This window comes from Nicotiana tomentosiformis, chromosome 1, assembly GCF_000390325.3.
Source record: "Nicotiana tomentosiformis chromosome 1, ASM39032v3, whole genome shotgun sequence".
NCBI classification, from domain to species: domain Eukaryota; kingdom Viridiplantae; phylum Streptophyta; class Magnoliopsida; order Solanales; family Solanaceae; genus Nicotiana; species Nicotiana tomentosiformis.
The window spans coordinates 148,399,955-148,472,043 of NC_090812.1; the positions used below are offsets into that span (position 1 = coordinate 148,399,955).

Genomic DNA, 72,089 nt, shown 5'->3' on the forward strand with positions numbered 1-72,089 from the left:
GAAAAGAAAAAGAAAAAAAAGGAAGAAAAAAAAGAGGAAAAATAGAGAGCAACAAAAAACAAAACAACTTTTAGGTTGGAACTACGTTCGACCTGATTCCTTTTAAGGATACGTAGGCAGCCTTACTCTGAGGTTCGGTCCCATCAAAATAAAAATTTAAAATTTCCCAGACTCAAAGAAACTGGGGCAGAAGTTTTAGTCTTTGCAAAAGATATGATTCCAAAAGTTGTAATTTTGAACCCTTCATCTTAAATTATCTTGAGCCTCCATGCCACCCTTTCTTTCTAACCCTATCCAAAAGCCTACACTACGGTCCAAAGAAACACCTTCTGATCAATCTTTGAGGATGCCAAGTCAAGCAAGATAGAGGTATGATTTACATCATGGGTAACACTTTGTTCATGGGCACAAGGAAAAATGAATAAATGAGAGAGTCTTATTGGTGAAAACCCTCACGGGCACTGTAAGGCGATGGTGAGCTAAGAGAAAATTTAAAATGAGAGAGTCTTATTGGTGATAACTCTCACGGGCACCATAAGGCGATGGTGAGTTGAGAGATGAACAAATGAGAGAGGCTTGTTGGTGAAAACCTTTCAGGGCACTACAAGTCGAAAGAGGTTTGTGACTTTATAGAGAAATTGGATCATTGAAAGCCCGATTTTTTGAAGTATGAAGACATGACATGAACTGAAAATGTGATTGGTTGGATGGGTTAGGCTGATCAATCCGAAATGCATGTCATGCGCATTGGAGCTAGCTGCTTCACTCAGATAAGTCTTTTTTCCATTCTTCTTCAAATAGTCATCTTTGTTCAAGATTTTCCTTTTTCTTCCTAATTCTCAAAGTCACCTCGCTTTGTTTTTTTTTGGGTCTGTTTTTCTGAGTCTCTTTCAAGTTAGTCTTTGTTAAACAAGCCAGAAAGGACTTCAAAGCCTACTACTGGCTTCTTGATTGCACAAGGCAAAGTTAGGCCAAAAGCACATCGCAAGTGACATGATTTGGAAGGAGAAATATGATGGTGACTGAAGTTCAGGTGATCAAGTGAATCTTGAATTTCGAGGAAATGCAAAGGTTCAATAATTGTTAGAATGAAAACACAATACAACAAGTGAGTGTAAGGGCTTCAGGTCATTCAGGGGTTTTTGTGGTCAAGGTTCGATCAGAAGTTCAAAGGATTCATTGTTAGCCTGAAGCAACTAACCAGAATGAAACATAGTAGTGGCAGAAGCGGACATCTTCAGCAATGATGCCACAAACTAACCACCACATTTCCAAATTCACAAAATTTCCTTTGATTAAAACAGGGGCAGGAAATTTGGTCATTCACGTGGATCCTCCATGAGGAAGGTATGGTTCAGGGGCAAGGAATTTTGTTCTGTCTGCAGGGATCCTCTAGGAAGAGAGCATGGCTCAAGTAAGTTCATTTTCAGTTCTCAGGACCCTCCTGGATAATGGGAATAGGTTTTGAGTTCTCAGGACCCTCCTAGATAATGGGATTAGTTTTCAAGTTCTCAGGACCCTCCTTGATAATGGGATTTAGGTTTTATATTCTCAGGACCCTCCTAGATAATGGGAATAGGTTTTTAAGTTTTCAGGATACTCCTGACTAATGGGATTAGTTTTCAAGTTCTCAGGACCCTCCTGAATAATGGGAATAGGTTTTGAGTTCTCAGGACCCTCTTGGATAATGGGATTAGCTTTCAAGTTCTCAGGACCCTCCTGGATAATGAGATTTTATTTTAATTTTTCAGGACACTCCTGAAAAATGGAATTCAACTAACACTCACAGTTGTTCCTGGTACAAACTGGGGCAGACAATTTTCTTTGTTTTGTCTATTTTGTTGTGATTGCAGGCACTCACCTAGAGAACGGGGGAATTCTTTTCAGTGAAATTTCAAGTTTCAAGTCAATAGCAGGTGCCCACCTGGAGAACGAGGAAATTCTATTCAGAGTTATTTCAAGTTTCAAGTTAATAGCAGGCGCCCACCTGGAAAACGAGGGAATTCATTTCAGAGTTATTTCAAATTTCAAGTCACCAGCAGGCGCCCACTTGGAGAACGAGGGAATTCATTTTAGAGTTATTTCAAATTTCAAGTCAGCAGCAGGCACCCACCTGGAGAATGAGGGAATTCATTTCAGAGTTATTTCAAAATTCAGGTCAGCAGTAGGGGCCCACCTGGAGAATGAGGGAATTCATTTCAGAATTATTTCAAATTTTAAGTCAGCAACAGGCGCCCACCTAGAGAACGAGAGAATTCTATTCAGAGTTATTTCAAGTTTCAAGTCAATAGCAGGCGCCCACCTGGAGAACGAGAGAATTCATTTCAGAGTTATTTCAAGTTTCAAGTCAGCAGCAGGCGCCCACCTGGAGAACAAGGAAATTCATTTCAGAATTATTTCAAATGTCAAGTCAGCAGCAGGCGCCTACCTGGAGAACGAGGGAATTCATTTAAGAGTTATTTCAAATTTAAAGTCAGCAGCAGGCGCCCACCTGGAGAACGAGGAAATTCTTTTCAGAGTTATTTCAAGTTTCAAGTTAGTAGTAGGCGCCCATCTGGAGAACGAGGGAATTCTTTTCAGAGTTATTTTAATTTTCAAATGAGTAGCAGGCACCCACCTGGGGAACGAGGAAAGTCATTTCAGAATCCATTTCAAGTTTCAAGTCAGTTGCAGGCGCCTACCTGGAGAATGAGGGAATTCTTTTCAGAGTTATTTCAAGTTCAAGTCAGTAGCAGGCGCCCACCTGGAGAATGAGGGAATTCTATTCAGAGTTATTTCAAGTTTCAAGTCAATAGCACACGCCCAATTAGAGAACGAGGGAATTCGTTTCATAGTTATTTCAAATTTCAAGTCAGAAGCAGGCGCCCACATGGAGAACGAGGGAATTCTATTCAGAGTTATTTCAAGTTTCAAGTCAGCAGCAGGCGCCCACCTGGAGAACGAGGGAATTCATTTCAAAGTTATTTCAACTTTAAAGCCAGCAGCAGGCTCCCACCTGGAGAACGAGGGAATTCTTTTTAGAGTTATTTCAAGTTTCAAGTTAGTAGCAGGCGCCCACCTAGAGAACGAGGGAATTCTTTTCAGAGTTATTTCAATTTTCAAATCAATAGCCGGCGCCCACCTGGAGAACGAGGGAAGTCATTTCAGAATCCATTTCAAGTTTCAAGTCAGTTGCAGGCGCCTACCTGGATAATGAGGGAATTCTTTTCAGAGTTATTTCAAGTTCAAGTCTGTAGCAGGCACCCACCTGGAGAATAAGGGAATTCTTATCAATGTTTATTTCAAGTTTCAAGTCATTAGCGGGCGCCCATCTGGAGAACGAGGGAATATATTTCAGAGTTAAATTCAAATTCAAATTAACAGCAGGAGCCCGCCTGAAAAATCGGGTCAATTCAAGTTAGAAGTAGCAGAAGCTCGCTTCAAGAATGCGAGTCAACAGCTCGAGATGCACAACAAGACTGTAGAAGACTCAAGACAGAACAGTAGACAGGATTTTGTTATTTTTATTTGATTTTTTATTTTTGATGAAATGACAGGAACCGCGTACCGGAACCTCGACGGCACTTCACTCGACTCTCCACCTCAGTATCTTTCTTTATCTTTCTTACTTCTGAACTACACGTGGCCTGATTCTTTTATAGCCAAGGATATGTAGGCAGCTCAGATACCATGGCTCGGCCACATTCTTTTTGTCTATATTTTCTTTTGGATAAGTTTCGGGTCAGAATCAATTACGTTGCTTACTTAATTCTTTGCTCAAAAACTCTTCGAGTTTCCAAGCAAAGAGGGGCAGTTGTAAGCCCGTAATTTTTCACTCGCGCAATTTTTAAAGATTATTTTTTGTATTCGTAGTATTTTTAATATTTATTTGAGTTTATAGATATTTTTATCTTCAATTTTAGTTTTAAAATATAAAATTGAAAATACAAAAAAATAGTTTCATTTTTTCTATTTAATTCACGTATTAGGTATTTTTAGAAAGATATTATTTTTAACCTATTTTTATTTTAGTATAATCTTTGAAAATACCAAAAGTAGTTTCAACTTTAATTTTTAGTTTTATTTTTATATTAATAGTTCATTAAAATCAATTAAGATTTATTTTATATTTTTTACATTACTTTAGAAATAAATTAAATTTTCAGCTTTTCTTGGCCCAATTTTGTAGAATCTTGGAGCCCAGCAAGAACTGAGCCCAATCTCCCCAACCCCATTCCAACCCCAATCCGACGACCAGCCTATTTGACCCATCAGTCGACCCGCCCAAAACCTTTTAAATCCTAGCCCTTCATTTAATATAATCCAATGGTCTATACTCCTTTACCCTACCATATAAAAGCTCATTATAACACCCCAAACCTAACCCTAATTCTCCAACACCCAGCTGCATCCCCATTACCCCTCACTTCTGTCGCGCCAACAACACCCAAAGTCGCCGGAAAACTCACCAAGAACCGACCGAGTTAACTCATGGTCCCCCTCTCTCCTCCCTCCTCCACATCATCAAGATTCCAACGACCTCTGACAAGAATATCCCCATGTGCCTGACCCGTTTTGTGATTTTTTGAGAATGAATTTTGAAAAAATGGGGGTCGTGGATTGATATTTAATCGATCCTCTCCCTCCATCTGTCCGAAATTCATTCTAAAAAGAATGTTTTTGGGATTTATTGGGGAGGAAGGGAAGAAACTTCGAGAAAGCATTATATATTGTGAAGTTTTCAGGGTTTTGGGAGAGGATTATTTTTCGGGAATTTTCGAATAGAAAAATCAAGAGAGAGAGGCTAGGGTTTCAAGAGAGTACTTCTGCTCATTTTTTTCAGACTTTTTTTTTAGATTTTTAGGTAGGTTTAATTTTTTTAGAAAAAATACAAAAAAACAAATTCTGGTTCTTTTGTTTCAATTTCGGAATTTTTGGTTGCAAAAAATGGGGTTTGATTGAAGTTTGGTTTTGAGTTCGCGTTTGGGTTTTGAGTTTTCCGGTGCCGATTCGAGTTTCGTTCGTGAATTTTGGTCGCGGTTCCTTGTTCAACATTGTTGCTGTTTCCTCGGATGGATTATTGTGAATTTGGAGCTTGTATTTACTGATTCTCAAAACGTTGAAGGAATTTTACTTAACAGGTTCACTCCTTCTTCTTTATTCCTTTTGTGAGTCGAGCCACGGATGAGCCAATATAGGATGGATTAATTTAGTAATAGTTGGGGTTTATTTAATTAATTTGGTTTGGTCTGCACCAATTGGATTATTTTCTCTTCATGTTTGTCTCCTGTTATTTAGTCGTAATAAATTTGAAATATGTTTGTACTCCATTTTCGGGTAATTGTTGGGCTTAATTTGTGTTACATGTTTGGTTAATCCTCTGAGGAAGTGATAATATATTGGTTTAATTTTCTTTCTTCAATTTTGAACTCTAAAATGGGTGGAAGATTTCGTTAATTTCCTAGACTTTTGAAGTAAGATGGAATCATCGAATTTGCGAAAAAATAATTTATCACTGTTCGGATCCATTAGTTTATATCAAAATAACCAGCATGTTCTTAACTTGTCTTTTTAATTTGAGTCAGTAGCTTTAGTTCTCTTAATGAGTTTTGTCATAGTCTCTTAATTAGAGTAAGTTCATGAATCTTCCTGTGAATTCTCCTACCTCCGTTTGGGTACAATTTTAGCCAAGTATTTTAAAGCTTTGTGTTTGCTAACTGAGTCTATTTTGAAGCATTTAGGTCTAAATTTTCTTTCTGTTATAATCTCATCTTTTTCAAATCTCATACAGTAACAACCTCTAGGAAAATGGCACAGTGATATTTTTAAGACCTTCATGTCTTAAATAGCTCATGTATGTTTAATCCACTTTGTTCCTTTCTTTCCCCATGTGTATTGGATTGTTAAATCTGTCTAGATATTTATTACTGTTTTTTTATGTATTGAAGAATATGACATAATTGAGAAGTTAACAAGGGAATTGGGGTAGTAGAAGTTGTTTAAATGGCTCTCTCTGATGGCTTGGATTCACATTTTCTTACTTTGTTGTTATTTTGGTTTCTCTTCATCCTTAAATGGTTTGGATCTTTGCTTGTTAGACGTTAATTTAGTTGATTAGTTGGTTGGATATGGAGTTATCATTGTTTGAATGATTGTTGGGTCGTGGGAGTTGGGGTGGCCAGCCTATTAGATAACTAAATATTTTTCATATGCTTTAGGAATCGGGTTTGGCCAAATGCATGAAATAAAGATTAAAAAGAAAATGAGCATGCAATAAGTTTTTTTTACTACTTAGCTATATTTATGTATTTTATTACCTCGATCGTTAGGAGCATGTTTTAGGCCGACCACACCTGGGTAGGCAATATTAGGTCATTTATTTGTTTCTCTTTTTCGAGGCTAGAGGTCGTCCCCTTAGTTATTATTATTTTATCAGGGGAATGTCCCGAAGCGTATGTAATTGAAGACTAAAGGTGGACGTCCTTCAAGGAAGCATTAGTATAGACTAGTTTAGGACTTTTATTTCCTTTTAGGTAGGGGACGACCTCGAGCCTCTTTTGTGTTTATTTTTACTTTTGTGTGTTTTAACCTCAATCTGAGTATTCTTTAAAGCCAACCAGATCAAGTATGCAACCGTACTCGTTACGAAACTTAGGGAATGCCTAACACCGTCTCTCTGGATCAAATGAACCCCCTTATCTAGAATCTTTGGTGCAAACTAGTTTAGAGTAAAATATGTTTTTAAAGGGAAAATAGCTTTTAAATGATGACTTGGCACACCGAGGTTATATGCAAAGTGGCGACTCTGAGTTAATCCATTTTAAACAAGTATTTTGTCACTTTTCAAATTGAAACCCTTGTGATCTTTACAAATCTTTTTTATTCTATTTAAAGATGGGTTAGTGAGGTGAAAAAAAGGAGTGTGACAGGAGTTTGATTATTGAATTCAGAAAATTATAGAAATCGTGATTGAAAATGTTGCAGGATCACCTTTAATATCAGAGATACAAGAGAGATAGTACAACAACCATATTCTATAACGGGATCAATATGAAGCTCCCATGGAATTGTGTATGCACCAGAGGTGCAAATATTATAATAGAGCTTCAAGTTGTGGATGTGAATCATACCTATGCAGAAGGGAAGTTATGAAAGAGATAGAAGATGTGATGCGATATTTTAAAGCAAGTAAGATAAAGGTAAACAACGTACGAGATACTCAAGTGCAGAAGGTTGTGAATAGTCCTTACTTCGGACAGAGGGCTAGAAGTGTTGGGATTCAGTATCCAGGAATGATAGCGGCGTCGTCAGTGGCATATATCTTCCAGCCTATGGTTTCTAGGTACCGAGAGGCCTAGTTAAGAGAGTAAAGAAGAGTTTCAGACGATGTGATGTCTCGCTTGATGTTCCAAAATAACATAAGGAAATCAATGGTGCAAGCAAGTTAAAAGAAGGTTGCGAGTAGTATAACTAGATATGTGTAGGTCGCAAGATAAAGTATGGTAAAGTGACAAGATTTTAGGAAGACAGGAATAAGGATAAGAAAGGACGAGTGAGAAGGTGACGAGAATAGATAAGTCCTCAGGATTAAGCCCATGAAAACAAGAGAGTTGATGATTTCTCTAAGTTATAGAAAGCTCAGTATAGCCTGACTGAACTTAAAGAAGTCTAAGACTAATGGCATTTAGAAGAGATGGAATGCCGCCCTGATAGTACAATGAGGGTGTAATTGTGATAGATAAAGGATGACGATTGGGCCTTCGATTGAGTAATTATTTGATGAATTGTAAAGGATTAAAATACCCACGTAAGGAGAATCACATTGGGATGCTATGAAATACGATTATGGAAGTATAGTATCGTATCGCCCCCAGGTGGATCAAAAAAATCACTTCAAATGTTCCACGACGCAACGTGAGCCCTAGTGATTATGTAAGAGGTTTCAAGTTATCAGTGGTAGATTGTAGATCAATATTGAGGTGAATCAACAATGGATGGACAAAAGTCACAAAGTATGATGAGATTAGGCCGTCATTCTTAAGATGAACAGTAATGAGAAAGTATTAAAGAACTTAGATTTATACATATGGGATAAGCAATGAAAGTAACCTGGAGTTTAGTAGCAAACCTTAGTAACGATAAATCGAAGTAAGAGTTATGGTATAGTATGACCTACCTAGATGCAGTAAAGTCATACGAATGGATAATCGGGCGTATGAAACAAGATATAGCAATATTCGTAAGTTCAACAAAGTATCGAGCAAAGAATTTCAGTACACCTATAAATGCACAAAGAGACATCTTTTCAAGCTCTGTATATGCTTATAAAGTGACGCCTAGAGATTGGCTAAACACTGAAGGAAAAAGGAGAGAAGAGTCGCATAGGCGCACATACAAGGAAAAGGTCGTACAGGCTGCATGACGGAAGGTAGCAAGAGTTACAAGATTGGATGGATTCTGACCACAAGTCATGGTGTAAGAAAGAGGCCTAAAAGGAAAAATGCCCTGGCCTTTGGATTTATTCACAGATTTGTCACCTGAAATAGAAAAGAGAGTATTAAAGTAATCGCAAGAGCTATGGGTTATGAAAATGATAACTGCATCAGTCAACATTCGAGGACGAATGTTCCAAAGGGGGGAATGATGTTACATCTCATATTTTTGTATGTGAAAGTACGCCATAAGTAAATTGATGAAAGCTCGAAAATGAGATGTTACATTCCGCATTTTCGTACGTTAAAAATTTCATCGTAAGTTTATCGACGTAAGTTCGGGAATGAGATTATTTTGAAATTATAAACATTACGCTATTCCACACAAGTGATATGTAAATTCATGAAAGTGAAAGGGCAAGCGAATTGAAGGAAATGAGTTTCGTCGAAGTTTGAGATTTTGGGATAAATACGGTCTGAGCTATAATACCCGGTATTTATGGACTAATATCATTCAAGGTACCACATGATCATGATAGTGAGGTGTATAAGGTATGTTAAAAGTGGGTAGTATTTTAAGTAATTTGAGATAATTCTTAATTATGTGGGTAATTGGTTAATTATTGGTTAATAAGAGATTAATAAGTTAAGCAAGTGATTAGTGGATAATTAATCCAAATATTTGGATAAGTATTACATCTCCAAATGTGGCAGCCCTTAAAAGCCAATTTATGACTCTTATACTCACTTTACAAGGTGTCACATTTAAGGCTAAGTCATCACCTTAGTGGGGCCCACACCCACAAAGGTATAAGACCTCTAAATTCACAAATAGAGGTTGATTAAATTAAGAGAGGTGGCAAAAAATTTAGCAAGTAACGATCTCAATCAAAAAAATTTCATATGAAATTATACTGCGTAATAGCAATGGGATTTTGTAATTCTAAGGGAGTACAATGCAACGTTTCTCAAGAATATCATACGGATTTCCCCCTACATTGATCCTTCGTTACATATTTTGTCGCAATCAACGTGTATTGGAGGGATTGTCAAGAGAATCGGTTCAGGTATGTTAAGGCTATCCCTTCTTTCTTTTTGGCATGATCTATACGACACGAACAAAACGAGCAAATGCACAATTTTCATAAATGACTCTATTCATAGAAATATTAGAGGTGTCTATATTCTTGATTCCCCATGTGAATTATTATTATATCTTCTGTTCATGGGTCTCAGAAAAATATATATTTGATAAAATTTATCCGGCAAGCATATTATTTTTATGACATTCCGAGAACATCTTATTAATGTATTTCTTATGCATTTCATGCATTTATACATGTACATTGACCCATGACCAGATGGCTTTATATACCCGTATATTATATGTATATGGGATATGGGAAAAGGTTATGTCATTATACACCACCACCTGATCAGCTGGTATACGTTGATGAATTGCCCATAGTGGCCGAAATGATATGATGGGATGCCCTCAGAGACTTGATGATGTTATGAACGCATATACCTATGCATGGTATGACATTTATACGCATATGCATGACATTATTAAAATGAAATGATTCACAGAGCTATGCAGACGTACATGTCGAGTCTTTTACTCCATGTATCTCTCATGTCTATTATTTACTGGTTTTCATTCCTTACATACTCGGTACATTATTTGTACTGACGTCCCTTTTGCCTAGGGATGCTGCGTTTCATGCCCGCAGGTCTCGATAGACAGGTCGAGAGTCCCCCAAGTAGGCGATCAGCTCAGCGGAAGATGTCGGTGCACTCTATTTGCTCCGAATTTGCTTGTTTGGTCAGTATGATTTAGATGTGTATTGTTTGGTATGGCGGGGCTCTGTCACGACCTTTATGACAATTATATATTCTTAGAGGCTTGTAGACAGATGTCATGTATATGAAAGATTGTATGGCCTTGTCGGCCTATGTTTTGAGTTTATTAATAATCATGTTGGCCTATTAGGCCTGTATGTCACGTGTATATGATGATGTAATAAGAAAGATACGTTACGTTGGTACTCGGTTGAGTAAGGCACCGGGTGCACGTCGCGGCCCATCGGTTTGGGTAGTGACAGGAAACATCGGTATTATGTCTTCGGAATTAATCAGTCGATTAACGGAAGACCCCGAATAAGGAGAAAAGGAAGATAATTCCCAATTAGTGGCCCGCGTGCGGGCTGGTACTTTGATTCCAAAGTCCTCCGATCTAGAGGAGTTCGAAAAGGGAGATTTGGCCATAGTTCCTGAACCAGAAGAGGAAAAGGACACTCTGTCCCAAGCTGAGATGGTCGAAAGAGGGACCGGGGTCGAGGATTCCCGAGCAGCGGAGGATGCCTCGAGGGACGAGCTCGGAGTGATCGATATTTTTGGACCCCCTCAGATTTTGGACGCTATGATCCACGAGGCAAATATGTTTGAAGGTCGTTCTTATGAAGGTATTCACGGGGCGACCGATATCCATTAATTTTTGGATGGGTTTGAGTCTGCTGCTTCGGAGGATGCCACCGGCTTTGGTGGTTTATCGGTACCGAAAAAAGTACCGTCATCGAGCGCTATCGATTCTTCATCGAGCCCACAACTGGTGGACCGATTCCCGACCCCAAGTGTTAATCCCGACCGTAGGCGGAATATAGTATTTTCTATCCCGGTGGATGCCCAGATTTTCTCTCCTCCCGTGGAGATTGCTAGCTACCTTAGATCCTTGGTAACCGAGGAAGACCAAGCCGTGATGAATGCGGTGGGGGCTCTTCACTTTTTAATGAGGCCCAACATGCTCAAAATCGGGTAACTTCAAGGGCCTCTCCATTATTTCTTTTAAACTCGGAGTTGTAGATAACTCTAACATCCTCTTCCTTGTTTGTAGGCTTCGGTGTTGCATCATGTGGCTTTCCTCTGAATATGGAAGGAGCACAAGGCTGAAGTTTGGGATCTCACTGAGAAAAATGATACTTACAAGCTTCTTAGCGAGAAGCTTTAGGCTGATTTACTGACGGCTCGGGATGAACATGCTGAGATGGCCGAGCAGGTATTCCGAGTTCTTCACGATAGTGAAGATGAATTGCAGATAACCACTAACGATCCGATTCTGTAGGTTTGGCAGAGGCTCGAACAAATCAGACGGCTCCAGACGTAGGTAGATGCGATGAAGGCCGAGGAGGAAGAATTTAAAAAAAACATGGACATCCTAGCCTTGAAAAAGGATATCGTCCAAGTGCAATTGGAGTTGGCCGAGACCCAGCTTAGAGCTGCAAAAGAGAAAACCTCGGTGAAGGTCGAGAAGATTAAAGAGCTTTAGTCTCCGTTGGATTCGATCGTTTCTGACAAGGCAAGCTTGGCCAACGATCTCGAAGTGGCCAGATCCGAGGTGGATGTGGCCACCATAAATGTTGATGCTAAAGTGGCCCAGTTTAGGGTCAACGTTGAGGCCATTCAGGCCAAGGCCAAGGGCATGGTGGATCATGCAAAATGGAAAGCTCGAAAGGAAGCTGTCGAGGGAGTTAATTCCCAGGGCTTCGACATTATGGTCGAAATTGAAAATGCCAAAGCAGAGGAAACCAGAGCCAGAAAGCTGGTCTTCCCTGAAGAAGACTCCGAGAGCTCAAGTGAATCCTAAGATGGAGAAGATCCCAAGGATGGTGATGCAACCTCCGATGACGACCAAGCCACTTAGGACTATAGGTTTTTTGTTTTTCTTTTGCATTTTTTCTGAGGCTGTTTTTGGTCGTTGTAAATTTTTTGTATTAGGTCGATTTGGCCTTTGTAAAAAATTATTGTATATGAATACAAGGCTTTCTTTCCCTTTCAGCTCTCATATTTTTCCTTTGTTTTGTCATTTGCATTTACAAAGGTAAAAAATGTCTTAGCATGAAATAAGGTTGTGTTCAAGGGTTCAAACAAACCTTTGCCTTTATTGTCTTTCTGGGTTAAGGCGCTAATGGACAATGTTACAAAAGTTATTTCCCGAAAACATCTTAAGTTTTGAGATATTTTGCCGCGGGTAGCCTTTAGAATCGGTTGTGAAAGAAATTTTTACGGGTTTCGCACGTCTCCGAACCATGTTAAGTTGGTTGTAGCCTTTTTATTCGGGAGCTGCCCATTGGGGTTGTTTTCCCATTTTATCTGGGCTTGCCCGAGATCATATTCCTCGAGTGGGGTGGCCGTGACATTCAGAAATTGGGGTGTTGCCTATTAGGTCTTTTGCTCCCGAGGCCCAATGACTTAGGCTATTTGAGTCGGACGGTAGTCCCCGAGTGAGGGAGCGGTCGTTCTTATTCCGGTTATGTATTTCCCTTAGGCTTGTTATTTTTGGAACTACGAAGCTCTTTGATGTGTAAAGAGGAAAAAGCATAAGATGATTGCAAGAAAATTACTTCTCTTTATTCTCGATCAAGACAATCATACATGTGTACATGTTTTACGTCAGGTTTTGGACGACCTACGTGGGCACGGCTCGGTTTGACCGTTTGGCCCTTACAATAAATCATGTCTATCGAGAATCTCGATTTATGAAGTAGTTTCCTCGCAAGAGTTTATATTGGAAGATAAATATATATCTGAGGGTAGCCCCTCAGTATTCGAGGTTGATTGTAAATGAACCTTGAATATTTGTTGAACTGATCTTCGATGCCGATTCGTAATCGGGCTTGATTCTAAGTTAGCACGATTTATCGTTGCCTTGTTAAAAAACTTGCCAAAAAAACCCATTTGGGACAAAAATCGGTCTGAGAGAAAAAGAGTGTAACACGTACTTTCAGACCTAAAAGACTTCGTGTCGTTCGCTGAAAAATCCATAATTGGTCCTGGTCGACCACCTGCAAGTGTTAATTTGAAAAGGAATGAAAAAGGTACGTACCTTAGCAGTAGTATCATTTTAGGTGAGATATGTTCCAATTGCTTCGTAGTTTTTCCCCATTCATTGTTCCGAGCTTGTAGCATCCTTTTTCGGGGACCACGAGAATTTGGTACGGTCCTTCCCAATTCGGACTCAATTTCCCTTCATTGGGATTTCTGGTGTTGGGGGTGACTTTTCTTAACACCAAGTCTCTGACGTTAAAATATCGCAGATTGGTTTGTCGATCGTAGTATCTCTTGACCTGTTTCTTTTGGGTGGCTAATCGGATGAGGGCGGTTTCATGCCTTTTATCAAATAGTTCTAGGCTCATATTTATGGCCTCGTCATTTGATTTCTTTGTTGCATATCGGAATCGGATACTCGACTCTCCGACTTCAACCGGTATTAGAGCTTCAGCGCCATAAATTAACGAGAATGGGGTAGCCTCGGTGCTGGACTTCGAGGTTGTGCGGTATGCCCAAAGAAATTCGGGTAGAATCCTTCCACTTTCCTTTTGCGTTAGTTAGCCTCTTCTTAAGGTTTTGGATGATGTTTTTGTTGGCTGATTCGGCTTGCCCGTTCCCGCTAGGATGATAAGGTGTTGATAGGATCCTTTTGAGCTTATGATCTTCGAGGAATTTGGTCATTGTGCTGCCAATGAATTGTTTCCCGTTATCACACACAATTTCGGATGGCATCCCAAATCGACATATGATGTGATCCCAAATGAAGTCGATGACTTCCTTCTCCCTAACTTTCTCGAAAGCCTGCGCTTCAACCCACTTAGAAAAATAGTCAGTTATAAATAAAATAAATTGAATTTTACCTGGTGCCAATGGAAGGGGGCCAACGATGTCCATTCCCCACTTCATTAATGGCCATGGTGACAAGAACAAATGGAGCAGTTCTCCGGGTTAGTGAATCATTGGTGCATGCTTTTGGCATTTGTCGCATTTTCGAACAAACTCTTTCGAATCTTTTTCCATGTCGATCCAGTAATAGCCGGCTCTGATTACCATTTAAACCAATGATTCAGCACCGGAGTGATTTCTGTAAGTGCCCTCATGAACTTCCCTTAGAACATACTCGGTGTCTCCCGGTCCCAGACATATCGCTAATGGACCATCGAACATTCTTCTTAACAGGGTTCCATCTTCGGACAAAGTGAATCGTGCTGCCTTTGTGCACAGGGCCCTCGATTCTTTCGGATCTAAGGGAAGCTTTCTGGTTTTTAAATACTCTATGTACTTATTTCTCCAATCCCAGGTCAAGCTTGTGGAATTTATCTGGGCGTGGCCTTCTTCGACTACTGACCTTATGAGTTGTACGACGGCCCCCGAATTGAGCTCGTTGTCCTCGACCGATGACCCTAAGTTTGCTAGGGCGTCGACCTTACTATTCTGATCTCGAGGCACATGTAGCAAAGTCCATTCTTTAAACTAATGCAAAGTTACTTGTAACTTATCTAGGTACCTTTGCATTCGTTCTTCCCTAACCTCGAAGGTTCCGTTAACCTGATTCACCACGAGGAGAGAGTCGCATTTGGCTTCGATCACCTCCGCTCCCAAGCCTTTGACCAGTTCGAGACCTGCAATCATGGCCTCATATTCGGCCTCATTGTTAATCAATTTCACAGTTCAAATAGATTTTCTAACCACGTTGCCTGTGGGTAGTTTTAGTACGATGCCGAGTCCGGACCCTCTTGCGTTCGATGCACCATCTGTGAAGAGGGTCCAGATACCTGAGGACGTACCTGAGTTTATCAATAGCTCTCTTTCGATCTCGGGTACTAGGGCCGGTGTGAAGTCAACTATGAAGTCTGCCAAAATTTGAGACTTAATTGTTGTTCGGGGTCGATATTCAATATCATACCCGCTGATTTCTATGGCCCATTTGGCCAACCGTCCCGAAAGCTCAGGTTTATGCAAAATATTTCGAAGTGGATAAGTTGTTACAACACATATGGGGTGACTTTGAAAGTATGATTTTAGTTTCCTAGAGGTGCTTATCAAAGCGAGCGCTAATTTTTCTAGGTGGGGATATCTAGTTTTGTCCTCACCTAAGGTCCGACTGACATAATAAATAGGAAATTGCGTACCTCGTTCTTCTCGGAATAGGACTCCACTTACCGCTACCTCCGATACTGCCAAATACAAGTAAAGTTGTTCGTTCGCCTTTGGCGTGTGAAGCAGTAGCGGGGTCGATAAGTATCGTTTAAGCTCTTCCAAGGCCTGCTGGCATTCCGGGGTCCATGTGAAGTTATTTTTCTTCTTTAGTAACGAGAAAAATTGGTGACCCTTATCGGAGGACCTCGAGATGAATCGCCCCAGGGCGGCCATGCGCCCGGTTAATCTCCGCACAGCCTTTACGTTGTCTACTACCGTGATGCCATCGATAGCTTTGATCTTGTCAGGATTTATCTCGATTCTTCGGTTGGATACCATGAATCCAAGAAATTTTCCTGACTCGACCCCGAATGCACATTTTTCTGGGTTCAACTTCAAGTTGTATCTCTTTAATATACTGAGAGTTTCCTACATGTGCTTCAAATGGTCCTCTGCTCGCAGGGATTTAACCAGCATATCATCAATGTAAACTTCCATAGATTTCCCTATTGGTTCTTCGAATATCCGATTTACTAGGTGTTGATAAGTGGCACCATCATTTTTTAATCCAAATGGCATTACATTATAGCACTAGGTACCATACTTAGTGATGAACGAGATCTTTTCCTGATCATCCGGGTTCATCTGAATTTGGTTGTACCCAAAATAGGCATCCAGAAAACTGAGGATCTCGTGGCCGGTCGTGACATCGATCATGCGATCAATATTAGGCAAAGAAAAAGAATCCTTGGGGCATGCTTTATTTAGATCTTTGTAATCTACGCACATTCTAAGTTTGTTTCCTTTCTTATGGACTACTACTACGTTTGCTAACCATTCGGGGTATTTTACCTCGCGGATAGACCCTATTTTAAGAAGCTTGGTTACCTCGTCTTTGATGAAAGCATGTTTGACCTCAGACTGGGGTCTTGTTTTTTGCTTTACCGGATGGAACTTCAAGTCCAAGCTTAGTTTATGGGTGGTGATTTCTGGTGAGTTCCATGTCATGTCGACATGGGAACAAGCGAAACAATCCATGTTAGCTATAATAAATTGAATAAGAATTATTTTAAGCTCGGGATTTAGCCCCGTGTCCAGGTATACCTTTCGTTCGGGGAGATGTTTGATTAGTATGATTTTCTCTAGCTCTTCTACCATTGACTTGGAAGTGTCGGACTCATCGGGAACTATGAAAGATCGAGCGAGCCCATAATCATCATCTTCGTCAGTCCCTTGCTTTTCTAGTTGGGTCGAGGACGGCGTTTGTGATTGTTATTTGGCCTCATGTTTACCCTTCGAATTTGAATCATTCGTCGATGAGAGTGACGATATCGGTGTTACTTATTCAATGGAAAACATTTCACTTGCGGTGGGTTGCTCCCCGTATATTGTTTTGATTCCCTCGGGTGTTGGGAATTTTAAAACTTGCTGAAGAGTCGAGGGCACTGCTCTAATGTTGTGGATCCATGGTCTCCCGAACAGGGCGTTATACCTCATGTCCCCCTCGATCACATGAAACTTCATCTCTTGGATGGTCCCGGCCACGTTAACTTGCAAAGTTATCTCGCCCTTAGTAGTTTCACATGCCATGTTGAATCCGTTTAGCACTAGGGTCGTGGGCACAATCCGGTCCTGTAGGTGGAGTTGTTCTACGACCTTCGATCAAATGATATTGGCTAGACTACCTGGATCAATTAATACACATTTAACTTGAGTTTTATTCATGAGTACAAATATTACCAGCGCATCATTATGGGGCTGCATGATCCCTTCTGCATCTTCATCGTTGAAGGACAAGTTTCCTTTCAGTATGTAATCTTGAGTTCGAGATCGATTCTCGTTTACGATTGACACCTTAGTGCATTTTAGCACTGGCCCTTGGGGAACATCGATCCCTCCAATAATTATGTGAATAACGTGTTGCGGTTCTTCTTGCTCATTTTGTCTATTGAACTCTCTGTTTTTTAAATGGTTCTTGGCCCGATCACTTGGAAATTCTCAAAGATGCCCTTCATTGAATAACCGGGCTACTTCTTCTCTCAACTGTCTACAATCTTCTGTTGTGTGGCCATGGGTTCCATGATACTTGCACATTTGGTTGGGATTTCTCTGGGCCGGATCGGTCTGTAGAGGTCAAGGCCATTTAGTATCTTTGATGCGTCTGATAGCCGATACAATGGCGGGTGCATCAACATTGAAGTTATATTCCGACAATCGTGGTGCTTCTTTAGGTCCAGTATGCCGATTGAAACTATTCTTGCTCATGAGCCTTTGAGAGCTCTGGCCTCGATCATTTCTCCTTTCACCTCGTACGGGGTTGCGCCGGGGTCCGTTACCCCTATGATCTTTGTTATATGGATGGTATCGATCCCTGTTAAATCTTGGCTCTCGATCAATGTCCCTTTTAGTTCTATCAACGGGCCTGATAGGATAAACGGACCCGGATGGAGCCCTCAGATGGTCGTCTTCGACCCTAATCTACGATTGAGATCGACTATGCACATCGGCCCAGCTAACAACCGGGTACTCAATCAAGTTTTGTTTCAATTGTTGTGAAACCACTGAGCTTCGTTCATTTAGTCCTTGAGTAAAATCTTGAACGGTCCAATCATCTGTGACCAATGGTAGATCCATTCGTTCCATTTGAAAACGAGACACAAGCTCTCTAAACATCTCGTTATATTTCTGCTTTACCTTGAAAAGATCTGACTTCCTAGTCTCGACCTTTATGGCTCCGCTGTTTGTTTTTACAAAAGAATATGCAAGCATGGCAAAAGAATCGATAGAGTTAGGTGGTAAATTATGGTACCATATCATTGCTCTCTTTGACAGTGTCTCCCCAATATTTTTCAGCAAAACAGACTTGATCTCGTCGTCTTCCAAGTCGTTCCCTTCAATAGAACACGTATAAGAGGTTACATGCTCGTTTGGATCGGTCGTTCCATTGTACTTTTGTATTTTGTGCATACAAAATTTTTTAGGGATCGATTTTGGGGCCGCGTTCGGAGGAAAAGGCTTTTGCACGAACTTCTTTGAATCCAGTCCCTTCAGTATCAGGGGCGCCCCAGGGATTTGGTCTACCCTAGAATTATAGGTTTCGACCTTTTTATCATTTGCTTCGATCTTATTTTTCCCTGACTCTATCCGCTTTGTCAATTCCTCAAGCATTTTTATGATTTCGGGGTTAGTCCCCGATTCATATTCATTTGATCTTACCACGGCTGGCCCCGTTCTGTGGGTGATCTCTTGAGGTGGATCGGGCTCAGCACTGATCGGTACCTGGGTTTGGCTCTGCAACTGAGCTATTGCCACATGTTGAGCTTGCAGCATTTCAAAGATCATTTGTAGGCTGATCCCGTCATTCGGGACCAGTATGCTAGTTCACGACGATGGCCACATGCGAATCAACGTCAATTAGATCGACGGCCCGAGTCCCAACAGGTTCAGCGGGTGACCTTACGTCACCGGGCATCACCTTGTTATTCTCACCTTGATGGCCAGATCCGTTGTTGATATGCACTGGTAGTAATTGAGAGTTCGTCATCTTTATCCTGAAATCAAAGGCACTTCAAAGAGCAAGTGTAAAATTGTGTGTTTTATAGAGATTTGTACCAAATAACCACAATTATCCTTAGCCCCACGGTGGGCGCCAAACTGTTTACCCGAAAAATGGATAACAATTGAATTTGAACGTGGTTTTAAGGATACGTGATTTATAACTTGGTACAAATAGAGAAAAGATAAATATTGGTATCGAAATTAGTTGTAAACGAAATAAATACAAACCGAATGAATCAATTAGCCTAGGCTCTCAAGTTTGATCACCCTCAAACTGAATGGAGGGTAAACTGATACCACAACAAAATGACTTAATATTGAAAACCAGAAGAAAGGCAGTATATTGCTTTATATTCTATGAATGAATCCCCTCTACAAATGATCAGACCTTCCTTATATAGTAGGGAAGTCATATTCTTAATATAATTTCTAAATACTGCAAGGAATCCCATGATAGATTAATTATTTGGCCTCTCCTTGATATGCGCCTGAATTTCCGCCGAGATTCTCGCCCAATTGCGGATATTCCGGCTTTCTGTTTTTTGGCTCGATAAGCTCTCCTCAATCTTGGCCGATCTCGATCTTGATCGGTCTCCGGGTCACAAGCTCGACAACCTAACTTTGCATTATGGCTCGATATTACACGAGGTCGAACTTTGCACACTCATATTCTACTCTCGATAAGTCACGTGAAAGGCAGGTTCGATTTTGACCGTGTACATTTGGCAAAATTAAAGTTCAAGTGCCAAGAAAGTGATGTCAATTACCCATACTTTTAATCAAATATGGATTGATACAGTAATCTGGAATGGTTCTAGCATACATGATTTCTAAAATTCAAATGCGGGCAGATTCGAATTTCATGATACTTGAATCCTTGCTTTTTTGAATTCAATATGCTCATACCCCCAACAAAATCTTGAAGTATGGGCATTTGTAGGCATGCAAAATTTATTGAATTTTAAATCTAATAAAATTATGTGGACTATATTTTAAATTCAAAGTATATTAGTCAAATAAATATTATGGGCTAATATAATTGAATTAATTATATAAGTCCAATACATATGGGTTAAATAAATATGTTTTAATTCATTAGGCTAGCCCATTTAATTGGGCTAAAGTGATGAGCTCACTTTATTAAGCCCAAGATGTCATCTTCCTAGAGGCCCAATTTGGTACAACGTGTCAAATGATGTGGCACGCCAAGTCAAACAGAAGAGCCAATGGGATCATGCCACATGTCAAAATGACAAGGCACGCCAAGTCAAATTGAAAGGCCAATGAAACCACGTCACATGTGCGAGTGACATGTTCTAACCAATCAAATAGGGCATTGTCACTCTTAAATCTGATTGGTCGGAAAGAGTTTGTTCTCATCACAATTTTTCCCTCCCACAACTATAAATAGGAATCTTCATAATCCAGAAAAAGGACTAAAAGTTATAACAAGAAGCAAGAAAGAGCTCGTGGATCAAAAGCTGTAAATTCCTCCACAAGTTTCAAGCTTCAAGCAATCAAGTTCAAGCTCAAGAACGAAGAACAAATCAAGTTCAAGTTCAACAATCAAGCTCAAGCTCAAGAACGAAGAACAAATCAAGTTCAAGTTCAAGCAATCAAGCTCAAGCTCAAGAACAAAGAACAAATCAAGATTCAAGGAGTACGAGTTCAAATCAAAGTTCGTGCCAGTTGAATTCAAGATCATCGTTCGTGGCAACAACTACATATTAAAGATCAAGCTCAAGGGCCCTTGAATTTATTTACTATTGGAAAGAAGAATCAAAGGATTCATAGAGATTGCACACTCGTATTATTTGAAATCAAATACTACGATTGTTGCAATATTTTTCGGCCTGGATTTTATTTTCTCGACGCAATTTATTGTCTACAATTAGCACAAAAAAAACCTAAAACTAGGTGCAAAGCCACATTATAATGATTCAAAATTCATAAACTAAAAATTCTAACTTCGCCTCGACCTAGTAAAAGCAGATTCCAAGCATGCCCATGATGGAAAACCACAAGAAAGAATGAGATGAAACAGCACTTGCTTCAGATGGATTAGCTTTTCGTTGGGCACTATTTACCTGAGAACCACTAACTTGTATATGAACTTTCTGGCCAATTTGGCAATGGCCAGGAAACCCGCAAACGTAATAGTAATCGCCAGGGGCTGAAAGTGTAAAAGAGTCTTTGCCTGTGTTTAAAGTGGCCATTGGATCTGTAACTGTGCATGAATAATATTCTTGGCTACTCACTTGCATCACATTGTGGTATTTGTTGTTGTAATTGAAATCTGCAAGTTCAATTGACACCCTCAATTAGTCCATAGAAAATAAAATAAAATAAAATTGACAACTTTTCCATGTAAATTTAACAAGTTTTAATCAAATTTCATTAGCCTTTTATTATTATTTTTGGGTCACAAAAAAAGAGAGGAAAAAGCAGAGGGAAGGAATATAGTACAAGGTATTATCTATGCTCCAGATAAGAGTGAGTTGCTCTAGTAGTTAGCATCATTTACTTCCAATCAAGAGGTTTTGAGTTCAAGTCACCCCAAGAGCAAGGTGGGAGAATTCTTGGAGGGAGGGAGCCGAGGGTCTATCAGAAACAGCCTCTCTAACCCAGGGTAGGGGTAAGGTCTGCGTACATACTACCCTCCCTAGACTCCACTAGTGGGATTATACTGGGTTGTTGTTGTTGTTTGTATTATATGTGCTCCATGTATATATGCAAACGCATCATCCTTGTTATTTTTTCTCTTCTATTCACGAAATTCTTAGCTATTTTAATTGTTTGGTTCTAAAGATACAAAGAAGAAAAAATGTAGATAATTCAAGTAGAATAACTTACTCACATTCATTTGTACTAAATGATATTAATTTACTCTGATTAAATAATATGTCGAATTTGTTGATTTTTTTAATGTGAGTAGGAAAAAGTTCTTTTTGGATTGTATCTCTCCATCTCACATTTTTATTGCTTATAATAGCCTGTTTGGCCAAGTTTCTCCTTTCTTAAAAAAAAAAGTATTTTTTTCCAAAGTTGAAGTGTTTGGCCAAGTTTTTAGAAGAAAAAAAAATGCTTTTGAGTAGAAGCAGAAGCAGTTTTGGAGAAGCAGAAAAAAATAATTTCACCCTAAAAGCAGTATTTTGAGAAGCACTTTTGAGAAAAATACACTTAGAAGCACTTTTTAAAAGTTTGGCCAAATATATACTAATTGCTGCTTAAAAGTACTTTTCAAATTAATTAGCCATACACAAACTGCTTATCACCAAAAATACTTTTGAAAAATCACTTTTGAAAAAAAAACACTTATTAAAATAAGCTAATTTTTCTAGCTTGACCAAACATGCTATAAATTTAGATGTGTGACTTATTTTTCACACAGCGCAAAAAATCTCCCCCTCTTCTTTGCATTATTGTTTTTCCAAAATAACTCAAGAGGCAAGTGTAATTTGCTCCGTCATTTGAGTTTGCCGAAATTTTGTAATTTGAAGTGCCGCTATTACAAAATAATTTTTTCTTTCTATCATAGGAGAAATTAATTTACAACAGTGAGGAGATTCAATTTCTTAAGGACACAGTCTGAATTCAATGGGTTCAAAATAATTTCTTGTTTCTGTTTGGATCAACGTTCTTCATTGTTTCTAATAGGAATACGTTTCTTCACCAAAAATGAAAAGAGAGGAAACGACTACTTACTCAAGATGTCATTAACTTGAAAATTCTTTGAAAAAGCCCAATCATTGTAATCAACGTTGCCTACAATCCAACCTTTAGAATCACCAACTTCATATACAGCAGCCGTAGATAGTTCAACGGAAGCAGCCATAATAAAGCACAGAAGAAGCATTATTCTTCTTTTGGTGAAAGCCATGGCTTAACTTCAAAGAGAATAATTTGAATATTAATGGATGCAAATGCCCCTTTAAATAACCATATTTTACTAGGAAAACCTTTTTATTATTTGAAAATTTCGCTTACCCAACTTATGGAAATTAATATAAAGGAAATAATGTAATTAAGTACCACGAAACCTTATTTTACTGCGAAGCAGAATTTCAACTTATGAAATCTTTTTTTGTAATTATTCAAAACGTCATTCCAACTTTTGGAAGTTAATACAGAATTATATTATTTTGAAACTTCATCTTCTCAACTTATGGAAATTAATACTCCTGTAAAGAAACAATGCAATCAATAATTAAGAAGCACCACAAAAACATGTTACGTTTAACTGGGAAGCAGAATTATATTATTTGGAAATTTCGATTTCTCAATTTATAGAAATTAATATTAAGGAAATAATTAAAATAATAAGAGCTAATTAAGCACCACTAAATCTAAATGTAGCAGGAAAAGAATGGTTTCATTATTACGAAATTCCTTTCCTACTAATAGAAAAGAATATAATAGGAAAATTTCCAAACTCAAAGCTTTCAAAAAAAAGAATATTTAAAGAAAGAATTTATTCAAGTAATTCGACCCAAATACATTTAGCTGTGGGCAACTACGATAACTAAAATTTATTTTTTTTCTCAAAAATTTAGGGGACAAACACTAATTACACACGTACCTCGTTGCACCTCTATAAAGTTCCAAATTAAACATGGTAAGTACTTGTATGATTTAATTTTTGGCAATACTACGTTTAGTTATTACCTTTAGTTTCATTGGAACTTCTAAAGTACTTGGAAATTAAATTTCCAAAATTAAAGTAGTAGGCATGTTTCCTAAAATTCTAGTCCTAGCAAGTAAGGAGGCAATTAACTACGCCTTTAAAAGTACCTTAGAGGCTTATTCATTGGCACTGACAAATTAAAACTCTTGGTAAGATCTTTTGCTCTTGTTGTTATATTATTCAGAAACTAGACATCACAATCTTTCGAAAATAGTAATTTAATAACTTATAGCAACGTGATTAATTTGAAGCGATTAATTAGAGTCGGGGAAATCTATATAGCAAATTTAAACTTCAAATTAAGAGAGAGGAGAGGGAGTTGGAATATATACCACCAAAGTATAGTTTCAAATGACATCATTGTGAAACGTAGGGGCGTACTCAGCATTGTTTTCAAGCGGTGTCGATATTTATAGAAAAACGTAACGAAGAATAAATAACACCCCACTAATTATCATATTACTCAACAAAAAATAACCTTAGTCCATTAGTTTTATAGAGTCTTAACTTAGAAGATGTCATAATTTCAATTCTACTTTACCACAACTCTTAACAATATATGTTCTCTCAAATATTTTTAAAAAATATGATCTAGTTGTGGTTTGAACCTCTAACCTCTTAAAAAAAATCAAGAACTTAACTAGTGTGCCTAGTAACAATATATGTCAAGTGATGTCATTTTCTTTATCTTATTGTAACCCTACAATATTAATACATATATTTCGTAAAATATTTCCGACGAAGGGGTGTCACGAGTTTCATATGCATCCGCCCCTGGTGAAACAGTAATGTGAAAGCAAATGTTAGTCAAAAGCGCACTCATATCAAGCAGGTGTTTTATTGAGTTTTGACTTTTGCAACCAAACAAATGCATACCAGTGTTTTAAAAGGCGTGGGCGTAAGGCGGGACATTTTACATATGCCTCAGCGGGGCGTAAGCCCCATAGGTATTTAATTTTTAATATTTTATAAAATAATATAATAACAGTAAATATTTATAAACAGGTAAAATTGCATAAAAATTGAAAAAAACTATATATATATATATATGTGTGCTCCATCCCCACAAAAAACTAATCAAAACAATCTATTATACGTTACTTACAAGCACAAGTAATTTGAGTCTAAAAAAATAAATTTTTCTATATGGAGGAATAAAAAGGATGATTAACCTGTAATTTGAACTTTGAATTTGCTGCTATGAAGAAGAATGTAGTTCTCTTTGTATTTGTAAAAAAATTAAATATTCGTTACTTTTGGGAGATATTAGCATACTAGCGGACAAGATAAAAAATTGAGAAAACCATGAATTAGGGCTTAAATCAATAAAAAAGATCTTTATTTTTAAATTTAATACTTTTGAGTTCATTTTTAAACCTTTTGTGTAATTACAAAACTCACTTTTGAGAATTTGGGTATTATATGAAGGACTAATTCAACAAATTTTGTTTTAATTTAAAAAAGTCTCTGGGCCTTACTCCATACTAAAAAAACGCGTCTCTTGAGACTTTCGCCCCATACTATCGCCCCGGGGCTCGCCCCAGAAACACCTTTTAAAACATTAATGCATACACTATTGTATTACGTGACCAAATTTAGGAAGCCTAACACATTTAATTAATTATTCATGTTTGTAATATCTGCCCTTTTTTTTGGTTGACATAAAGTGTTCGTTACTATTAGAGCCGTCAATATAGGTTTGTCTATCCCTAGTCCATTATTTGATCGTGAGCCAACCCTTATTAACAGCTCTAACATAAAGTAGTGTTTTATCGTATATAAGACCTTACATATGAATTGTGTAACATGCAGTTTTCAACTACGACCCGCAGTTGCACAATGTGAGGCAAGTGAACGTCGACGACTATAACACATGCAGCGATAAAACTCCAATAGCCAGTTTCAATTTCGGCAGCGATTCAGTCATCCTCGCAACTCCAGGGGACTATTATTTCTTGTGTGATATTTCACGTTAAAATCGCAGCTCCAGCAACACCTCTTCTAACTCCGATAGCCCCAACAAAGGGTAATCCTAATCATTTTCCTAGTAATCCCACAAAGAAGCCACCTGAAACTTTGTAACCTTATCATCCCTCTGCAAATACTGCTTATTATTCATCCAAGTGGTTTCCAATTAGCATGTTATTGCCATTGATTCTTGCTCTTTCTTTTTTATTATTGGCTTTGGCTCCTAGAAATGGTTGCGATTCTAAAATTGTAGATCATAATATATTGGGGGGGGGAATAAATATTTTGTTAGAAAAGGTGTTTCTTTTTTGGGTGAATTTTTGTAGTGGAAGTTAAATATATATTCATTTAGTAATTTTTTAGTGGTTCTTCCACCCAATTATTTTAGTCGATTTTGGAATATGATTATTTAACTTATTATTATTTATTTCAAGTTCAGTTATTATTTTGTGAGAGATTTGAACTACTGCTTAACAATTTATTAATTTCAAGGCCTTATAGTGAAAATTGTATATAACCGGCAAATTTGTTTTTGCTTAACAAATTTGATATATTATTGCTCTTTGTTTCTGATTAGTTTTTGCTTCTAGGAATGGTTGAGACACAAAAACTGTAGGTCACAATAAATTTTTAAATTTTTGTTGGGGTCAAATCTTTTGTTAGTATAGTTTTTTCGGGTGAATTTTTGGCTAGAGTGGCTTTATAGTATTGTTTTGCATTGGGAATAATAATCATTTAAGAGAGACTCTCTGCTTTCTCTCTAAAAACTTCATCACCAAACTACTAGCAATGACGAATCTACAGAACATAGCCACTCACTTCAAAATCCCTCTCAAACCACCAGATTTATCATCTAAAAACGTAGATGAAGTTGAGAAATCATCCTTCCTTGAAAAACTAGTATCAATGGTCCCATCACAACACACAACTACACTAATAGATGTCGATCAAGAGATGGACCAACACAATCCTAACGAAGACATCACATAAAAATGAAAACAGATCTAGATGTTATTCTGTTATCGCATGAGGAGAAAACCCGTATATACCAACCATGGAAATACTTAGTTATCATCAAACTGTTTGGTAAAAGGGTCCCCCATCAATATCTCAAAACAAGAATTTGAGATCTATGGAAACCCAGTGAGGATTTTTCTCTAATAGATCTAGGTGAAGACTTCTTCATTGTAAAGTTCCTAAAGGAAGAAATTATGAATCGTGTCCTGCACAATGGACCCTGATTCATTAATTCCTCACAAAATCAAGAAGGAAAGTCCACAGTAGCTATCAATCAAGGAAAATTTCAAAATATTAATTATAGTTTAGTAGCTAATAAGAAGACCCCTCAACAGAATACTGCCACGTCAAATAAAAATCAGTTGGTTAACCCATCGATAATTCCAAAGAGACAAGGAAACTTTGGCATGACACATAGCACACATGCGTCCATGCCTGCCAATATTAAGGAAGGACCATTTGACACATTAGACTATACCACAAATCCTAAAAATACCATGGTTAACCATCATCAACACCACTGCTTGCCCAACCTCCTCCTAAAACCAATCTGAACAAGAGTGATGGTAAACAAATTAAATATTAACCCCCAAAAGAAGATAGCTATAACACACTAAGCCATATATAATAATGGAATGCAGATAGATACTGAATCTACTGCATTGACATTACAATCTTCTTCCAATTTTAATATTAACCGTTCAAATTCTCAAAATACTAAGATTCACACTATTCTCTACTCAGAGAAGGCTCCTCCAACGAATACAAATCCAGATTCGAAGATTCTAAACTTTTCCTCAATCGGATCCTCCTCGAATAATAAATCTACTTGTCCACCAAATACTGCTCATATTTATTCTCAATACCACCACTCTCAGTCGACCACCTTCACCAAGAAATAATGTTGATCATTCACAATCCCTCATACTAAGTCCAAACGATGAGCGAGGAGATGAAGATGACTATGGACAACTACATCAGTCATCTAACTCTGTCCAACATTATCAACCTTTTGGCAGAATGTCGCAATGGATGTTCACTAAGTAAGTCCACTACAACCAATAGCAGCAACCATTCCACCATAACCCAAACCACGAGAACTGGAGATGGAAGGAAAGGAAGAAGTGGCAAAACTGGAAGACATAACCATAATTCTCTTCAAGGAGAGGCAAGAGAAAAGATATCTGCTAGTTTGCTCCCTTCTACTACCGAAATGTACCATAAACATAAGGTCTCCAAAAAATATGCAATAACTTTGATCCCCAGGGATATTTTACTTTTGGAGGCACTGAACAACCCATTCCCCAACATGACTAGGTACCTTAATTTTATTATTTGAAATTGTAAGGGAGTTAATAATGATAACTTTAGGAGAAACTTTAGAGCTCTTCTTGATTGCCATAGGCCAGCAGTCATAGCTCTTCTTGAGACTAAGCAGGTTGACCATGATCAGTTAAGGGATGCCATCAATTTTACAAACATGATAGAGATGCCAGCAAATGGTAGGTCAGGAGACATAGTGGTTATGTGGCAGAACAACATAGTGACTCTTGATGAAGTAAATACTACTAGTCACGAAGTTCATGCTAGCTATGAACAAGGTACAACACTATCCCAAACCATGGTTATTTTCGGTTATCTATGCTAGTAATAGTTTCAAAGTAGACTTGTCTTGTGGGATAAACTGAGCTCCATGTATGATAGTATTACAAGGGCCCCTGGCTTATAGGGAGGGATTTTAATGAAGTTCTAAGTGCAAATGATAAATGGGGTGAAAATTCCATTAACAATGCCCGTGCAAACCATTTCTCGAATTGTATTAACTATTGTAATATGATGGATTTAGGATTTAAGGAACCAAAATACACTTGGTCAAATCATAGAAAGAGAAACCCTTCATTAATTCTAGAAAGACTAGATAGAATCTTTGTTAATAATGATTGGGTATCTTTATTTGGGGATGCGATAGTAAACCATCTTCCAAATACCTACTCGGATCACAACCCTTTACTACTACAATTAACAAAACCTTCCAATATTGGTAAAAACCCTTTTAGGTTTGAAACTATTTGGTGTTCTAGTCCAGACCTTAGGAACATTATTAGTAATAGTTGGCAGAATACCCAAGACCTGATGGATGCCACAAAAACTTTTGAGCATAATGCAACTTGGTGGAACACCAATAAATTTGGTAACATATTTAGGAGAAAGAGATCAATTTTGGCGCGCTTGCAGGGAATACAAAATTCTCCGAGATATGCCACTAGTGACTTTCTTAAGAACTTGAAGACCTCCTTAGTGAGATCTTACAATGACATTTTAAAGTTAGAGGAAGATTTCTGGAAATTGAAGTCCCGTATAAACTGGCTAAATTATGGGGACGCAAATACTAGATTTTTTCAAATCTCAGCTTTGAATAGGCGTAGGCATAGGCGTAATAGAATAGTATCATTAAAGGACGATCAAGGAAATTGGATTTATGAGCCTAGGGAAATCATTCAGCACACCTACAACTTCTTCAATAAACTCTACCTTACGGATCATAAATTTTTTTCGAAGACCCCAAATGCTCCTATGAATACTCACAATATCCTCTCAACTACTTAAGATAATTCTCATATAGGTAGAAACCTTTCTAACCAAAAAATCATAAATGTTGTTCACTCTTTTAAACCTTTCAAATCCCCAGGATTGGATGGCCTTCATCCATTCTTCTATCAAAGAAATTGGGATATCGTAGGAGAGTCTGTTACCAACTTATGCCATGAGGTCTTTCACAATCAAGCAATACATCCTGCTCTAAATAATACCTATGTTTGCCTATTCCCTAAAATTGATAATGCAAACAATCTGAAAATATTTCGGCCTATAGACCTTTGTAACACCATTTATAAAGTGATCACAAAGATCATTGTTAATCGTGTTAAACCTTTATTGCATAAGATTATAGGGCCCTTCCAATCGAGCTTCTTTTTTAAAATAGAAGAGCTTCAGATAATGCTATAATTATCCAAAAAATCATCTCTTCATTCAACAAAATGAAAGGGAAAAAAGCCAATATGCTTATCAAAATTGATTTAGAAAAGGCTTTTCATAGACTTGAATGGCCCTTTGTCCACACCACCCTTAGATTCTTTAACTTCCTGAACAATACCACAAATCTCATTATGAATTGCATCACTACCACTAGTATCTCTGTTCTTGTCAATGGGAGAAGAACATATTATTTTCAACCTTCTAGAGGTATTCGCCAAGGAGATCCTCTGTCACCCTACATATTCATCATTTGCCTTGAACTACTCTAATAGGTATAACAAAAGAAGTGGAAACTAAGCACTGGATCCCTATTAAAAAAATAGAGAAGGACCTCGTTTATCACATAATTTTTATGTGGATGATCTCATTTTCATGGCTCAAGCCTCCATAAAGACTAGTAATTCGATTAAGAATATTATGCATGCCTTTTGTAGCTTTTCTGGGGAAAATATTAATTATGCTAAATCTAAGATTATTTTTTCAAAATCAGTACCATTAACCTCAATCAAGACATTATTTGTAATATTCTTAATATTAAGGAAGGTACGACTTTTGGAAATTATCTTGGATTTCCAATATTTCATAAAAGGCCAAATAATTCTGATTTCAAATTTGTGCTGGATAATATGAAGTCTAGACTTGCAGGTTGGAAAACAAACTTTTAAAATATTGCAGGTAGAACCACTCTTATAAGATCCACTCTCAATACCATCCCAAATCATGTGATGTAATACATAAAACTCCCTCTGAAAATCACCAACTCTATTGATAAAATACAACGTGACTTTCTTTGGGGTTCTAATGATAAGAAAACTAAGCTTCACATGGTCAGTTGGGACATAATAACTATTCCAAAGGAACAAGGAGGACTTGGTTTGATCAAGGCCGATTTAAACAATAATTCTTGGTTAACAGACTTACCGTGGAGATTTTTCACAAACTCTTTCAATCTGTAGGCTCAAGTCCTCATACACAGGCATTGTACAAATACCCATAGCAATAGATCCCTCACTTATCGATTAAATCCCAAAACTATAATTTGGAATAATATTCTTAAAGGGTGGTCTGTTTGCAATAAAGGGGTCGCATGGACGATTGGAAATGGAAAGAATATTACTCTGTGGACTTTCACCTGGACCCCATTAAATAGGCCTTTAAGATATGGAGTGGGATGAATTTCTCTCGGATTTGGAAACGTAAGGGTCTTCAAGGCTCGAGCCTCTCGAATCATTTCCTCGGAAAATGAGGGGACTAGCGGGGATCCTCGAATTTCTATTACCCCAAGTGAATCACTTGGGGCATTCTCTCCATCTCGAGGGGCCTCGTGACCATCCCCCACAGTCGTACCCACCATTGGCTCATTATGGTGGAAGGTAGCCTCAATCCTCGATGATTCAGGGACTTCGACCAATTCTCTTCCCAAGACTCCCCCATCACAAAATAGAATCTTTGCGGTCTTCATCGATTCAGTAGCCTTTGGAGCCTCGGCGCTTTTCTTCACTCGGGCCACCAATATGGACCCGTCATTTTCTTCTTCCTCTTCGTCTTCATCCCTCAGACGCCGAACTGACTCTTCGGTCAAAGGGATGGTGTTCTTCCTCGGCTTACGAGCCGTCTTTGTCTTAAGTGTTGGATGCTTGGAGGTAGAGGCCCTTTTTCTTTTGTTATCCTTCGCCAGTTTTGGAACCGGGGCCGAAGTCTCTTCCTTTCTAGACGAGGGCCTCATGACCGCATATTTGCCCAGGCCTACACATAAGAGAATCAGTTAAGTATAAGAAAGTCATTTCATTCGAATCATCGAAGGCATGGGGAAGAGGATTACCATAATTTTTAGCCTCCCATCGGCCCTTTGACAAGTCACGCCACGAGTGCTCGGCATATGTGGAGGTCGAAGCCAGGTCCCGTACCAAGCTCTTAAGGTTAGGAATAGCACCAGGCATCCAAGCAATCGCTACATCACAGAAAAGGATATCGGTAAGAAACAAAGGAGCAAAACAATAGGAGCTAACAGTAGAATTATACTTACGCTTCATTTTTCATTCCTCGAAAAATGGCATTTTTCCGGCCGGGATTAGGTCTGAAATCTTCACTCGAATGAACCTTCCCATCCAGCCTCGGTCCTTGTCCTCGTCTATGCTCGAGAACATCACTTTGGTAGCCCGGCGCTATAGTTTTATTAACCCACCTTGATAGCGGCGGGGGCTGTATAACCTAATGAGGTGGTCGAGGGTGAAAGGCATCCTCTCAACTTTGTTCACAAAGAAGCAGATCAAAATAACGATCCGCCAAAAAGAATGATGGATTTGAAAGGGTAAGTATACACACTTAAAAACCCTTTCATATGGGTAGTAATATCTTCTTCGGGAGTCGGGATTATCACTTCTTTGTCCTCCCAATTGCAATCTTTCCTTAACTGTTTAAGATGGCCCTCGGTTATCGAGTACATATATCCCGATACTAGATTGCATCGATCGGAAACCGGCGAAGCTTTGTAAATCTTAAAATCGGAGATAAGGACAGACCCCCCGGGAACACACTCCTCAGGTCATGGCTCCACCGGTGTTTTGTCGTCGGCGGGCCGCGAAGAAGAAGCTTTTTCTTTTTGAAAAATGGTTTTTGACGTTTTCGCCATTGGTATTTGAAGATTGAAGATAGAAAAGATGACAAGATTTGGTGTTCTAAAGAGGGATTTTGCAGTGAAAATCATAAATTTATAGATAAAGAACTCAGAAGATACAATAAGAACTTAGTAGATTTGGTGATTGGGATCTGAAAGTAAAAAATGGTAAAGAGAGGAGCTATTTATAGAACTGGTAATGACGGCTCAATATTAGCAGCGGTCGACCATCGTCTAACACACATTTAATGCCTTGATAACTGGACCAACGGGACAGCTATCACGTACATCATGGTCAGGTTCGATGCAAACGTCAGTGTATATCTAGTCATGCCGTTGGAAAATCGTGTCATTTCTCGCCATATTCTTTCCGAGAAATAAGGGAATTATCGGTATACGGTCAAAATCGGTTTTCGACCTTCGAATGATTACTAAAGATTGGAACGTAATGGACCGAAAGTTGTCTTCATAATATCGAAATGAGATCTGAAGCCAGGTTACCAAGCTCAAGTTTCGGGGACCAATTAAGTACCGAGCTCGATTCCAAATCGAACTATGATGTGAGGCGGTGTTATCGAGCTTAAGAGCCAGAGACCGACTAATACCGAGCCAAAATCAATTTCGGGCCCCGAACCAATATCGAGCTCTAAACCTGGAAATCGACCGACACCAAGTCCGATCAAGATCGAGCCAAGAGACAAGAGTCATTACAGCCGCACTAAGGGAGAGAATCTCGGCGGGAATTAGGGAAAAACTAATCTATCATGGGATTCCCACTATGTATTTTTAATTATATCTAAAGTAGTATCTCTCCACTATAAGAGGGATAGTTATTATTTCTATGGGGAATCAGATATCATGGCATTCATACACTCTTATATTATTGATATTCACAGAGAAAAACATACTAATATTCATATAGAGATTATCCCTTTTTGGGCTTAGTATAATGATTCATCTTGCTTGTTCACAAAATATTTTCTACTCAGTTTGGTTTGTATTTCATTCTTTATACAGTCAATACCCAGTATATTTCTACTTACTTTCTGATTTGTGCCAAGTTGTACCACGTATCTTAGAACTACGTATAAATTTCACTCCATCCGTTTTTGGGTAAATATAGTGGAAACGAAGCATTGAATCCCCATTAAAATAGGTAGAGCAGCACCTCGTTTATCACATATTTTTTATGCTGATGATCTCACTTTCATGGCTCAAGATTCCATAAAGACTAGTAATTCGATTAAGAAGATTATGCATGCCTTTTGTAGCTTTTCTAGGAAAAATATTAATTATGCTAAACCTAAGATTATTTTTTTCAAAAATAGTACCATTAACCTCAAGCAAGACATTTGTAATATTCTTAATATTAAGGAAGGTACGACTTTTGGAAAGTATCTTGGATTTTCAATATTTTATAAAAGGTCAAAAAATTCTGATTTTCAATTTGTGCAGGATAATATGAAGTCTAGACTTGTAGGTTAGAAAACAAACTTTTTAAATATTACAGGTAGAACCACTCTTATAAGATCCACTCTCAATACCATCCCAAATCATGTGATGCAATACATAAAACTCCCTCGGAAAATCACCAACTCTATTGACAAAATACAACGTGACTTTCTTTGTGGTTCTAATGATAAGAAAACTAAGCTTCACATGGTCATTTGGGACATAATAACTACTCCAAAGGAACAAGGAGGACTTCGTTTGATCAAGGCCGATTTAAACATTAATGCTTGGTTAACAGACTTAGCCTGGAGACTTTTCACAAACCCTTTTAATCTTTAGGCTCAAGTCCTCATACACAGGCATTGTACAAGTACCCATAGCAATAGATCCCTCACTTATCGATTAAATACCAAAACTAGAATTTGAAATAATATTCTTAAAGGGTGGTCTTTTTTGCAATAAAGGGGTCGCATGGACGATTGGAAATGGAAAGAATATTACTCTGTGGACTTCCACTTGGACCCCATTAAATAGGCCTTTAAGATATGGAGTGGGAGGAATTTCTCATGGATTTGGAAACGTAAGGGTCTTCAAGGCTCGAGCCTCTTGAATCATTTCCTCGGAAAACGAGGGGACCAGCGGGGATCCTCGAATTTCTATAGCCCCAAGTGAATCACTCGGTGTCACACATCCTTTTCCCGAGGGGGATAGGGGATAAGGAGTTTTTTCAATTAAAGTGACGTTAATCGAAATGGGATTATTTATTTATCAGAGTCTCCACTTGGAATAGTTGTTATGGTGTCCCAAGTCACCGGTTTATTTTAAATCCCAAATCGAGAAAATTGACTCTATTTTATGGTCCGCGAACACAGAAGACTGGGTAAGGAATTCTATTAACCCGGGAGAAGGTGTGAGGCACTCTCGAGTTTCGTGATTTTAGCACGGTCACTTAACAATTAATACTTGACCTAATTATCTGATTTATTACATATTTAAAGTCTATTGTGCATTTTTACTTTTTAATCGCTTTTAATTATTTATGAAATTATTTCTGGAACAAGTCACGATGTCATGCACTTGTGTTTTTGGTACACGTCGCAAACCGCGCCACATGAAATGCACCCGCGATTTACGACATGCATATTTTTATTATTGTTTGAAGTTCTGGTCGAGTCACGTAAAACGCACACTCAAATTGGGATTTACGTATCGTGACCATGCCACGGGAACCGTACCCATGGCCACGATGATTTATTATTCGCGTCTAAAGCAAGCTACGATGTTCATGATTAATTGCTACATTTGAGATCAAGCGTGAAGATCCAAGAGTTATGGAATAATTGTTGGAGAAACATCACGTGGATTAAATATGGAAAAGTATGCTTGTTACTAAAGAAGGGATAAGCCAGTCGCATATTATCACGAAGTGGGCCTGGCATATGACTTATTTGCCTCATCAATTCATTTATGAAATGGGATCAAACTAACAACCTGTGCTATTATAATCCCAATTTAATTTTCTGATTCCCTAAGACTAACAGATGGCCCAGTCAACGTAAATACTAACCAAATAGCCTACTAGTTAATAAAGCAACTCAAATCAACTTAACAAATTCATGGCAACTCTCACCCAGCTTCGGTTTCAAATTTAAGAATGAAACTAATAAAATCTTATAACAAAATAAGGATCTTAAAACATAACCATATAAACACGAAAGAAACAGACTATATGGAGAACTATTCGAAGATACTCAAATTCTAAGGTAGAACATTACTCAACTGGAACTAACTGTTACACAAATGGCCACCTTCACATTATTTAATATAAATTGGACTCATGGTTTGATGTTGAAGACTTTTCTAATTTTAATTTAACCTGAGAAATTCAATTTCAGTTCCAGTTTTAAATGAACAAAAATATCTGAATTTCAACACACTTGAGCGCAAATCAGTTGTCTTACAAGTGAAGGCTTAACAGTGATTTAACAAATGATTTTTTTGCACACAGATTTATTCTAACTTTATGCATCAGAGTATTTCAACATTAATTCAAATTTGCAATTAGCAGCGATGAACTTTTTCAAACGTATAAGGAATAATCACTGCCAGTTTTATTGCAATATAGCATCTAAACAAAACTTACAGTATTTTTTGGATCGAAATTCATACCTGAATAGCAAACAAAAATCGAAAGCCAAATAAAGGCTGAAAACCAGACGTGATGTTGGAATTCAGCTACTGGACAGCAGAGTAAACAACAGCGAAATCAGCTCATTGGAAATTCGGAACACTCTTTGAAAAATTTTCAGATCTGGAATACTTGCGTTCTAGAGTCTTTGCTGCTCCTGGGTATGCGTGTGTTTTCGCTGATGAATAATTGACTGAATGTGTGTATGTTCTTTGTTTTTTGAGAGTGAGGCTCCGTTCTCAAAAAATGGGAATCAAAGAGGGGGGGGTCTGCCGATATCTCTGATCTTCTGAATCCAAATGGGAGGGTGAAATTAGGGTCTATTTTAGAGATGAAGGGGATATTGGGCCGGACGGTAGTGGGCTGGGGCGAATGGAAGGAAAATGGGCCACTAGAAGCACCTGGCCCAAAGCTGTAATGAGACCCCATGGACTTCTCTTTTCTTTCTTTGTATTTTTCAAGACTAATTAATTTATTTAACACTCCTAATTCCAACTAATTTGTAAAATTAACCTAATGACCTATTTTTCTATAATTAACTAATTCATTTAACTAACAAATGCATGTAGAGTTACTAATGTATTTTTTGATATTTTAGTATTTTACAAATGCAATTAATTATGCAATTAAAATCTAAAAATGTAAAAATTAAAAATATTTTTGTATTTTCTTTAGGATTTAAAATGCAACTTAAAAATACATCAAACATGAATACGTACAAAGCAAACTAACTAAAAATATAGAAAAATAATTTAAAGCAATTTTTTGGATTGTTTAGGAGTAATTTTATATTAGGGCAAAAATTAGGTGCTCACAGCTGCCCCTCTTTGCTCGGAAACATGAAAAGTTTTCGGACTAAGATAAAGTGAGCAATTACAAGCAATTTTTGCCCATTTGGATACTCCATGGGAAACATTTTTTGAAAAGTTTGACCGAACTTTGCTTCGGAAGTTGCCTACATATCCTTGGCTATAAAGGAATCAGGTCAGTGTAGTTCTAGAAGTTTAGGTAGCTGGGACTACCGAGAAGCTGTGATTTCACTGTTGTTACTGCTATTTACTTCTTGCTGAGCACCCTATTACACCAAAGTCAAAATGAAAAAGAAACTAACTAAGCCTATCAGCTACGAGTTACAAGATTCCTATCTATGAGTCTTCTAAAGCTTGATCTTGAGTCTTGAATGGTTCTTCATGCGGACTTTTGATTTGAACCTTGATGCTTGCTAGCTGCAGGTGCTAGTTCTTTCTTCTTCAACTTTTCGGATCAAGACGGGACATGCAAAGCTTGTAACTTCAGCCATGTCTTGAGCAGTTCACATCTTTCATCGGCTTCTGCATTTTGGATTCACTTCTCTTCTTTTTTTTTCTTTTATTCTGGATTGAGACTTCTTCCTTTGTCATCTCGGACTACCCTCGTTCTTCAGGTGAGCGCCAGCAACTGACTTGAAAATTGAAATGAATTCCCTCGTTCTCCAGGTGGGCGCCTGCTAATGACTTGAAAATTGAAACAAATTCCCTCATTATCCAGGTGGGCGCCTGATGCTGACTTAAAACTTGAAAGAAATTCCCTCGTTCTCCAGGTGCGCGCTTGATGCCTTAAAACTTGAAATGAATTCCCTTGTTTTCCAAGTGGGGGCCTGCTGACTTAAAAACTTAAAATGAATTCCCTCATTTTCCAGGTGGGTGCCTGATGTTGACTTAACACTTGAAATGAATTCCCTCATTCTCCAGGTGGGCGCCTAATGCTGACTTAAAACCTGAAATGAATTCCCTCATTCTCCAGGTGGGAGCCTAATGCTGATTTAAAACCTGAAATGAATTCCCTCATTCTCCAGGTGGGCGCCTGATACTACAACAAAATAGACAAAACAAAAGAAACTTTTCTGCCCCAGTTTGCACTAGGAAGATTTGTGAGTTTTTAGCAGAACTATAAATCACCTATGCTATTGATGAATGATGCAATGATGAGAGTAAAATTAAAGACTCGACTAGGATATGTGTCTCCTAAAGAAATAAAAATCTGAAAAACCCAAACTAGGAAGTGTGTCTCCTAAATTTGAGATTAAGCTTGCGGAAAACTATAAACTAAGCTTGAGTAAACTAAAAACTAACCCTATTCTCCAGGCGGGACCTCTGATTTCAAGAAAACTAAAGATTGATAACTTAAGAAAACTAAAAATTGACCTTTTTTTTAATCCAGACTTCCCATTTTTTAAACTTATTATTGTAGGAGAAAATTCATCAGACTAGGTCTTTTTTTTATGGTATCTTAGGAGAAAGATTCATCAGACTAAGATTTTGATCCTAGGAGAAAGTTCATCAGACTAGGTCTTTTTTTATGGTATATTAGGAGAAAGATTCATCAGACTAAGATTTTGATCCTAGGAGAAAGTTCACAGACTAGGTCTTCTATCTTAGGAGAAAATTCATCAGAGTAGGTCTCTTTTCTTTTTTTTTTGGTATCTTATGAGAAAGATTCATCAGACTAAGATTTCTATCCTAGGAGAAAGTTCATCAGACTAGGTCTTCTATCTTAAGAGAAAGATTCATCAGACTAAGATTTTGATCCTATAAGAAAATTCATCAAACTAAGTCTCTTTTTTATTATCTTAGGAGAAAGATTCATCAGACTAAGATTTCGATCCTAGGAGAAAATTCATCAGACTAAGATTTTGATCCTAGGAGAAAATTCATCAGACTAGGTTTTCTATCTTAGGAGAAAGATTCATCAGACTAAGATTTTGATCCTAGGAGAAAGTTCATCAGACTAGGTCTTTTTTTTTGTTATCTTAGGAGAAAGATTCATCAGACTAAGACGTTTATCCTAGGAGAAAATTCATCAGACTAGGTTTTCTATCTTAGGAGAAATTCATCAAACTAGGTTTTCTATCTTAGGAGAAAGATTTATCAGACTAAGATTTTGATCCTAGGAGAAAGTTCATCAGACTAGGTCTTCTATCTTAGGATAAAGATTCATTAGACTAAGATTTCGATCCTAGGAGAAAATTCATCAAACTAGGTCTTCTATCTTAGGAGAAAGATTCATCAGACTAAGATTTTGATTAGGAGAAGATCCATCAGACTAGGACTTATTATCCTAGGAGGAAAAATGTGAAGAGCAATGGCAACATTTTATGCACACTAGCAAGACAGATAAAGGCAAAGATTTGAGAAACTTTCCTTTGTCGGCTCTTCTCTTCTTTTTTTCTTTTTCTTTCTTTTCTTCTTTTTCTTTTTTTTTTGGTTTTTGAACCAACTTCCTTGCACTGCTTTGTTCCTGTTTCAAACAAAAGAAATTTTGTCAGTTTTAAAAGTGGTGGTCGGTTTATGGCCTTGAGTCTTGGGCAGCTTGGCTTTGTGATCATCCAGCCTTTGGAAGACCGACTGTATTGGTAGTTTGTTGCACTGCTGGGAGACTCTGTTGTTGCTTTCAAAAGACCTTTACTTTCTATATGAACCATGATTATTTCGCTCCCAGTGCCATTTGTGTTTTGTGGCTCAATCAGCCTTGTCTCAAAAAAAAGAGTTCTTTTCTTAGATAACCTTTTCTGATATCTTGAATGGCTTTTGCTTTTGGAGCAATTTGTCTGTCAGAGAAAATCACAACTTGTAAGGGCCTTTTGCACAATGTGCACACTTTGTAGTCCTTGTTCAGTACTACAGAGAGCCTGAGCCCCTGATTAACCTCGAGGTTATCTTTTCTTGCTTTAGCCAAGTAGGCTGATAAGAGTATTTTGGGGGGAAGCCTTTGCATGAATCCTCAAGGCATGTTGACTGTAACACCTGACTGTGCTGGCCAAATTAACTTTGTGCAACTGAAAAGCTAGTAGCAGATTTTGAAATCTTTTCTTGCTTGTTTTGACAAGGAGTGACTCAGAGTGAAGGATACAATGATGCAAAGAAACAATATTAACAAGAAATGCCCTTGTCGAGAAGGAAATAGGAAAGAGTTTACCTTTTTTTTCTTTTCTTTTTTTTTCTTTTTTTTGGTAACTAGCCTCAATGATCATGACATGCATTTTGGACTCAATGGCCTAATTTATCAAACTAATTCAATCTTTCTTTTTACCATTCTTATGACCTCTAAAGCCGGGTTTGTTTAGTTCATGCCAATTTCTTGCATCAGCTTCACAACTAACTCTCGACTAGTGGTGCCCCGAGGGATTTTCACCAACAAGTCTCTCTCATTTATTTATCTCTTCTTACCGTCGCCTTACAGTTCCCGTGAGGGTTTTCACTAGTAAGACTCTCTCATTTTTCTTTTATTTTCCTTTTTCTTTTGCTTTCTTGTGTGAGCAACTTGACAGTGTTCTATATCGTGTGACAACTGTTGCTCATTGTATGCGTCTCTTGGCTTTCTTGAAGGCTGATTAGGAGGTCTTTATTTAGAAGGTTTTTGGATAGGGTTGGAAAGAAGGGACGACATAAGGCTCAAAGTAGACTCAAAATGAGGGGGTTGTAGACTTACAACACATGGAATCGACTCTTTCAAAATTGAAATAAATTCTTTGCCCCAATTTCAGATACTGGGGATTTTTGGAATTTTTTTTCTTCTTATTTAGCTGGACTGAACCGTCTAAGGCTTCCTACGTATCCTTTTTTTTAAAAGGAATCATGTCAAACGTAGTTCAAACCTCTGAACTAACTATTTTTTTTTCATCTTTCTTTCTTTTTCTTTTTCTTTTTCTTTCTTTTTTTCTCATTTTTCCTTCTTTCTTCTCTTTTTTTTTTGGTTTTCAAAACAAACTGCCCCGGCTTCTATTTTCTAGGGGCATGGACCTTCGAATGTTCTTTTTTCTTTTTTTATTCACTTGAACTTTCTAAGAGTTTTCCCAGTTTGTACTTTGGGAGCATGGACTTTTCTTTTCATTTTTTATTTTTGACTTTTGACTCTAAACTTGATTCCAAAAGAGGGTGATCAAAGAAAATAACACAGGCTCAAAAGGTGTAACAAAGGGTATAAAGAGTTTGGGTAGTAGAACAAGGGCCTCCTAGCCTCTAGAATGCCAATCATGGTTTCCTTTCGCGACATAGCATTGATGAACATGTCTGTCTTCTTGGTGTGTCATGGTCGGAAGACACTTTTCACCCATTAATGTCAAACTTTCCAATAAACTTCAATTGATTCTTCCTCAAACCCGACCTTCACAATGATTTGAAGGTAAAGATCATTAACCTCCTCGGGTCATTTTTATTCGAGCTTAATTCCAAAGTATTTCAACTCTTTATTCATCCTCAAAAGTTATTTTTTTCTCATTTATCCAATTCAAGCTTAAATCAGTTTTCTAAGATCTGGCCAAAAATTCCACATGCATGTCATATCACTAAAACTAGCGGGAAAAGAATTAAGCATGGAATGACACAAAAAGACAAACTGTATTTCATTGAGTAAACAACAAGGCAAACAACCTATAATCCGAGTAACAACCCTAAAATAACCCGGGTAATGAAAATAGCAATAAAACGGACAGACAAGACTCACACAAACAAAATAGAGGGATAGAAGGGTTTGACTCAATAAAACAAATAAAATCTGGATCACACCCTGGAATAACACAGATAATAGAAAAAACATCAAAACAAGCTACCAAGATTCCTTCCTAGTGAGGAGGGAATGACTTTTTAATTGCTAAACTTGACATTTAGCCACAAATTTGCTAATCAGAATCACCATGGCCTTCTCCAATTTCAGTCGGCAAATTCCTGAGAGGATTCTCATACTCCATGTCACCACACATCATCCACATAAAGTGTGCATCATCATGTGCATGTAAAGGATTCTGCGTGATATTCTGGGTGTCATTATCTTGGATCACAATCAGTTTTTCCTGGATCATCCTTTCTATTTCTCTTTTCAAATCCTGACAACTTTCAACATTGTGCCCCTAGGCATTGGAATGGTATTCACACCTTTTAGAAGGGTCAAAGCTTCTTGCACGTGGGTCTACATGATTTGGAAGAATAGGTGCAATCATGTCATAATGCTTTAATTTCTCAAACACACTTGCATAGGACTCTCCTATTGGTGTAAAATTATCTTTCAACCTTTGTTCCCATCTATACCCCTGGCCTGGATGTGGGTTATAGGGCACTTGAAAATTTTGTGAAGGTTGGTGGAGATTTTACGGTGCTGGTACTCGCCTTCTGGGGTGTCTTGGTAGGTGGACAACATACTGAAGTGGAGTAATAGAGTATTGTGGGTTCTGAGGTGGATAGTAGTGCTCAGGGAAATCATCAAAAACCTGATGAGGCTGCTCATACCTTCGAGATGTTCTCCTTGGACCTTTTCTCTACCTTATTGTCATCATGGTTTATTCATCATTCTCCTTCATGTCACTAAAATTACCCGATTCAATTTGAACAGCCTGAGTTGCAGCTTTGAGAGCTGCTTGACTTATAATTCTGCCTGTCTTAAGGCCATTCTCAACTATTTCCCCAATTTTGATTGCTTCCGGGAAGGATTTGCCAACTGGGACATCATGTTTTGAAAATAATCTGGCTTTTGAGCTTGAAGTAAGACAGTGATTAGCTCGTGGCCATCCGTGGTAGCTTAACTATAGTTGCTTGCTCTCTCCATTTAATGGCATATTCCCTGAAGCTTTCAGTCGATTTCTTCTTCAGCTTAGAAAGGGAATTGCGGTCTGGGGCGATGTCGATGTTGTAGTAGAATTGTCTGACAAAGGCCCAGGCCATGTCATCCTAGACATGCCAGTGAGAGGTGTCTTGATCAATAAACCATTCAGAGGCTACCCCTGTCAGGCTTTCTCCAAAATAAGCCATTAGTAATTCTTCATTTCTTCCAACACCTCTTAGCTGATTGCAATACCTTTTCAAGTGAGCTATGGGGTCGCCGTGTCCATCATACTTTTCAAATTTGGGGATCTTGAAACCAAGTGGCAAACCAACATTGGGGAACATACATAGATCCTTGAAGGCATTACTCTTCTGACCTGCCAACTCTTGCATGTTTTTAAACTGTTGTTCTAAGCTTTTCATTCTTTGGGTCATTTCTTCCCGTGCCATCTTTTGGGCAGGCTTCTCAATTTTTGCAGGAAGATCAAATAGGTACGAGTGGTACTCAAGAGAATGGTATTGTTCTTGCTGGGTAGCAAATTGTGACTCATGAGTTTTCTTTTGTACCACTGTCGGCTGTGGGATGGTGAAGACGGGCATAACAGTAGTGGTTGTTTGATTAGTTGTCAATGGCACACTTTAGGAGCGCGCAACAGATTTTCCAGTTGTAGTCATACAGTTGGGATAAAGACTCAACTCAGGTAGATAAGATGGATCATGCAATGAGACTGGAATGGTAGTAGTCAAAATGGATGTGAACTCTGGGAAACCATGAATAGAAAAAGGCGGTCCTTGGCCATTGGCCCATGCTTGACACATTTCAGTCATTTGCTACTTCAGTACTCTATTTTCCTCAACCACATTAGACTCTTATTGAACCCTCTGACCCTGAGTCTCTTGAGCACTTGTAACAACTTCGATGCCAGTTGTCAATGGCCTTTTTCCCTTGGATCTTGTGTTGCCAGCTTACCACAAACCGACCACCTCAAACTTTCTTTACAATTCAAAATAAGAGACACGTTAGAATGGACTCAATCGGTCCTTATTATTATTATCATCATTTTTTTAACACTTTTTTTTATGGTCGATCGAACCTGATGTGGGTTGCCTACGTATCATGTAGGAACATGAATCAGATCTTGCGTAGTTCGGGAAAATCAAGAATAAAGGAAATAAACTAACTCTCTTTTTTGTTTTTAATTTTCGAAAGAAAGACTTATAAAGAAGACTTCTGAGGAATCATGATGTTGACTTAACACTTGAAATGAATTCCCTCATTCTCCAGGTGGGCGCCTAATGCTGACTTAAAACCTGAAATGAATTTCCTCATTCTCCAAGTGGGCGCCTGATTCTACAACAAAATAGACAAAATAAAAAAACCTTTTCTGCCCCAGTTTGCACTAGGAAGATTTGTGAGTTGTTAGCAGAACTATAAATCACCTATGTTATTGATGAATGATGCAATGATGAGAGTAAAATTGAAGACTCGACTAGGATATGCGTCTCCTAAAGAAATAAAAATCTGAAAAACCCAAACTAGGAAGTGCGTCTCCTAAATTTGAGATTGAGCTTGCGGAAAACTATAAACTAAGCTTGACTAAACTAAAAACTAACCCTATTCTCCAGGCGGGGCCCCTGATTTCAAGAAAACTAAAGATTGATAACTTAAGAAAACTAAAAAGTGACCTTTTTTTAGAATCCAGACTTCCCGTTTTTTAAACTTATTATCCTAGGAGAAAATTCATCAGACTAGGTCTTTTTTTTATGGTATCTTAGGAGAAAGATTCATCAGACTAAGATTTTAATCCTAGGAGAAAGTTCATCAGACTAGGTCTTTTTTATGGTATCTTAGGAGAAAGATTCATCAGACTAAGATTTTAATCCTAGGAGAAAGTTCATCAGACTAGGTCTTCTATCATAGGAGAAAATTCATCAGAGTAGGTCTCTTTTCTTCTTTTTTTTGGTATCTTAGGAGAAAGATTCATCAGACTAAGATTTCTATCCTAGGAAAAAGTTCATCAGACTAGGTCTTCTATCTTAGGAGAAAGATTCATCAGACTAAGATTTTGATCCTAGGAAAAATTTCATCAGACTAAGTCTCTTTTTTATTATCTTAGGAGAAAGATTCATCAGACTAAGATTTCGATCCTAGGAGAAAATTCATCAGACTAAGATTTCGATCCTAGAAGAAAATTCATCAGACTAGGTTTTCTATCTTAGGAGAAAGATTCATCAAACTAAGATTTTGATCCTAGGAGAAAGTTCATCAGACTGGGTCTTTTGTTTTGTTATCTTAGGAGAAAGATTCATCAGACTAAGACGTTTATCCTTGGAGAAAATTCATCAGACTAGGTTTTCTATCTTAGGAGAAATTCATCAAACTAGGTTTTCTATCTTAGGAGAAAGATTTATCAGACTAAGATTTTGATCCTAGGAGAAAGTTCATCAGACTAGGTTTTCTATCTTAGGAGAAAGATTCATTAGACTAAGATTTTGAGCCTAGGAGAAAATTCATCAGACTAGGTCTTCTATCTTAGGAGAAAGATTCATCGGACTAAGATTTTGATTAGGAGAAACTCCATCAGACTAGGACTTTTTATCCTAGGAGGAAAAATGTGAAGAGCAATGGCAACATTTTATGCACACTAGCAAGACAGATAAAGGCAAAGATTTGAGAAACTTCCCTTTGTCGGCTCTTCTCTTCTTTTTTCTTTTTCTTTCTTTTCTTCTTTTTTCTTTTTTTTTTTTTTGTTTTTGTACCAACTTCCTTGCACTGCTTTGTTCCTGTTTCAAACAAAGAAAATTTTGTCAGTTTTAAAAGTGGTGGTCGGTTTGTGGCCTTGAATCTTGGGCAGCTTGGCTTTGTGATCATCCAGCCTTTGGAAGACAGACTGTATTGGCAGTTGGTTTCACTGCTGGGAGACTCTGTTGTTGCTTTCAAGAGACCTTTACTTTCTGTATGAACCATGATTATTTAGCTCCCAGTGCCATTTGTGTTTTGTGGCTCAATCAGCCTTGTCTCAAAAAAGAGATTTCTTTTCTTAGATAACCTTTTCTGATATCTTGAATGGCTTTTGCTTTGGGAGCAATTTGTCTGTCAGAGAAAATCACAACTTGTAAGTGCTTTTTGCACGATGTGCACACTTCATAGTCCTTGTTCAGTACTATAGAGAGCCTGAGCCCCTGATTAACCTCGAGGTTATCTTTGCTTGCTTTAGCCAAGTAGGCTGATAAGGGTATTTTGGGGGGAAGCCTTTGCATGAATCCTCAAGGCATGTTGACTGTAACACCTGACTGTGCTGGCCAAATTAACTTTGTGCAACTGAAAAGGTTGTAGCAGATTTTGAAATCTTTTCTTGCTTGTTTTGACAAGGACTGACTCAGAGTGAAGGACACAATGATGCAAAGAAACAATATTAAGAATAAATGCCCTTGTCGAGAAGGAAATAGGGAAGAGTTTCCCTTTTTTTTCTTTCTTTTTTTTTGGTAACTAGCCTCAATGATCATGACATGTATTTTGGACTCAATGGTCTTATTTATCAAACTGATTCAATCTTTCTTTTTACCATTCTTATGACCTCTAAAGCCGGGTTTGTTTTGTTCATGTCAATTCCTTGCATCAGCTTCACAACTCACTCTCGACTAGTGGTGTCCCGAGGGATTTTCACCAACAAGTCTCTCTCATTTATTTATCTCTTCTTACTGTCGCCTTACAGTGCCCGTGAGAGTTTTCACTAGTAAGACTCTCTCATTTTTCTTTTATTTTCCTTTTTCTTTTGCTTTCTTGTGTGAGCAAACTGACAGTGTTCTATATCGTGTGACAATTGTTGCTCATTGCATGCGTCTCTTGGCATTCTTGAAGGCTGATTAGGAGGTCTTTATTTGGAATGGTTTTGGATAGGGTTGGAAAGAAGGGACGACATAAGGCTCAAAGTAGACTCAAAATGAGGGGGTTGTAGACTTACAACTCTTGGAATCGACTCTTTCAAAATTGAAATAAAATCTTTGCCCCAGTTTCAGATACAGGGGATTTTTGGAATTATTTTTCTTCTGATTTAGTTGGACCGAACCGTCTAAATCTCCCTACGTATCCTTTTTTTTTTTTAAAAGGAATCATGTCAAACGTAGTTCAAACCTCTGAACTAACTATTTTTTTTTCATCTTTCTTTCTTTTTCTTTTTATTTCTTTTTTTCTCATTTTTCCTTCTTTCTTCCTTTTTTTTTGTTTTCAAAACAAACTGCCCCAACTTCTATTTTCTAGGGGCATGGACCTTCGAATGTTCTTTTTTCATTCTTTTTTTTCACTTGAACTTTCTAAGAGTTTCCCCAGTTTGTACTTTGGGAGCATGGACTTTTCTTTTCATTTTTTATTTTTGACTTTTGACTCTAAACTTGATTCCAAAAGAGGATGATCAAAGAAAATAACACAGGCTCAAAAGGTGTAACAAAGGGTATAAAGAGTTTGGGTAGTAGAACAAGGGCCTCCTAGCCTCTAGAATGCCAATCATGGTTTCCTTTCGCGACATAGCATTGATGAACATGTTTGTCTTCTTGGTGTGTCATGGTCGGAAGACACTTTTCACCCATTAATGTCAAACTTTCCAATAAACTTCAATTGATTCTTCCTCAAACCCGACCTTCACAATAATTTGAAGGTAAAGATCATTAACCTCCTCGGGTCATTTTTATTCGAGCTTAATTCCAAAGTGTTTCAACTCTTTATTCATCATCAAAAGTTCTTTTTTCTCATTTATCCAATTCAAGCTTAAATCAGTTTTCTAAGATCTGGCCAAAAATTCCACATGCATGTCATATCACTAAAACAAGCGGGAAAAGAACTAAGCATGGAATGACACAAAAAGATAAATTGTATTTCATTGAGTAAACAACAAGACAAACAACCTAAAATCCGAGTTACAACCCTAAAATAACCCGGGTAATGAAAATAGCAATAAAACGGACAGACAAGACTCATATAAATAAAATAGAGGAATAGAAGGGTTTGACTCAATAAAACAAATAAAATCTGGATCACACCCTGGAATAACCCAGATAATAGAAAAAACATCAAAACAAGCTACCAAGATTCCTTCCTAGTGAGGAGGGAATGACTTTTCAATTGCTAAGCTTGACATTTAGCCACAAATTTGCTCATCAGAATCACCATTGCCTTCTCCAATTCCAGTCGGCAAATTCCTGAGAGGATTTTCATACTCCATGTCACCACACATCATCCACATAAAGTGCGCATCATCATGTGCATGTAAAGGATTCTGCGTGATATTCTGGGTGTCATTATCTTGGATCACAATCAGTTTTCCTGGATCATCCTTTCTATTTCTCTTTTCAAATCCTGACAACTTTCAACATTGTGCCCCTAGGTATTGGAATGGTATTCACACCTTTTAGAAGGGTCAAAGCTTCTTTCACGTGGGTCTACATGATTTGGAGGAATAGGTGCAATCATGTCATAATACTTTAATTTCTCAAACACAATTGCATAGGACTCTCCTATTGGTGTAAAATTATCTTTCAACCTTTGTTCCCCTCTATACCCCTGGCTTGGATGTGGGTTATAGGGCACTTGAAAATTTTGTGAAGGTTGGTGGAGATTTTGCAGTGCTGGTGCTCGCCTTCTGGGGTGTCTTGGTGGCTGGACAACATATTGAAGTGGAGTAATAGAGTATTGTGGGTTCTGAGGTGGATAGTAGTGCTCAGGGGAATCATCGAAAACTTGATGAGGTTGCTCATACCTTCGAGATGTTCTCCTAGGACCTCTTCTCGACCTTATTGTCATCATGGTTTCTTCATCCTTCTCCTTCATGTCACTAAAATTACCTGATTCAATTTGAACAGCCCGAGTTGCAGCTTTGAGAGCTACTTGACTTATAATTCTGCCTGTCTTAAGGCCAATCTCAACTATTTCCCCAAATTTGATTGCTTCCGGGAAGGATTTGCCAACTGCGGACATCATGTTTTGAAAATAATCTGGCTCTTGAGCTTGAAGTAAGACAGTGATTAGCTCGTGGTCATCCATGGGTGGCTTAACTCTAGCTGCTTGCTCTCTCCATTTAATGGCATATTCCCTGAAGCTTTCAGTCGATTTCTTCTTCAGCTTAGAAAGGGAATTGCGGTTTGGGGCGATGTCGATGTTGTACTGGAATTGTCTGACAAAGGCCCGGGCCATGTCATCCTAGACATGCCAGTGAGAGGTGTCTTGATCAATAAACCATTCAGAGGCTACCCCTGTCAGGCTTTCCCCAAAATAAGCCATTAGTAATTCTTCATTTCTTCCAACATCTCTTAGCTGATTGCAATACCTTTTCAAGTGAGCTATGGGGTCGCCGTGTCCATCATACTTTTCAAATTTGGGGATCTTGAAACCAAGTGGCAAACCAACATTGGGGAACATACATAGATCCTTGAAGGCAATACTCTTCTGACCTGCCAACCCTTGCATGTTTTTCAACTGTTGTTCTAAGCTTTTCATTCTTTGGGTCATTTCTTCCTGTGCCATCTTTTGGGCAGGCTTCTCAATTTTTGCAGGAAGATCAAATAGGTACGAGTGGTACTCAGGAGAATGGTACTGTTCTTGCTGGGTAGCAAATTGTGACTCATGAGTTTTCTTTTGTACCACTGTCGGCTGTGGGATGGTGAAGACGGGCATAATAGTAGTGGTTGTTTGATTAGTTGTCAATGGCACACTTTGGGAGCGCGCAACAGAAGTTCCAGCTATAATCATACAGTTGGGATAAAGACTCAACCCAGGTGGATAAGATGGATCATGCAATGAGACCGGAATGGTAGTAGTCAAAATGGATGTGAACTTTTGGAAACCATGAATAGAAAAAGGCGGTCCTTGGCCATTGGCCCATGCTTAACATATTTCAGTCATTTGCTACTTCAGTACCCTATTTTCCTCAACCACAGTAGACTCTTGTTGAACCCTCTGACCCTGAGTCTCTTGAGCACTTGTAACAGCTTCGATGCCAGTTGTCAATGGCATTTTTTCCTTGGATCTATTATTGCCAGCTTACCACAAACCGACCACATCGAACTTTCTTTACAATTCAAAACAAGAGACACGTTAGAATGGACTCAATCGGTCCTTATTATTATTATCATCATTTTTTTAACACTTTTTTTATGGTCGATCGAACCTGATGTGGGTTGCCTACGTATCATGTAGGAACATGAATCAGATCCTGCGTAGTTCGGGAAGATCAAGAATAAAGGAAATAAACTAACTCTCTTTTTTGTTTCTAATTTCCGAAAGAAAGACTTATAAAGAAGAAACAAAATATTTTTGGATTTCGATTTGTTTGTTTTTTTTAAAAAGAATTTTTGAAAAGAAAGACTTCTAAAGAAGAAAGAAAACATTATTTTTTTGGAATTTTGACTTTTTTTTCTGGAATTTCGAAAGAAAAAACTTCTAAAAAAGAAAGGAAATATTTTTCGATTTTTGGACTTTTATTTTGAATTTATGAAAGACATACTTCTAAAGAAAAAAGAAAATATTTTTGAATCTTGAATTTTCTTTTCAATTTTCGAAAGAAGAATGAAAATATTTTTGGATTTTGAGAAGAAATTAAAAAGAAAATATTTTTGTATTTTTTTTAAAATTGGGGTCTAAAAGAAAGACTTTCTAAAGAAGGAAGTAAAGAAAAATATTTTTAGATTTTTAAAATTGTGGTCTAAAAGAAAGACTTTCTAAAGATGACGTAAAGGAAAATATTTTTGAATTTTTTGAAAATTATGGGCCGGAACCGATGAGGTTTGCCTACGTATCTCACATCCGGTGAGAATCAGACCCGCGTAGTTCTGCCAGTTTTGACGGAACAGGAAAAATATGAATTTAGAAAATATTGGCTTATTTTCTCTCTTTTGTTTTTCAAAATTTCGGCAGAGTTTTGAAATGTTTCAAATACCTACCTCCCTCTTGTTGATTTTTTTCTTCTTGATTTTCTTTCCCTATTCTAGAAGTCGATCAACATATAACCCGAAGAAAATGAATACACAAGTAGCACGTAATGCATTAGGATGGTCTTTTAATTTGGGTACACCTGTCCTGAACAGACCCAACCCATGTGTTGAGTCCCAAAGTCAAATGCATGTGATGCAAACAAACGTTCCTACTAGGGATCCGACATGAGGCTATGTTATTCTAAGTTTAAAGCCTGGGTGTATTGTTCTAGACCTGGCTTACCCAAGCGGACAACTCGAGCCGGGGGGAGAAGCGTACCGGAAATACAGAAGCTTCACCGACTTTGCAACTTATCCGAACCTCGTTCTAAAATTAGGATATGACTCTAACAGAAAAGAAGCCACGCGAAACGCACGCTTCCCAGAAGATTTAGAAGACTCAGAGAGAAGAAAGGTTTCATAGCAGTTTATATACAATTCACATAATATCAAAGCGGTAAAAAGCGGCATTTAGCACATTAGGCTTAAATATATAAAAAAAATCAGATAATAAACCAAAGCCAAGTATGACAGTTATTCTAAGCTCTAATTTTGAACCCTGAACCATAAGTTCTGGGTTCTTGTCCCCAGCAGAGTCGCCAGAGCTGTCACACCTCCTTTTTTCCGAAGGGGATAGGGAGTTTTTTCAATTAAAGTGACGTTAATCGAAATGGAATTATTTATTTATCAGAGTCGCCACTTGGATTAGTTGTTATGGTGTTCCAAGTCACCGGTTTATTTTAAATCCCAAATCAAGGAAATTGACTCTATTTTATGGTCCGCGAACACAGAAGACCGGGTAAGGAATTCTGTTAACCCGGGAGAAGGTGTGAGGCACTCCCGAGTTCAGTGGTTTTAGCACGGTCACTTAACAATTAATACTTGGCCTAATTATCTGATTTATTACATATTTAAAGCCTATTGTGCATTTTTACTTTTTAACCGCTTTTAATTATTTATAAAATTATTTTTGGAACAAGTCACGATGTCGTACACTTGTCGTTTTGGCACACGTCGCAAACCGCGCCACATGAAATGCACCCGCGATTTACGACATGCATATTTTTATTATTGTTTGAAGTTCTGGTCAAGTCACGTGAAACGCACACTCGAATTGGGATTAATGTATCGTGACCATGCCACGGGAACCGTACCCATGGCCACGATGATTTATTATTCGCATCTAAAGCAAGTTACGATGTTCATGATTAATTTTTACATTTGAGATCAAGCGTAAAGATACAAGAGTTATGGAATGATTGTTGGAGAAACATCACGTGGATTAAATATGGAAAAGTATGCTTGTTACTAAAGAAGGGATAAGCCAGTCGTATATTATCACGAAGTGGGCCTGGCATATGACTTATTTGCCTCATCAATTCATTTATGAAATGGGATCAAACTAACAACCTGTGCTATTATAATCCCAATTTAATTTTCTGATTCCCTAAGACTAACAGATGGCCCAGTCAACGTAAATACTAACCAAACAGCCTACTAGTTAATAAAGCAACTCAAATCAACTTAACAAATTCATAGCAACTCTCACCCAGCTTCGGTTTCAAATTTAAGAATGAAACTAATAAAATCTTATAACAAAATAAGGATCTTAAAATATAACCATATAAACACGAAAGAAACAGACTATATGGAGAACTATTCGAAGATGCTCAAATTCTAAGGTAGAACATTACTCAACTGGAACTAACTGTTACACAAATGGCCACCTTCACGTTATTTAATACAAATTGGACTCATGGTTTGATGTTGAAGCCTTTTCTAATTTTAATTTAACCTGAGAAATTCAATTTCAAATCCAGTTTTAAATGAACAAAAATATCTGAATTTCAACACACTTGAGCGCAAATCAGTTGTCTTACAAGTGAACGCTTAACAGTGATTTAACAAACGATTTTTTTGCACACAGATTTATTCTAACTTTATGCATCATAGTAGTTCAACATTAATTCAAATTTGTAATTAGCAGCGATGAACTTTTTCAAACGTATAAGGAACAATCACTGCCAGTTTTATTGCAATATAGCATCTAAACAAAACTTACAACATTTTTTGGATCGAAATTCATACCTGAATAGCAAACAAAAATCGAAAGCCAAATAAAGGCAGAAAGCCAGACGTGATGTTGGAATTCAGCTACTGGACAGCAGAGTAAACAACAGCGAAATCAGCTCATTGGAAATTCGGAACACTCTTTGAAAAATTTTCAGATCTGGAATATTTGCGTTCTAGAGTCTTTGTTGCTCCTGGGTATGCGTGTGTTTTCGCTGATGAATAATTGACTGAATGTGTGTATGTTCTATGTTTTTTGAGAGTGAGGCTCCGTTCTCAAAAAATGGGAATCAAGGAGGGGGGTCTGCCGATATCTCTGATCTTCTGAATCCAAAGGGGAGGGTGAAATTAGGGTCTATTTTAGAGATAAAGGGGGATATTGGGCCGCGGGTAGTGGGCTGGGGCGAATGGAAGGAAAATGGGCCACTAGAAGTACCTGGCCCAAAACTGTAATGAGACCCCATAGCCTTCTCTTTTCTTTCTTTGTATTTTCCAAGACTAATCAATTTATTTAACACTCCTAATTTCAACTAATTTGTAAAATTAACCTAATGACCTATTTTTCTATAATTAACTAATTCATTTAGCTAACAAATGCATGTAGAGTTACTAATGTATTTTTTGATATTTTAGTGTTTTACAAATGCAATTAATTATGCAATTAAAATCTAAAAATGTAAAAATTAAAAATATTTTTGTATTTTCTTTAGGATTTAAAATGCAACTTAAAAATGCATCAAACATGAATACGTACAAAGCAAACTAAGTAAAAATATAGAAAAATAATTTAAAGCTATTTTTTGGATTTTTTAGGAGTAATTTTATATTAGGGCAAAAATTAGGTGCTCACACTTGGGGCATTCTCTCCATCTCGAGGGGCCTCGTGACCAGTCCCCGCAGTCGTACCCACCATTGGCTCATTATGGTGGGAGGTAGCCTCAATCCTCGATGATTCAGGGACTTTGACCAATTCTCTTCCCAAGACTCCCTCATCACAAAATAGAATCTTTGCGGTCTTCATCGATTCAGTAGCCTTTGGAGCCTCGACGCTTTTCTTCACTCGGGCCACCAATATGGACCCGTCATTTTCTTCTTCCTCTTCGTCTTCATCCCTCAAATGCCGAACTGACTCTTCGGTCAAAGGGATGGTGTTCTTCCTCGGCTTACGAGCCATCTTTGTCTTAAGTGTTGGATCTTCGGAGGTAGAGGCCCTTTTTTCTTTTGTTATCCTTCGCCGGTTTTGGAACCGGGGCCGAAGTCTCTTCCTTTCCAGACGAGGGCCTCATAACCACATCTTTTCCCAGGCCTACACATAAGAGAATCAGTTAAGTATAAGAAAGTCATTTCATTCGAATCATCGAAGGCATGGGGAAGAGGATTACCATAATTTTTAGCCTCTCATCGGCCCTTTGACAAGTCACGCCACGAGTGCTCGTCATATGTGGAGGTCGAAGCCAGATCCCGTACCAAGCTCTTAAGGTTAGGAATAGCACCAGGCATCCAAGCAATCACTACATCGCAGAAAAGGATATCGGTAAGAAACAAAGGAGCAAAACAATAGGAGCTAACAGTAGAATTATACTTACGCTTCATTTTCCATTCCTCGGAAAATGGCATTTTCTCGGCCGGGATTAGGTCCAAAATCTTCACTCGAATGAACCTGCCCATCCAACCCCGGTCCTTGTCCTCGTCTATGCTCGAAAAAATCACTTTGGTAGCCCGGCGCTATAGTTTTATTAACCCACCTTGATAGCGGCGGGGGCTGTACAACCTAATGAGGTGGTCGAGGGTGAAAGCCATCCCCTTAACTTTGTTCACAAAGAAGCAGATCAAAATAACGATCCACCAAAAAAAAGGATGGATTTGAAAGGGTAAGTATATACACTTAAAAACCCTTTCATATGGGTAGTAATATCTTCTTCGGGAGTCGGGATTATCACTTCTTTGTCCTCCCAATTGCAATCTTTCCTTAACTGTTTAAGATGGACCTCGGTTATCGAGTACATATACCCCGATACTAGATTGCATCGATCGAAAACCGGCGAAGCTTTGTAAATCTTAAAATCGGAGATAAGGATAGACCCCCCGGGAACACACTCCTCAGGTCATGGCTCCACCGGTGTTTTGTCGTCTGCGGGCCGCGAAGAAGAAGCTTTTTCTTTTTGAGGAATGGTTTTTGACGTTTTCGCCATTGGTATTTGAAGATTGAAGATAGAGGAAGATGACAAGATTTGGTGTTCTAAAGAGGGATTTTGCAGTGAAAATCACAAATTTACATATGAAGAACTCAGAAGATACAATAAGAACTTAGTAGATTTGGTGATTGGGATCTGAAAGTAAAAAATGGTAAAGAGATGAGCTATTTATAGAACTGGTAATAACGGTTCAATATTATCAGCGGCCGACCATCGTCTAACACACATTTAATGCCTTGGTAACTGGACCAACGGGACAGTTATCACGTACATAATGGTCGGGTTCGATGCAAACGTCAGTGTATATCTAGTCATGCCGTTGGAAAATCGTATCGTTTCTCGCCATATTCTTATCGAGAAATAAGAGAACTATCTGTATACGGTCAAAATCGATTTTCGACCTTCGAATGATTAGTAAAGATTGGAACGTAATGGACCGAAGGTCGTCTTCATAATATCGAAATGAGATCTGAAGCCAGGTTACCAAGCTCAAGTTTCGGGTACCAATTAAGTACCGAGCTCGAAGTCAATACCTAGCTCGATTACAAATCGAACTACGATGTAAGGCGGTGTTATCGAGCTTAAGAGCCAGAGACCGACCAATACCGAGCGAAAATCAATTTCGGGCCCTGAACCAATATCGAGCTCTAAACCTGGAAATCGACCAACACCAAGTCCGATCAAGAACGAGCCAAGAGACAAGAGTCGTTACAGCCGCACTAAGGGAGAGAATCTCGGCCGGAATTAGGGAAAAACTAATCTATCATGGGATTCACACTATGTATTTTTAATTATATCTAAAGTAGTATCCCTCCACTATAAGAGGGATAGTTATTATTTCTATGGGGAATCAGATATCAAGGCATTCATACACTCTTATATTATTGATATTCACAGAGAAAAACATACTAATATTCATATAGAGATTATCCCTTTTTGGGCTTAGTATATTGATTCATCTTGCTTGTTCACAAAATATTTTTCACTCAGTTTGGTTTGTATTTTATTCTTTATACAGTCAATACCCAGTATATTTCTACTTTTCGATTTGTACCAAGTTATACCACGTATCTTAGAACTACGTATAAATTCAACTCTATCCATTTTTTGGGTAAACAAAGTGGAAACGAAGCATTGAATTCCCATTAAAATAGGTAGAGCAGCACCTCGTTTATCACATATTTTTTATGCTGATGATCTCACTTTCATGGCTCAAGATTCCATAAAGACTAGTAATTCGATTAAGAAGATTATGCATGCCTTTTGTAGCTTTTCTAGGGAAAATACTAATTATGCTAAATCTAAGATTATTTTTTTCAAAAACAGTACCATTAACCTCAAGCAAGACATTTGTAATATTCTTAATATTAAGGAAGGTACGACTTTTGGAAAGTATCTTGGATTTCCAATATTTCATAAAAGGCCAAAAAATTCTGATTTCCAATTTGTGTTGGATAATATGAAGTCTAGACTTGCAGGTTGGAAAATAAACTTTTTAAATATTACAGGTAGAACCACTCTTATAAGATCCACTCTCAATACCATCCCAAATCATGTGATGCAATACATAAAACTCCCTCGGAAAATCACCAACTCTATTGACAAAATACAACGTGACTTTCTTTGGGGTTCTAATAATAAGAAAACTAAGCTTCACATGGTTAGTTGGGACATAATAACTACTCCAAAGGAACAAGGAGGACTTGGTTTGATCAAGGCCGATTTAAACAATAATGCTTAGTTAACAGACTTAGCCTGGAGACTTTTCACAAACCCTTTCAATTTGTAGGCTCAAGTCCTCATACACAGGCATTGTATAAATACACATAGCAATAGATCCCTCACTTATCGATGAAATCCCAAAACTAGAATTTGGAATAATATTCTTAAAGGGTGGTCTTTTTGCAATAAAGGGGTCGCATGGACGATTGGGAATGAAAAGAATATTACTCTGTGGACTTCCACCTGGACCCCATTAAATAGGCCTTTAAGATATGGAGTGGGAGGAATTTCTCTTGGATTTGGAAACTTAATATCCCGCGGAAAATTAACTACTTCCTTTGGTTATGCTATCACAACAAAATTCCTACCAGGGCTCATCTTCACAAAATAGGCATAAATATAGATGAACATTGTACTACCTATGGAGGCAAGAATGAAACTTTAATGCATATCTTCTTTGAATGTGTTCATGCTAGACTATATTGGAATAGTGCAGGTCTCCCAAATTTGGTACACCTTGTCATAAGCCAGAATGATAATCACTGGCTAGACTATTTGAGGAATTACCACTATACCTCTGAAGATTCCCTCTACGAATGGAAAGATATTTTTCCATTCAGCCTTTGGCACTTATGGTTAAATCGCAATAAAAACTACCATAATAACTATAACAATTCAATCTCATGGAGCATTTTCAAAAGTAGAATTGTGGAATACAAGCTTCTAACCCAAAACGAGCATCACACAAGCCCTAATATAACTTTGAAGCTTAATTGGAACACACCTCCTTTACATTCATACAAACTCAATACAAATGGAGCTGCTAAGGGTAATCCTTGGGCTAGGGGTCTAGGAGGTGTAATTCGAAACCATAAGGGTAATCCTGCTTTTAGTGTATCTAGCACTTCTACTGCTTGTAATGTTACTTAATATTTAAATAAATTCGCCAGTTTACAAACAAAAAGAAAACCATTGGGAGGTATAGGTAGTCATTTAGTAATTTTGTTTAACTCTCAAAATATAATAGAAGAAACTTATAACAGCCCTTGCATGAAATTAAATCGGGAGAGGACTTATATGCATTTGTATAATTAACTTATCAGTCTACAAACTCTTACGTCCAATTACATTAATTAATTGAGGTAATTATATGAATCTATTCAGGTACATTACATTCTAGCACAAGAAGTTTTACTCCATTATTTTAACGCAAATTGTGAGTTCTCTAAAATTAGAGGTTAGTTTATTCTCACAATTCTTACAAGCAACCTTCTCTATAACAACTTCGTTTGTTCTGATATTTTTTGGTTTTTATAGTGAATGGTTGTTATACAGCTATAACGACATTTGACGTTTACATAATTTTTGGCTGTTATAGATAAAAATTATCCAAAAATCAATTATTTTTCCTTTTTTATATTACATATAAAAGATAAGAAGAGTATTCAAATTTAAAATCTCAAAAGATATGCATATTTCACTAGTTAAATATTGAGAAAGCCAATATATTATTAATAAATTCATAACTAAACATATAAAGATTTAAACTGTTAGGCAGACATTTTAAATGTACCTAAAAAATAATTTTTTTCAAGATTGATGGAAGAACATTGTAATTGTAGCTTGTTTCGTAGATTTCATTATCTTACTAGCGATATAACGCTTGAATTGGCGAAGATTCGTGTCCAAATTTTCAGCAAAAAAGTATCCTATAGTTTTCTTTTGAAAACAATCTAAGAGCTTAACAGTTAAATTTTCAATTTAAATATTTTTTGAAATTTGTCCAATAGAAAAGATATCATGTGCAAATTTTCAAATCTTATGCAAGATAGAAACTTTGTTTAATGGAAAAGATAGTGTGCATATTTTTAGAATTATTATTAGTAGTTTTGAAGATTCTATATGGTTGTTATAGAGGGATAATTTTACAAAGAATGTTTTATTATAAATATAGTTGTTGCTATTATAGGTAAAAAGCTGTTATAGAGAGGTAATTTTACCTTAAAAAATCGGTTCTGATGAAAACTTGACTTTATAATGAATTGTTGTTATATAGGGATGTTGTTATAGAGAGATGTGACTATACATGAAAATACAAATTTATAACTAAAATAAAAGAGTTGGGTCGCAATATCATAAAAGATGGGATCTTAACATTTTTAGCCCTCCAGTTAAAAGAATTTTTTACCTGCCTATACATAACGGTTTGTAGCTATCGCCGGTGAATGCTCAGTGCATTAAAAGTGTATAAAAGTATAAAATAAGTGTATAATAAGTACATAATGTATACGCACTGCTTATACATAAATTATACTCCTATATTAATTAAACATCGGACATTAGCTAAAATTAATATAAAATAAAGATTAGAAGTATTTTTTGTTGTGGGCTTTGTTAGCCTGCTGTGTTCCATAAAAGAAAGCAAACTTTTCAATGAAAAAGAAAAGAAAAAATTACGCGACACATCAAATATTTACATTATATTTACTATTCGTAGTTATACTTTTAACAAATTTAACATTCATAGCCATATTTGAATCTTATAGAGATCAGTGAAATAAGGTTTCGATTAAATAAAAACCTTAATTTTGTTGTTTATTTTTTAAGAAAATATTCCGAGGAGCAATAATACATATTTACCCCACCACTTGAAAGAAATCATAAACGAATGCTTGTGACTTTATTGTTTCACATGCTGGTGATAAAGAAATGAATTTGGACATAATTAAATCTCAAAAACTAGTTCATGATGTGAAGATTGTTTAAAACCATATAAATAGTCCAACTACACATCTCACAAACGACGTGGAATTATTAACAGTCATGCACACTTAGGTCTGTCAATTGGAGAACGAACATAATATTTGGGCCAATGTATGATGACCCGCCATGTCATCATGCCGCATAGGCGCCATTTGGCATATATTAATACCATGTGGAAGCTTACATAGGAGGAAGGCTAGCATTAGTGAGAAGATTCTAGAGAAGTATGGACATTTCCTTTGGAAGACCCTAGATCCTTATGGATTTGTTAGGAAAGTCCTTGGAATCTTCTAGGCATGTATAGAATTCTAGAAAAAGTATTTATCTTATAAATATTAAGGACTTGTGTAACAATTAATATTTACACACTAGCCCCTAGGAGACTAGTATATAAAGGGGGTCATTCATTTGTATTTCATCAAGCAAACAATTCAAGTTCTCTTTAATACAAAGTTTCCTTTAATAATTATCTTGTGTTCTTTCTACCATTCTCTTAGCGATCTTGAGTGTAGTAAGGCTGACTTAGCATAGTAAGAACGTGATCAAGCTGTGCAAGATCGTGAGCGAGTTGTCAAGTGCCGCACGTGTACTTAGTTAACTACTAAGGACGTGACAATGTGGTATCAGAGAAAAGGTTGCAACTAAGGGAATGGCGAATGGCGGAGAAATTAACGCTGACAACACCCAAGCCAACGTCATCCAAGATGTTGCTGGCAAGAGTGGCCGTAACAAAAAGAGGAATGCCACCAACAAGAACCAGGAGGTGCCACCCAAGGTTGTTTCAAACGAAGAGCTTACATCCCAAGAGCGATCTGTCACTGAGGCGAGCGAGGATGAAGTGGAGGTCCTGCCCGAGGACATCTCGCTCGGTAAAGAGTGGGTGATGAAGATGAACGCGGGAATGGACGCCGTGGAGATCTTTGGCCAACGCTTGGGAAAGGTGGAAGGCACCTTTAGTGTTCTTGAGGGGTACACTCTTGAAGAGATTGAGTGTATCCGAAATGACTTGGAGGGATATACGCAAACTGAGATGGAACTAAGGCAAACCATAACTGCCTTAGAGTGCAGACTCATGGAGGCTTTGCGTACTATCGAAGCTATGAAGGCAAAGAGTCACTCGAGGAGCATGTTAGTGCTGGAGTGACCGAGGCAGCCAACAATGTTGTGGTTACGAGGGAGGCCAAGATCGAGGCTCCCAAACCCCCAGTTTTCAAAGGTGTTCGTGATGCACAAGTGGAAAAATTCCTTTGGCACTTGGAGAACTACTCCAGGCACGGCAAAGTGAGGGACGACGAGGCCATGATCAACACTGTAGTGTTGTACCTCTCAGATACTGTCATGCTATGGTGGAGAAGGAAGATGGCCGGCGTGGATAAAGGTCTATGTACTATTAGCATGTGGGATTAGTTCAAAGCCGAGTTCAAGTGACAGTTCTTTCCAAATAATGTCTTGTACGAGGCAAGGTGCAAGCTTAGGGAGCTGAAGCAAATAGGGAGCATATGTGTCTATGTCAAGGAGTTCACTACCCTTATGCTTCAAATCCCCAACCTGACCAATGATGACTTGATGTTCCACTTCATGGACGGGTAACAAAATTGGGCTAAGCAGGAGTTTCAACGCCAGCAAGTCGCAGATATAGACCAAGCCATAGTGGAGGCCGAATCATTGATGGATTTCAGGAATGACAAGCATAACAAAGGAAAAGGCAAAGAATCAAAGGTTAACAATTTCAAAGGTGGGGGAGACCGTGGCAAAGGCAAGGAGGTACAACAACAATACTACAAGACTCAAGATTCCAAAAAGTAGAGTGGCCGTCAGGGCTACACTGGGAAGAAGGTGCAGGTCGAGAAGAAGGGATGTTACATATGCGGAGGTCCGCACAGCTTCAGGAATTGTCCCGACCTAAAGAGCCTCAGCGCCATGGTCCGTGAACGGAAGGAGAACCGCAAGGAGAGAGTTTGGGAACCGCATAGTTGGGTATGATCGGATTATGAGGTGCTGTCATGAAGCAATCTATCGAACCTATCGAGAATGGAAATCAGTACGTGGATCTCACCATCAACAACAAGGTTGCTCGTGCAATGGTGGATACTGGAGCAACTCATAATTTCGTGACTGAGGCTTCCGCAAAGAGACTAGAATTGAAGTTCGCTCTAACCAACTCTTGCGTCAAGACCATGAATGCTGAAGTACAGAATGCTCGTAGGGTAGCTAATGGAGTTGGTGTCAAATTGGGAACTTGGAAAGGTATGACAAACTTTACCGTAACCGCTATAGATATCTTTGACATCATATTAGGACAAGAGTTCTTTAGACATTGTCATACTTTGATCGACCCCTACCTCCAACATCTCTTGGTTAGGGAGCGAGAAGGAGCTTGCATGGTACCTATAGTGACTATGCCACACGGACTAATCCAAGCACAACTCTCAGCTATGCAGGTTGTCAAGGGGATCAAGAAGGGGGAACCGGTGTTCGTAGAAACCATCGCAAGTCTGGAGGAAGACAAGAGTTTTCAAGAGACACTGCCGCCTTGCATAGAGAATTTGCTCGAGGAAAATAAAGACGTCATGCCCGAGGAGTTTCCTAAGCACTTGCCGCCTAGGCGAGAGGTGGATCATAAGATTGAGTTGGAGCCAGGGGCTAAGCCACCCGTATTTTCCACATATCGTATGGCACCGCTTGAGCTAGAGGAGCTCAAGAAACAATTGAAAGATCTGCTAGATGCTGGTCACATTCGCCCATCAAAGGAACCTTTCGGCGCACCGGTATTGTTCCAGAAGAAGAAAGATGGATCATTGTGCTTGTGTATAGACTACCGAGTACTTAATAAGGTCACAGTGAAGAATAAGTACCCGATCCCGCTCATTGCTGACTTGTTCAATAGACTTGGGCAAGCTAAGTACTTTTCTAAGGTTGATCTTCGCAAGGGCTACTACCAGGTTCGCATTGCAGAAGGGGATGAGCCGAAGACAACATGTGTGACGAGATATGGAGCCTTTGAGTGGTTGGTGATTCCCTTCGGCTTAACCAATGCACCGGCCACATTTTGCACCCTTATGAACAAGATTTTCCATCCCTACCTTGATCAATTCATGGTAGTGTACTTAGAAGACATAGTCATTTATAGGAACACATTGGAGGAGCATATGGAGCACTTAAGGAAGGTTTTTCAAGTCTTGCGGGAGAACGATCTATACATCAAGAGGGAGAAATGTTAGTTTGCACAATCAAAGGTGCACTTCTTAGGCTATGTTATTAGCAATGGCGAGCTACGCATGGACGAGGCTAAGGTACGTGCTATCAAGGAGTGGGAGGCACCTATAAAGGTAATTGAGTTGAGATTCTTCCTTGGCCTTGTTAACTACTATTGTCGGTTCATCAGTGGATACTCAGCAAAGGCCGCACCATTGACTGAGTTGCTAAAGAAGAACAAGCCATGGGTTTGGACGGAGGATTGTCAAATGGAGTTTGAAGACCTCAAGGCAGTTGTAACAGAGGAGCCATTCTTGGCATTACCTGACTTTGCCAAGACATTTAAGGTGCATACTGATGCCTCAGATTTTTCCATTGAGGGTGTCTTAATGCAAGATAAGCATCCCATAGCATTTGAGAGCCGCAAGTTAAATGAGACGGAGCGGCATTACATGGTGCAAGAGAAGGAGATGACCGCTATTGTGCATTGCCTTCGTACATGGAGACATTATTTTCTCGGGTCGAGGTTCGTGGTCAAGACCGACAATGTAGCTACTAGCTACTTTCAGACGCAGAAAAAGATCACACTAAAAAAGGCTAGGTGGCAGGATTTCTTGGCCGAATTTGATTTTGTGCTGGAGTATAAGCCGGGTAAAGGTAACGTTGTAGCCGATGCCTTGAATCGGAAAGCTGAGCTTGTTGCAATCACTTCAACAAGATGGGACATTCATGAGGCTATAAAAGAAGTAATGCATCATGATCCGGCAGCCAAACAACTTATCGAGTTAGCCAACCAGGGAAATACGAGATGTTTTTGGGTCGAAGACGACCTACTGCTTACCACAGGTCGGCGGGTCGACGTGCCTAAGTTTGGAGACATTAGATGACAGATCATAAGGGAGAGTCATGACACAATGTGGGCTGGTCATCCAGGCCAACATCGCACTAGGGCCTTGGTCGAGTCAGTCTACTATTGGCCCCGCATGCGAGATGACATAGAGTGTTATGTGCAGACTTGTCTTGTATGCCATCAGGACAAGGTTGAGCAACAACAGCCCGGAGGACTTTTGGAGCCACTACCAGTTGTAGAGCGTCCATGGGAGAGCGTGACTATGGACTTTATCACTTGCCTACCAAAGTCCGATGGTTATGGTACTATTATGGTGGTCATGGATAGATTTTCCAAATATGCACCTTCATGCCCGCCTCACCAGGTGGCACTGCCAAGGAAGCCGCCAAGCTATTCTTTAAGAATGTGGTAAAGTATTGGGGCTTACCAAGGCATATTATCAGTTATCGAGACCTCCATTTTACTGGAAACCTTTGGAGAGAATTATTCGACATACTTGGCACGAAACTGCACTTTTCCACTAGTTTTTACCCACAGACAGATGGACAAATGGAATGGGTTAATACCTTACTAGAATGCTACTTGAGGCATTATGTAAGCGCGCATCAGAAAGATTTGGCAAGGCTCCTAGACATAGCCCAATTCTCTTATAACTTGCAGCGGGGTGAGTCTACGGGGCGGACACCATTTGAGCTAGCCACATGCCAACAACCACAAACTACACATTTATTACCAGCCTCCTTCGAGGGAAAGCGTTTGGGGGCTTATCATATGGCCAAAGGATAGGAGGAACAACTTGACACTGCTAAGTCCTACTTGGATAAGGCAGCTAAGAAGATGAAGAAGTTTGCAGATCGTAAGCGGCATCCCACAGACTATAGAGTTGGGGACATAGTCATGGTGAAGTTTAACCCAAGACAGTTTGATACACTACGGGGCATGCATCAGAATTTGATTCGCAAGTATGAGGGGCCATTTAAGATAATCTCCAAGGTAGGAAAGATTTTACATGCATCGTATCTTAATATCTACCCGGTCTTCCATGCCAGCATGCTTAAGACATATCATGAAGATAAGGATGATCCAAGTAGGGGAAGCACATATGACTACCACCTCATCGCATGATAGGGAGATTGAGATTATCATAGATTACCAGGCCAGGCGAAAATAAGGGCAAAAAGCCACCGCTATGTTCCTCGTTCATTGTAAGGGGCAATCACCGGAGGAGGCCACATGGGAACGATATGAAGACATAGGGCAATTCAAAGATAAGATCTGAGAGTTTATGCAGCAACATTGCGCCGCGGTCATCACAACATTATGTGGGGGAGAGTGTGATGACCCGCCATATCATCATGCCGCATAGGCGCCATTTGGCATATATTAATGCCATGTGGAAGCTTACATAGGAGGAAGGCTAGCATTAGTGAGAAGATTCTAGAGAAGTATGGACATTTCCTTTGGAAGACCCTAGATTCCTATGGATTTGTTAGGAAAGTCCTTGGAATCTTCTAGGCATGTATAGAATTCTAGAAAAAGCATTTATCTTGTAAATATTAAGGACTTGTGTAACAATTAATATTTACACACTAGCCCCTAGGAGACTAGTATATAAAGGGGGGCATTCATTTGCATTTCATCAAGCAAACAATTCAAGTTCTCTTTAATACAAAGCTTCCTTTAATAATTGTCTTGTGTTCTTTCTACCATTCTCTTAGTGATCTTGAGTGTAGTAAGGCTGACTTGGCATAGCAAGAACGTGATCAAGCTGTGCAAGATCGTGAGCGAGTTGTCAAGTGCCGCACGTGTACTTAGTTAACTACTAAGGACGTGACAATGTGGTATCAGAGAAAAGGTTGCAACTAAGGGAATGGCGAACGGCGGAGAAATTAATGCTGACAACACCCAAGCCAACGTCATCCAAGATGTTGCTGGCAAGAGTGGCCGTAACAAAAAGAGGAATGCCACCAACAAGAACCAGGAGGTGCCACCCAAGGTTGTTTCAAACGAAGAGCTTACATCCCAAGAGCCATCTGTCACTGAGGCGAGCGAGGATGAAGTGGAGGTCCTGCCCGAGGACATCTCGCTCGGTAAAGAGTGGGTGATGAAGATGAACGCGGGAATGGACGCCGTGGAGATCTTTGGCCAACGCTTGGGGAAGGTGGAAGGCACCCTTAGTGTTCTTGAGGGGTACACTCTTGAAGAGATTGAGTGTATCCGAAATGACTTGGAGGGATGTACGCAAACCGAGATAGAACTAAGGCAAACCATAACTGCCTTAGAGTGCAGACTCATGGAGGCTTTGAGTACTATCGAAGCTATGAAGGCAAAGAGTCACTCGAGGAGCATGTTAGTGCTGGCGTGACCGAGGCAGCCAACAATATTGTGGTTACGAGGGAGGCCAAGATCGAGGCTCCCAAACCCCCGGTGTTCAAAGGTGTTCGCGATGCAAAAGAAGTGGAAAACTTCCTTTGGCACTTGGAGAACTACTTCAGGCACGGCAAAGTGAGGGACGACGAGGCCATGATCAACACTGCAGTGTTGTACCTCTCAGATACTGCCATGCTATGGTGGAGAAGGAAGATGGCCAACGTGGATAAAGGTTTATGTACTATTAGCATGTGGGATCAGTTCAAAGCCGAGTTCAAGTGACAGTTCTTTCCAAATAATGTCTTGTACGAGGCAAGGCGCAAGCTTAGGGAGCTAAAGAAAATAGGGATAGCCCCCTTTAATAATTCTCTTGTATTCTTTCTACCATTCTCTTAGCGATCTTGAGTGTAGTAAGGCTGACTTAGCATAGAAAGAACGTGAGCAAGTTGTACAAGATCGTGAGCGAGCTGTCAAGTGCCGCATGTGTACTTAGTTAACTACTAAGGACGTGACAAATGTCCGAATAAACCTTGGACCTAATTTTAGAGCAGCATTCCTACTTGTAAAAATAGCACGGACTAGCTAGTTTTCAAACTTGTAATTGAAAAATGGGAAATCTACTCTAAATGCCTATTCACGCAATTTTAATTATTCATTGCTGTCCATTCTAATTTGTCTTACAATGTGTACCTATACAATCTAAAATATTTACCCAACTACCTATTTTCAAAATCATTTCCTTTCTAATACTGGATCACGTGAAACTTCATTAATTTCCCCAACCTATTTTCTCTTTTATTGTCTTCTCAAATATAAATAAACGTTTTTCTTCTATCTTTCTCATTTCATAATAGGATCTACGTGTCCATTGAATATTTTTTATTAATTTATTCTCCATTTCAAAATGATATATAGTATATTATTATAACATATCTAAATTTTAGTATAATCGATGACGCACAAAATTGAGTTAATTAGGTTATGTGACAACTGATTTTATTTTAGTTTAATAATTGAATTAAAGAATTAATCCCCACCGTAACATTTTATATGCCTCTTACACTATAAATAACCGGTCATCTCAACACCCCAACAGTAACATTTCTCTCGCGAGTATCCCACACGCTCCACCCCATGGACTCGCCGGACGATGCCATTCCGGCGGGTCTGGATGGGCAAAACACTGGTACCACACATGCGAAGCAAAGCAAAGAAGCAATCGAAGGTAAATCATCTTATGCAACCACAATCACAAATTCCCTAAACTCATCTGCCAGCCCTAACCGCCAGGATCAAGATTCAGTGATTGCAACACATACCACCCACAATGGTATGCCGGTAATCATATTCAAAGCATTAGACTATTATGGAATCATAGCATCCGAATGCAAATTCAGTCTTGTTGGAAGATTTCTTAAACCTCGTCCCCAAATAGACCGAATTAGGTCTAAATTTAAGGAATTGATCTCACTAAAAGGATCGACCAAAATTGGGGTGTACGATAACTTCAACGTATTTCTAGATTTCACTAATGATGAAGATTTCTCCATGGTTTGGTTCAAACGAGTCATGGAGATTGAGGGCCAACAGATGTGGCTTCAAAAGTAGTCACCGGATTTCAAACCGGAAGAGAACCTCCCAATTACTCCTGTATGGGTATTCCTTCCTGGCCTTCCTTTTCATATGCATACATGGCAGTATGTCAAACAAGTGGTTAGTGCTATTGGTACTCCGCTCGAAATGGATTTGGTAACTAGAGGCAGAACTAGGCCAAGTGTGGATAAGGTAAGAGTTGAAATTGACTTGTTAAAACTACAACCAGAATCAGTGTATGTGGGACAACTTTATGACAATGCTCCTCAAAAAGAATTTGTACAAAAACTCGAATATGAAGGAATACCTAAGTACTATAAATACTACAGAAAATTGGGGCACAATATACTAAATTGCCGGGCCATTAAAAGGAAGAAAGCTGCGAAGGAAAGGGAGGCTGAGATTAAGAGAAGTAAAGAAACTATTGAAGCTGAACTTACCTCATTCAAAGAGAAAGGAAATGCCCAGGGAATTATGGAAGGTAGCAGCATCAAAGGGACAGAGCAAAAATTGAATCTGTTTCAGACCAATGAGGCTATCAGACAAACTGAAGCGAATGGAAAAATTCGAAATCATGGAGATCTTCAAAGAGATGTGGCCATCAAACACAAAGAGAGGATGGAAGAAGTCAAAGACATTAAATCTAGAACCTCCAATAAAAAGAAGAAAATCAGCAAATAAAAGAGGCTTCCCAAAAAGAAATCCAATGTGACATTTAAGCCTATGTGGTGTCAAACCAATGGCAGCAAAAAAATTAAGAAAGACAAGGTTGAACAGGCCATTCGACAACAACAAGAGCAAGGAGATAAGGCAGATGATAGTAAGGTTTGCGTAAACCAAGATATAGGAAACAAAGAGGAAAACAGTGAAAACGACACTAACAATGATTCCAAAGAGTGTTGTAACTTCAATCAAGCAAACAGGAATTATGAGGGATCAGAACAGATAGTGCAAGAATCTACCAACATTCAAGAAAATATGGCTCATGAAAAAGGACAAGCTCAATACGACCTAACTAAATACCTCACAACAAATGAGGGATCAGTTAGCATAACTTCAGAGATCAAAGCAATTCTAGGAATTAATATGGTGGTTCAACTTGAGCTAGAATCTCCACAACATCGACAAATAAACTACAAACTAGGAAGGAAGCGGATCAACAGATAGAGGTCAATTCTCCAAATAAAGTCAAGTGAGGATTTTCGAGGATCAGATACAAAGTGCTCAAAGCAACCATAAAGATAATGATGGTTTCTCCCTGGTCAAAAAGGGTAAGAACAAAAAGAAAAAAAAAGATCGGAAAGAAGACAAAAGACAAGCTGAACTCTTCCAATGTGGAAGGGAGTACAAACTAATTTTCTCTCGATTTCATGATTAATTCCATCTTTTGGAATATTAGAGGTGTAAAATCAAAAAAATCCATTCCCAGGCTTAAAAAACTCATCAACATGTACAAAGTGGAACTTGTCGCTATGTTTGAACCTTTTGTTAGTATAAACAAGATTGACAAGTACATGAAATTCTTAGGCTTTCAACACTGTGTTCCCAACACGAATGGTCAAATTTGGTTTCTTTGGTCGGGCAACTACCAAACTAGTGTGATTGATAATAATGACCAGTAGCTTACCATCAAGATGCACTACAATTCGGCAAACTGTGATATATACCTCACAGCAGTATATGCAAAATGTACGGCTAACGAAAGGAGAGAGCTTTGGAGCAGTTTGGAAGATATTCACACGCATATCAAAGGTCCTTGGTGCATTGGGGGTGACTTCAATGTCATAATGGATCTATATGAGAAGAAAGAGGGCAATCCTCACAGAATGCACAGAAGTTTTGAGTTTAGTAGCTGTATGGATAATTGCGAGGTTGCGGATTTAGGGTTTGTAGGCCCTAAATTCACGTGGTGCAACAACTGAAAAGCTAGAAAAAGGATTTATAAGAGACTCGACAGAGTCTTGGTTAATGATCCATGGGCCAAATTATTCCAGAGTAACATGGTCAAACACCTTGCTAGAACCAGCTCAGATCATAGGCCACTCCTCATCAAGTGTCAGAAGGAACTTCAAGCTGGTATTAAATACTTTAAATTTCTGGATTTCTGGGCAGAGCAACAACAATTTCCTGAAAATCCCATGTGGAGGCTACAAGAGAAATTGAAACTCCTTAGTAAGGAACTCACTCGATGGTCGAAAGATGTGGTAGGGAATGTTTACGAACAAGTCAATATTTGGGAAGCTAAAATGGTAAACCTTGAAGAGATTGACACCTTTAATAATACTGATCAATCCAGAGAAGAGGTCAATAAAGGGAAGGCTGAATACATCAAGTGGTTGGGTATGCAAGATGCTCTCCTAAGACAGAAAACTCAGCAAAAAGAAGGGGAAAATAACACCAAATACTTCCATAGCTTAATTAGAAACAGAAAATGTAGACTCCAACTTCACACAATCAAAGATTATAGAGGCTCCTGGGTCCAAGGTGATGATAATATTTCTAAGGTGGTTGTGCATCACTTCAAGCACCTCTTTAACCTGCAACATCAATTCCGGTATCATGATATGCTTAACTATGTCCCAAGATGTATCACTGAGGAAGATAATGATCTGCTCAATGCTATTCCAGATGATGAAGAAATTAGAAGCGTCGTGTTTAGTATGAATGCTTCAAGTGCAGCTGGACCGGATGGATTTAATGGCACCGTTTATCAAAAGTGTTGGAATATCATCAAGTATGATATAATAGACTTTGTGCATAACTTTTTCAATGGAAAAGTCATGGCCAAATTCTATACTCACACATGCCTTATTCTCATTCCCAAAGTCGATTCCCCAACTAATTTCTCAGAGTTCAAGCCAATTAGTTTGAGCAACTTCACCAGCAAAATTATTTCTAAGATTCTATCTAGAAGGCTGAATCCTATGCTAGAGAAACTAATCTCAGATAATCACAGTAGATTTGTTAAGGGTAGGATGATTGCAAATAATGTGCAATTAGCACAAGAAATTGTTCACAATATAAAGCGGAACAACAACAGGGGTAATGTGGTTATCAAGATGGATATGGCTAAAGCCTATGATAGATTGTCTTGGAATTTTCTAATGGTCGTCATGAGAAAATTTGATTTTTCAGAAGCTTGGATTGATATCATTTGGAGATTGGTAAGTGATATGTGGTATTCTATCATGATTAATGGTTCTAGAAAAGGTTTATTTACATCATCGCAAGGTCTCAAACAAGGTGACCCACTATCTCCTTCCCTGTTCATTATTGGCGCTGAGGTACTTTCTAGGTCCTTAAACAAACTTGCTACACATAACAACTTCACCCCATTTTTCATGGACCAAAGAGGACCTATCATTACACACCTTGCTTATGCCGATGACATAATGATATTCACTGGAGGAGACAAGAATTCGATCAAATGCATTAAGAGTCGGATAAGAAGATATGAAAAAGTATCAGGCCAAAAAGTGAACAACGATAAAAGTTTCTTTGTTACTACTCCAAATACCTCTGCTAGTAGAATTAACAGAATCAGAAGAGCTTCTCGATTTATGGACAAGCCCTTTCCTTTCAACTATCTCGGATGTCCAATATACAATGGCAGGAAAACAATTAGCTTATTTGATGGCATGTTAGCCAAAATTGTAAAAAGACTTAATGGTTGGCAGGGGAAGATGTTATCCTATGGGGGGAAGGTGACCTTAATCAAGCATGTTATTCAATCCCTCCCTACTCATATATTATCTGCTATGAACCCACCCAAAGGCATCATCAAGCTTATGGAAATATATTTCAATAATTTTTTCTGGGGGTCCTCTTAAGGAAAGAACAACTATCACTGGTCCGCCTGGAATAAACTTTGCCTACCTAAGGACGAGGGTGGAGTGGGTGTCAGGAGAATGGAAGATATCACAGAGACTCTAACTCTGAAAAGATGGTGGAGATTCAGGACACAACCATCTCTTTTGGCCACTTTTCTTAAAGCTAAATATTGCAAAAAAGCTCACTTGGTTACCAAAGTTCCTACTTCCTCTGACTCTCACATTTGGAAAGATTTGATGAAGGCAAAGATCAAAGCTGAGCCAAATATTATTTGGAATATTCAAGCAGGCAACTCTAGTTTCTGGTGGGATAATTGGAGGGGCTAAGGTGCATTGGCCAAGGTAGTTCAGGGACCTAGTAAATCTCCCAAGCTTCTTGTTAACAACTTTATCTATGAAGGATCCTGGGACACCAACAAATTAGTAAATACTATTCCCCCTCACCTTCTGGATACTGTTACTAAGGTTGATATTGGTAATAGAAATTTCAATGACTTCCCAATCTGGAATATAGCCGAAAATGGCCATTTCAATAATAACTCGGTTTGGCATTTAGTGAGAATAAAAAAGCAGAAAAATTATTTCATTAGTAAGGCTTGTCACAAGTCTATACCTTTTAAAATCTCCTTCCTATCCTGGAGGTTAATTAAAAGGCAATTACCTTTTGATGATATTATTGGAAAATTTGGCACTAACATTGTTTCTAGATGTTCTTGTTGTTCTTTGTCGCAGGTTAAAACTTTGGAACATGTGTTCAATGGAAGCGATGCAGCAAAACTCACATGGAATACAATTGGCAATTCACTGGGAATAAAGCATCAAATAGAGCCGGTGCTGGGCACCTTCAAAAAGTGGTGGGCAACAAGTTCCAAGAACAAAGTTCATAACTTGATCTTACAAATATCTCCAATAACAATATGTTGGAAGATATGGAAACAGTGGACATCGTGCAAATATGGTAATCAGAAGAAGTTCCAACTCAACATAATGGTTCATCAAGCAATCTGGAATATCAAAGAAGCCATCTCGAAACTTATACCAACTTGGGACAACAAGCATCCTTGGCTAGC

General features: G+C 38.3%; 4 protein-coding genes and 1 long non-coding RNA gene across 5 annotated transcripts in view; 2 read left to right on the forward strand and 3 right to left on the reverse strand.

The window, feature by feature from the left end:
• Positions 1–1,452, forward strand: part of LOC138891526 (uncharacterized) — a 3,623-nt gene extending 2,171 nt beyond the window's left edge. Inside the window, exon 6 of the mRNA XM_070174951.1 lies at positions 1,305–1,452. Coding sequence (XP_070031052.1) covers positions 1,305–1,452 — 148 coding nt within the window. The remainder of the gene's footprint in view (positions 1–1,304) is intronic.
• Positions 1,453–20,660: 19,208 nt separating this feature from the next.
• On the reverse strand, positions 20,661–36,017 carry LOC138891418 (mavicyanin-like). Its single transcript, XM_070192237.1, has 3 exons — positions 35,879–36,017; positions 22,641–22,822; positions 20,661–21,231 (listed from the first exon to the last, which is right to left on the reverse strand). The coding sequence occupies exons 2-3, from the start codon at positions 22,813–22,815 to the stop codon at positions 20,915–20,917; spliced, it is 492 nt and encodes a 163-aa protein (XP_070048338.1). The 5' UTR covers positions 22,816–22,822; positions 35,879–36,017; the 3' UTR covers positions 20,661–20,914.
• Positions 24,874–35,882, reverse strand: LOC104090289 (uncharacterized). Its single transcript, XM_009595357.4, has 3 exons — positions 31,667–35,882; positions 31,463–31,591; positions 24,874–31,386 (listed from the first exon to the last, which is right to left on the reverse strand). Exons 1-3 carry the CDS (start codon positions 31,671–31,673, stop codon positions 30,653–30,655), a joined length of 870 nt encoding a protein of 289 aa, XP_009593652.1. The 5' UTR covers positions 31,674–35,882; the 3' UTR covers positions 24,874–30,652.
• Positions 36,018–38,563: 2,546 nt separating the features above from the next.
• On the forward strand, positions 38,564–39,943 carry LOC138903740 (uncharacterized). Its single transcript, XR_011413125.1, has 2 exons — positions 38,564–38,679; positions 38,998–39,943. It is a non-coding gene; the product is annotated as an uncharacterized lncRNA (long non-coding RNA).
• An 8,719-nt stretch (positions 39,944–48,662) lies between these two features.
• Positions 48,663–49,475, reverse strand: LOC138891527 (uncharacterized). The gene is made up of 2 exons (XM_070174955.1): positions 49,380–49,475; positions 48,663–49,295 (listed from the first exon to the last, which is right to left on the reverse strand). The coding sequence occupies exons 1-2, from the start codon at positions 49,473–49,475 to the stop codon at positions 48,663–48,665; spliced, it is 729 nt and encodes a 242-aa protein (XP_070031056.1).
• Between the last annotated feature and the right edge of the window lie 22,614 nt (positions 49,476–72,089).

Coding starts and splice junctions, on each gene's coding strand:
- LOC138891418 (XM_070192237.1), bottom strand. CDS start 22,815: ATGGCTTTCACCAAAAGAAGAATAATGCTTCTTCTGTGCTTTATTATG. Junction 21,232..22,640: donor TCAAGTTAATGACATCTTGA/GTAAGTAGTCGT, acceptor TTGAACTTGCAG/ATTTCAATTACAACAACAAA.
- LOC104090289 (XM_009595357.4), bottom strand. Junction 31,387..31,462: donor ATGGGAGGCTAAAAATTATG/GTAATCCTCTTC, acceptor TCTTATGTGTAG/GCCTGGGCAAATATGCGGTC.
- LOC138891527 (XM_070174955.1), bottom strand. CDS start 49,475: ATGCCATTGACAACTGGCATCGAAGCTGTTACAAGTGCTCAAGAGACT. Junction 49,296..49,379: donor CTGTGGTTGAGGAAAATAGG/GTACTGAAGTAG, acceptor GGTTTCCAAAAG/TTCACATCCATTTTGACTAC.